Below are 59,145 nucleotides of genomic sequence, written 5' to 3' on the forward strand. Positions count from 1 at the left end.
GCATGAAGTCTTGGGTTTGCAATTTTGGGAGAGGGGAGACTGCCTGCTGGGGAGCGGGTGGGCTGGCGAGGCCCCCTACATTTAGAGGCCCTAGGCTTCACCCTACTTAGCCTATACATAAATCTGGCACTGCAGCCAATGAAGCTCACTGGGTGCCCACTGTCTCTTAGCCTAACCCAACTAAAGAGTTGTTGTGGGGATAAAATGGGAAGAGAGAGCTCCTTGAAGGAAAGGTGGGATATAACATAATAAATGTAGTAATATAGATTATGAAACCTTCAATGAATTCCAGGGGTGTGCTTGAATTACAGGAGAGCTGCTGCCTTAACTACTTTTAAAAGTGGTGGTGGGGCGGGTGGTTTATGGCTTTAACAGGAAATGATCAAGGGGCGGAGTCTGTGAATGTCATTAAAGGCTGCCCTTTCCCTCTATAATGCAAGCACTGACTCCAAGTCTAGGTGAGAACCCAGAAAGCTGCTTCCCTCCAGGTCAGGCTATTTGTCCATCTAGCTTAGCATCATCTCCCAGTTTAACCAGCTCTTCAGGCTTCCAGTAGAGACCTGTCTTCCCAGGGCTGGATTTATTATACGCAAGCTAAGTAACCTACAGCTTTGGGTTGTAGAGCATCAGACTCTTAAATCTGAGTCGTGGGTTTGAGCCCCACATTGGGCAAAAGATTCCTGCATTTTAGGGGGTTGGAATGGGTGTCCCAGACCGTCCTAGTTCCCCTAGTTTCCAGGGACGTCCTTGATTTAGAGAAGCCATCCCAGTTTCTGATTTGATCCTGGAATGTCCCCCCCTTAGGATGGATGTCCCTATTTTCATTGGAGAAATGTTGGAGGGTATGGAGTTACCCGACCCCTGAGCCGTCTGAAGACAATCCAGTACTGTATAGGAAATAGATTTTTTTAAAAAAAAGTTTACTCTTTTATGATGCTTTTATATATGTCGGAAGCTGTCCAGAGAAGCTGGAACAACCCAGTAATACCATATGTGTGGGGTATAAATAGCAATAGGGCGTCCCTATTTTCATCGGGGAAATGTTGGAGGGTACGGACCCTTTCCAACTCTGGAATGATTTTAAGCTTGGGCCGTCCCACAACCCCACCGGCTGGGAGACGAGCGCGGGGGGAGAAAGGAAAGGGGGACCGGAAAGACTACAACTCCCAGCATGCAGCGGGGCTCCAGGGCAGCTTCCCCACCACGTGGCTTCAACATGGCCGAGTTTGTGGACCTGAATATTTCCCACTTGGCGGAGAAGGCGTCGCTGCAGAAGCTGGTGGAGGCGGCAGCGCACCGTGAGTGGGCAGCAGGCAAAGGGCGAACAGGGGCGGGATCCAGGGCTCGGGCTGGCCTGGGGCGGCGGGCAGGGGGAAAGGATGCCCTCCCTCGCGGGTTTGGGACGCCTGCCTTGCCCCATGTGTCTGTGCCCCATTGCGCTTTTGGAAGAGATAACGCGCGGGGTTGTGCGCGCGCGCGCCGCTGCTCCACTCTTAAATTGGGACTTCTTTTTTAAAGCTACGTACAGAGCTTTTAATTGGAGTTCAAATCTTCATTCCCGTCCTCCCACCTCCACGAGCAGGGACCTAGGCGCGCCTCTGCTCCCTCTCAGCCCGCGCGCTCAGGCTCGGATCCCCGGGGGCGCGGGGATGATCATTTTGTTCCTCGAGACGAGATGGTTCGTAAGCATCGCTGCCGACACGTTGTTGGGCAAGACTTGCCTCGGTTTACCCAGGATTTCAGGGCCGTCCCTAAATGGTCGGATTGGGGAAGGCTCCGCACATGCCCTCAGAGGAGGAGGAGCACAGTCCCTAACGCCGATTTTCTTTTAAGAAGCCGGAGGAGGGCTTACTTTGATGGTACCTGAGAACTTCTGGCACACCGAAATAGACTTTGGTGTTAGCTTCTCAAAATCAGTACAAGAATGATTTTTTTTACCTACACAAGGATAGAAGGGTAGAAATAAAACCACTGCAGTCGGAGAGCTTTTGGTCTGTAGAATGTGTTTTAAGAAACTGCTCCCTTTTCCCTCCCAGACCTAAGCTGAAATATGGAACGGGTAGTTAGAAGATATAATGTTTTTCAGGTTTCTTTTACTGGGTTACTGGCAGATCCTGACATGCACCAAAGCTATGCTTGTTTTCGTTGTATCAAACATGAGGAATTCTGTTTATTCATTAGAAGTATTTATATCCTGGTTTCCAGCAAAAACACAAAAGTATCAGACTTTCTTATAAACAAATAAAACTAACTGCCTAACATATTCCCTGGTCTTGGACTTAGAATCTGAAAAAGACATGACACAAAAAGGAAAGGATGGAGAGGTGAGAGGAAAGCAAGCAAACAAACTCATACAATCCTGAATAGCAATTGCTGGGGGAAATGCGTGTAGAGAGTGTTATTGTTTTTACATCCTGCTTATGGGTTTCCCACAGGCACCTGACTGCCCATTGTGAGAACAGAAAGCTGGGCTAGATAGGCCTTTGATTTTATTCTTTTTCATAGACACTTTCTCTTCAGTTTTTGCCCCCTGGCAAAATTTGGTCCTCTGAGTTGTGCATCTCTGAGTTGTGCATCTCTGAACATGACAACTCAATTCTATCTATCCATCTATTATTTTAAAAAAACCACACCTGTGCTTTGCTTTTTAGTTGGCTATTCAACTGTTGCAATCAATTACGTCGTTGACTATGAAGAAAACAAGAAGGTAGGACTTTTTATTTTAAAACACTATAGGGGCTTGTGCAGGTGCGGCAAAGCAGACCGCTATAGAAACTTTGTTGAATTGAGAAATGGCTGCAATAGAAGCAGTGGGAGGGTTGTATGCTAGCAGCGATCATGCTAACTACATACTATACAGGTGTGCCTTTCTTCCCTCTGGTGTATATACATTGAACATGCAGAAGAGGAACAAGGGCACTGAACTCACTCCAGAGGCCCATGCTCACAGGGGTGTGTGTATGTGTGTTAGGGGTCTTTTTCACATGCTCATTTTGCAGTTCTACTCAAATGCAGGATGCAGGTGGTGCTGTGGTCTAAACCACTGAGCCTCTTGGGCTTGCTGATTGGAAGGTCAACGGTTCAAATCCCCGCGACGGGGTGAGCTCCCGTTGCTCGGTTCCTGCTCCCGCCAACCTAGCAGTTCGAAAGCACATCAAATGCAAGTAGATAAATAGGTACCACTGTGACGGGAAGGTAAACAGCGTTTCCGTTCGCTCTGGCACTCATCACAGTCCTCCGTGCACCAGAAGCGGTTTAGTCATGCAGGCCACATGACCTGGAAAACTGTCTGTGGACAAACTCTGGCTCCCTCGGCCTGAAAGCAAGATGAGCGTTGCAACCCCATAGTTGCCTTTGATTGGACTTAACCGTCCAGGGGTCCTTTACCTTTACCTTTTTACCTCTACCCAAATGGAGGAAGTCTTACCACCCCCTGTGTATTGTGGCTGTAGTAGGCCATTCAGATTAATGGTAATTCAACCAAAACATCGGGAAATAGGCTCAGCAGTTTGAGGAGTTTCAGTAAATTCTCCACCCTCCCACTTTTGTTCATGGAATCATTTTTCTGGTTGGTGGGCATGCTTACTTGGAGGTAAGTCCCACTGAACTCGTTTGGGGCCGCCACACAAAAAAAGGCTGTGGGGTAGCCATAATGGCTGCTATAAGCCACTAGTTACCGTGTTTCTCATATTATAAGACACGTCTTATATTTATTTTTTCCTCAAAAAAACACACTATGGCTTATTTTCAAGGGATGTCTTATTTTTTTCCTCCTCCTCCTGCCGCGGCCGGCATTGCTGCTGCGCCTATCACTATGTCTTATTTTCGGGGTATGGCTTATATTCCTTGAATGCTTAAAAATCCTGCTATGGCTTATTTTATGGGTATGTCTTAAAATATGAGAAACAGGGTATTAAGTGTCCATGACAGTGACATTCAAACATAAACACTCCCATATCGCGTGATTTCTAGCTGTGCTTCAGTTTGGGTGGGAGATAAAAGTGATCCGTGTATAAGGAGGCTAGTACTGAGTCTTTAAGAAAACTCTGAAATTCCATCTTGGCTGAAGTTGAACGTGCGCCAGAAAACATAAATGAGCAGGATCAGCACATCTGAGCCATTAGTGCATTTCACTCTCGTCATCTTTCACGTGAGCATGGATTTCTCACTCATTAACTTTGGGAGGATTATGCCCAACCAGTGGGATGTGTATAGTAGAATTTTTTAAAAAATAATTGTAGAGTTGGAAGGGACCATGAGGGTCATCTAGTGCTAGATATTTATTTATTTTTGCCCAGCATAGGGCTCAACTGACTGAGCAACCCCAGCAGTCATGTGAGTGCTTCAGTGGGTCTGATCATAAATGTGTCTGTATAAGCCCTGATTTTCTTACATGTTTATACGCTGTTAGAGCTTCCTAGTTAGAAGCGAAAAAGCTGACTTGGAGCTGTAACCCTATACACACTTACTGGGATCAAATGCTATTAAATCCATTTGGACTCAGAAGTGAGTAGACAATGTGTAGGAATGCACTTTAAATGTATGTCTTCACAACAAAGACTTGTGCAACATATGTTCATCAGGAGCTCTGAAATTGGGCCCTCCCAATACTTCTCTAGTCTAGCAAGCAGTGTATAAAAAAAAACCATTCAGCTTCCTTTGGTTGCTACTTTACATCATTGTGTTTTTTTTAAAAAAATAGCTTCCTAGCTTTTGCTTACATGCTTCATTTAAAACAACTAAGCATGTTTGTGTGTTGTTTGTTTCCAGGAAATTGTCAAGCCGGTGTCTCCCAAAGAATTGTTTACAGCCCTGCCTCTTGTACAGGTATGTCCAGATGTGTTTTACTAGCTATAATTTGTTCTCAAGCACATGTTTAGAGTATCTACCGAGGGCAGTGGTGTGGGTTTTCTGGATAATTTTTTTCTGTGGGGATTTTTTTCTGGAAAAGGAGAGTCATTTGCATCGGAACTTTTTCTGTGTTCCTTATTTCACTTACGTACTTCCTTTGAGATTTATTGTTGCTATTACTTAAAACATGGAAATAGTAGTAGTAGCAGCTGTACATTTTAGTACTGGCTGTGCAAAGGATCCTGGGAACTGTAGTTTCTTAAGGGTGCTGAGACGTGTTGGGAGACAGAGCTACAGTTCCCAGCCCCTTTAAACTAATTTGCCCAGGATTCTTTGGAGGAAACCATGACTGTTCAAGTGGTATAACTGTGTTTTAAATATACATTGTGGATGTGACCTTAAATGTACTTGTCGTCTTCACTGACCTATTCTTGTTGGTATCTCAGGCCTGGGTCACCAGACTGCTATTTTTACACATGAATGAGTTAGCCCTGGCAGTAAGTGCATTAAAATGTGACCAGGCATTCATAGAAAGCTAACTCAAGTAACTGGTGATTGCTTGTGACCTGCACAATTCAGGTCTGCACCAAAACAGGTGAGGATGAGCCACACCCCCACAAGGAGAGAACTCTATTGTCGTCTTTCTGACTGCAAGGAGATTAAACGTGTGCTTGTCAACTGGAGAGCAGGGCTAATATGGTAGGGTCTTCAACTCTTACTCCAGGTGTGGAGAAGCTTTGGCCCTCGAAATGTTGCTGGCCTTGTAACCTGCATCAGCCCCAACCAGTATGGCCAATGGTCAAGGGTGACGGAGCTGTAGCAACTTCCTTCAGGCCACAGGTTCCCACTGTGGACTCCCTCTGCATAATGCTGAAGGGTGTGAGAAACTTTCAGAGATAAAATGGAGGTTGAGTTTGGGAGGATGTGAAATCAAAGGCCTGCACATTTCAATAATAATAAGTATGCATGCATACGAAAGCTCATACCTATGACAAACTTAGTTGGTCTCTAAGGTGCTACTGGAAGGAATGTTTTGTTTTGTTTTGACTACGTCAGACTAACACGGCTACCTACCTGTAACTAATAATAATAATAATAAAAGTAATAATAATAATTTATTTGTACCTCTCCCATCTGGCTGGGTTTCCCCAGCCCCTCAGGGCGGCTTCCAACAGAGATTAAAAATCCATTAAAACATCAGTCATTAAATACTTCCCTAAACAGGGCTGCCTTCAGATGTCTTCTAAATGTCAGATAGTTGTTTATCTCTTTGACATCTGGTGGGAGGGTGTTCCGCAGGGTGGGCGCCACTACCGAGAAGGCCCTCTGCCTGGTTCCCTGTAACTTGGCTTCTCACAGTGAGGGAACTGGCAGAAGGCCCTCAGCACTGGACCTCAGTGTCCGGGTAGAACAATGGGGGTGGAGACGCTCCTTCAGGTATACTGGACCGAGGCCATTTAGGGCTTTAAAGGTCAACACCAACACTTTGAATTGTGCTTGGAAACATAATGGGAGCCAATGTAGGTCTTTCAAGACAGGTGTTATGTGTTCTCGGTGGCCGCTCCCAGTCACCAGTCTAGCTGCCGCATTCTGGATTTGTTGTCGTTTCTGGGTCACCTTCAAAGGTAGCCCCACATAGAGCACATTGCAACAAGGCAACCGGGGGGGGGGGTAAATAGCAGTAATGGTCAACTGTCTCGCTTTCCATTGATGGATTGCAAATTAAGGGTAATTCTGGGAGAAGTTGTTAGTAGAAGTGGGCTTGTAAGCAAGGAGCTGCTTAACTGCAGCAGTTATAAGCGTCTTTAGTGAAAACTGAGTCTTCTCCAGCAGGAGGAGAGTCCTTGAGGCCTTTGTGTAAGGGCTTATTACTTGACTACGAACAGCACAGTTATAGCCCTTTTGTCTGACTAAAAATAGACCTAGGTTACCAACACTCCTGACAAATTAAAGAAAGGGCAAAGATACAAGATTTGTGTGGGCACCAATTCTGAACACAGCATCATTCTTCATTTTTGTATTAATGATGAGTAGGAGGCTTGTTGCCAAGGTTTCTGTTTCACTCCTTTCCCTCACAGCTGCTTCTCTTCTTCTTTGCAGGGGAAATCCAAGCCAATTAAGATTTTATCGAGGCTAACGCTGGTTGTTTCTGATCCATCACACTGCAATATTCTAGTAAGCTTATGATGCAGTTCACATCCTTTTCTATTTCATAGAAAGAAGAAGAAGAGTAGCTTAGAATCTGTTGTGCTTTATAGTGATAGACTACAACTTTGCTGGCCTCTGGAACTCTCTTCCACCAGAAATTTGAATGGCCCCCCCAATGTCTAAATATGTAGTTTTTTAAAAGTCTAGTAAAATTTGCAGACAGTAAAGAAAATCCATAGTTCTTGAGTAATAAATGCTCCAGAATCATCGGAAACTTAAGAGAAGAAGCAGCTTCAGGTTTTTTTTGTAGCTGGAGTTAGTGAGGTCCCATGCCAGATGAAAAAAGGCCTGCATCTAGCCAATGTTGGATGGATTAGCCGACAATCTGGCTTCATGAGCACTGGAAAAACTGGACTCGCTTGCACACCATGGTGAACCCAATTTACCATGGTTTACTTGGTAAACCAAATTTAACAGGACTGTGCAAATGTGCCCACTCACAGAGGCATTTGCTTTGCTTGCCTCCAGTTCTGTTAGCACAGCACAGGAGCCAAGAGAAAGTGCCTTGGATTTAAAGTGCTGGAGGAGACATGTTGACTACAAGCAGCTTCTTCCGGTCCCTTCAGTTACAGTTCCCTGCTGTTTGTTGGGGCATTGGCTGAGCTGGGCTGTGTCCAGGCTTAAAGCACCAGCTTAAATGGAGGTGGGTGGCGCTGTGGTCTAAACCACAGAGCGTAGGGCTTGCCAGTCGGAAGGTTGGCGGTTCGAATCCCCGCAACGGGGTGAGCTCCCGTTGCTCTCTCCGAGCTCCTGCCCACCTAGCAGTTCGAAAGCACGTCAAAGTGCAAGTAGATAAATAGGTACCTGTAAGGGGGTGGGCTTACAGGGAGCAGCCACCCCCCATCAAATCCAGCTCCTCTAGCGGCTCAGACAGCAGCGAAAGGACAGGAAGGAGGAAGTGAGCGGACCGGACCGGGGCTCAGGCAGCATACAAGAGCCCTTCTTGCAGTCTGTGATATCAGAGAGGAAGGAGGGGCCAGCAGAAAGTTCCAGCGGGGAAACAGCAGAGGGGCGTCCTTTCAAATTCACCCCGGAACTGAGGCGATCAACGGCTCGCAAACGCAGGGGGAGGAGATTTGGGGTCCCCAAACTACTCTGCTGGGGGAGGAGCCGAAAAGCGCCATTGGGAGAATCTGATAGCACTGAGTAGACATGTTTTCATGAAGCTCTTGCATTGTAAATAGCTTTCACAATAAAAGCCTTAAAGATAAGATGGTTTGGAGCGTCGTTGCTCGAGGGTAGCCAGCAACCGCCCTGACAGCACCGCTCCGGCGGGAATGTAAACGGTGTTTCCGTGTGCTGCTCTGGTTCGCCAGAAGTGGCTTAGTCATGCTGGCCACATGACCTGGAAAAACTGTCTGCGGACAAACGTCAGCTCCCTTTGCCAGTAAAGCGAGATGAGCGCCGCAACCCCAGAGTCGTTCGCGACTGGACAACTGTCAGGGTACCTTTACCTTTAAATGGCTAGTCTGATAAATGGTTTTTTTTAAATGACACACTTCGTTTTCTTTTTTTCTGCCCTAGAGATCGACATCTACCAACATAAAATTTTACGACATCTTTGCTGTGTTTCCTAAGAGTGGAAAACTGTTTCATGTAAGTTTTAAAAATTGTCCCGTCCCCCGAGCATTTGAATTGTGAAAGAAGTTGCAAAAACTCAGAAGCAGCTAATGGCACTTATTTCTTCATGTGGTGTAGTTGCTGCTGTGGATCTCAGGTCTGCCAATGAGCAGCTCAGGGATTGATGCCCGAGAGTGACTCTCCCCAAGGCACTTGTAGATTATTGACTCGCTCTGTGTTTTTGCTAAGACCGGCCCTCCGAATGCTGCTTGCCTGTCAGTCATCTGACATCACAGTGGTGTCAGATGACCCAACGGGACATTTTTCCTTGGTGGCCACAGCTCAAGCTGCATCTGATGAGGAAGATCCCTTTCCTTGAAGAGTTGAATTCAAGCCAGCAGTTCAAAGATGGAATCAGGAGTGTGCTTCAAGTGTGCTCCTGGATTCCTTCATTCTAATCACGGCTTGAAGGTGGGAAAGTTGGCTGTGATTTGCCTGGTAAGCCAACTCCAGGTGTCAGGCAGGCCAAATTAGGCCCCAAAGGCTAGTCAATATGAATTGCACACTGGCAAATGTTGTAGGGCGTTGGAAGCTAGGAATCATAGAATCATAGAGTTGGAAGAGACCACAAGGGCCATCCAGTCCAACCCCCTGCCAAGCAGGAAACACCACCAAAGCATTCTTTACATATGCCTGTCAAGCCTTCACTTAAAGACCTCCAAAGAAGGAGACTCCACCACACTCCTTGGCAGCAAATTCCACGGTCGAACAGCTCTTACTGTCAGGAAATTCTTCCTAATGTTTAGGTGGAATCTTCTTTCTTGTAGTTTGAATCCATTGCTCCGTGTCCGCTTCTCTGGAGCATGTATTCAGGTCTCTTATTGGTCATGAACGCTTTGGACGTAACTCTTGTTTTCTCAACCTTGGTCCTCTGCTTGTAATATCATCCTTTGCAGGGTGATTTGTAAGATCACCGAGAACCTTTGAGTGTGTCCAATTTTATCTCTGTTTAATAAGCCAAGATATTTGCAAGCGTTGTGCCCCTGCACACCCCAGCTTTGTTCATCCCTTCACATGAGCGAAGGAACAAACAGAAAAGTAATTATGGAGTGCAATGCAAGGCAATGCTAGCCCACTTAGGCCCATAGTTTTTGACGGATGTCCTCCAAGTAGGACTTGGTGGGTATTACCCATTGTTTCACATTACGTGTGAGCCAGGAAACTATGGTCAAAAGCTTCAAAACGAGCCAGGTTTCAAAGCTATTGGATGACGTTGCCTTCATATCCTGGCTCGTCCTGAAACTATTAACCACAGTTTCCTGGACTGGACTTAACAGAAAACTGTAGCCGGTCACGTGCTTCCTTCATATTGGCTTAGTAAGCCAAGATACTGTTGTCCAAACACATTTGTGAAGGGCTTTGAAGTGTTCAAAGTGCTATATGGGGCTGGGAAGCTTGGTGCCTGTAGGCCACTTTTGGCACTTCAGACCTCGTATCCAGCTGCTGAGACTCTCCCCAGGCCACCGGCCTTCTCTCTAGGCTACCCCCTTCACTTCTCTGCCTCCTCAAGGGCCTTGAACTGTGAGAGTGACTCCTATTTGCTCTCCTGCGTGAGAATCTCTGACTCCTTTCGCCTGACTGAAATGCAGCCTGTTGTACAGAGGTCGGAGTCACGTCCATTGTCCCAACCTTTTGCCTTTGTCACTGCAAGAAGGTTTATACCCACAATGCATCCTGCAGTGTTACATGCATGCTATTACTACTGCTGCTGCTTCTAGTGATTGACAAGCAGCGATGTAACGCAGATTTCTGTTCCTTCCGATTTGAGGAGAGATTTCACTGAACATTGCTTCTCGGGCGAATGCCAAGGCAAGAGAAAAAATACTGCTATTATTTATCTAGCAACAATATGGGGTTTTTAAACTGTAAACGCACAACATTTGCACACTGGGACAGGAACTACCCGTGTTTCTCCGAAAATAAGACACCGTATTATATTTATTTTTCCTTTTAAAAAACACACACTATGGCTTATTTTCAGGGGATGTCTTATTTTTTTCCTCCTCCTGCCGTGGCCGGCATTGCTGCTGTGCCTTATTTTCGGGGTATATTCCTTGAATGCTTAAAAAGTCCTGCTATGGCTTATTTTATGACTACGTCTTAAAATAGGGGAAACAGGGTAGTTGGGTTTTCAAGCGGTATATTTGGTATGGAGAGCACTCCTCTATCCATCCAGCAGATGGCAGTGTTGCCTCTTGTTAAAGGAAGGAAATAGTTTTGCAAGAATAATAGGCCACATTTAAGAATTCTCCCCACCTTGCCCTTACCCCTACCCCAGGGTTTTCTTTTCTCTGTGCATACTTCGTATTTTTCCTACGAGTTAAGTTAAGCCAGAGATTAAGTTTTCTAGCATCATTGTTCCGGACGGATGTGGGCCGGCTTTTTTGTTGTTGCTGCTGCTGCTGCAGTTTGAAGAACTCCCTTTCTTGTGAGTTTTGTGTCCCTGGCTGATGCAGATTCAATCAGCTGAGTTTTCTTTCTGGTGGCAAGGAAGTTGCTGGCGGTCGAGCTTTAACGCTGCCCTAGACACTCCCTGAGTGTCCTTGGCCCAAACTACATCCTCTATCCTAGCCTCTCTTCTGCAGTGCTGTCCTGCCTTACAGGGTTATTGTAAGGATCACTGTATGTGACGCTCAAGAGGGGAAAGCCCATGGATATACTATATTTTATGAAGGGAGTGTATGTGCTTTTCAAATTCTCTGGAACACAACCTTTTTTAGTTGGATTCCTCCTTTGCGTTCCTTCCTCTCAGTTAGACTACCTCCCCAAAGTTTTGGGACTCGTGAAGAACGTGTGGTGGGCGTTGCCGCTCAGCGAGTTGTTCAAAGAGAACCTCCCTCATCTTTTGGCCCAGAAATATTCCTTCCTTCCTTCCTCCCAGCAGTTAGAGGTACAGTTTGCTCCAGGGTTTTACATAACCATCCTCAAGCATATGAGATCTCTGCTCTTTGAATGCTGTTCTGATTAACCCCCTTCCGCTTTGACCTCCAACATGCAATGCTGGAAGAAAACACTAGGTCTATTGCAGGGATGAAAAACTTGTGGTCTCCCAGGTGCTCTTGGGCTTCGTTTAGTTTATATACCTGCTTCGCATATCAACTGAAATCTCTAAGCAGCTTGGTATATCTCAGCAAAATAGTACCGATATAAGAAATGCAATTCGGATTCTGCATTCTGTACCTCACACCGGCTCCACATTTTAAGTAACGTAATTAAACAGCAATAAATGTTTTTAGACAATGTACATTTGTAAAGACAAGAGCCACAAAAGCAGATCCTGTGGAAAACATCCAAATGCAGCATAATTACAGTATAATATCTTGGAAATCTCATACATCTTATAAAAAGAGACACATAATCATACCGTCACCAAAATCACATACACAAAACTATAATGTAAACACAACAGCCCCCTAATACACTTGATTCAACTACCAAGCTCTCTGTACACCCACCCAATCCACTCAGTTCTCGCTTCAACGAAACCCTTAAATTTTCAACTAAGAGTAATCAACGTACAGAATAGAAGTCATCCAGTAATACTGCTTATTTCCATCCTATGAAGATAGGAGCTGACAATGTTGGTGAGGACTGATGGGAGCTACTATTCAGCCACGCCTAGAAGGCCACAGCTTACCCTATCTCTGGTCTGGAGCATAGCTGCCAAGTTTTCCCTTTTCTCGCGAGGAAGCCTATTCAGCATAAGGGAATTTCCCTTTAAAAAAGGGAGAACTTGACAGCTATGGTCTGGAGTAGAGTCCTTGGATGCTAACTCTTTCCTTGACACTTGGGCAACAATTGCTTTCCTGTCAGCTCTCCTGCTGCAGGGCATAATACTAGAACTTGTAGGGAAACTATGCAAGGATGTCAGTGTCCGCCAAGTAACCCTCTGCTTTCAAATTTGCAATACAGGTGGCCTGCACAACCTTAGACGTAGATATTGTGTGCATCAACGTAACAGAAAAGCTGCCCTTCTACATCAAGAGACCCTCTGTGAATGTGGTAAGGTGGCCTGCAAATGTCGTGCGCAGTTCTGACATTCCTCTTCTTTCTCCTTTTGTTTTTCTGCTTGTCCATTAGCAGTTTTGTCCTCTGTGGAGAAGAGGATCAGGTATCGTGTTAGAAACACAGATATATAAGCCCAGGCACACAATGGACTCTTGAAACCAGGGTTACAGTTGCCAAAACGGAATGCCTAGTTGCCCATTTGGGGGCCAGGCAGCTCGAAATTCGTATTTTTCAATATGACTTTTTGGTTCCTGAAATTCATTCTGATTGGGCAGATAAAATAATAATGGATGGAATTCTACAGTAATTAAGCAGTATATAAATAGCATTAATTAATTAACAAGGTGAGCATGAGGTTTTGTGGCACTGCTTGGACTTTCATACACCCTGCCAAAATCCAAATTCTCCTGTTGAAACTTTTTTTAAGAAGAAGAAGCAATACCAGATTTGCAGAGGTGTGGAATTGCCAAACACTTTACAGTTTGGAAATCCCAAGTGCGTGAGCATGGAATACAGTGTCCTTTTTATGTTATGTGTATCAGAGGAGGAGGAGAGACCTTTGTTTTTCTAGAGAGCCGTTAACTTTGTCCCACTGAGTGACTCTGCTTTTTGGCGGAGAACAGCGAGGAAAACACATCAATAATATGCAATAGCTGTGAGACGTTGACTGTGTTCACACTCCCTTCAGCTTCTGTTTGCTTTCCTTTCATGTGAAGGCAATAGATCGAGGCATCTACTTTGAACTTACTTATGTGCCTGCCATCAAAGACTCCACAATGAGAAGATACACGGTTTCAAATGCACTCAGCCTGATGCAGATCTGCCGAGGGAAGGTGAGGCTAAAAACACGCAGGTTTGCCCCATTTCTTTTTCATCGGAACTTTTCCCCCCTTCCAGTTAATGTTGTTTTGAATTAAGAATAGGCAGGTTGAACTGTTCCCCTTTTTCCTTCTGTTGGTTTTCGATCATCGCAGCAAATGATTGCTGTCTGAGAGCTCGGTGTGACTGATATGTTTCTGGCTTTGCAAACTTTCTCGGAAAAGCTGCGGAACTCCTGAAGGAGGGCAAACGATTAACATCAGATTGCCTGTTGAAGGAAGGAGAGAGGGGGGATGTCTGGGTCACTCCTTTCACCGCCCCTTAACAAGAGTGTCTTCTCAGCAGAATTTGGGCCATCCTAAAACAGGAGCCTTGAAATGCTGTTTGGGGCTCCGGTGGGGAAGGTTTCAGGAAGAGGAAGCTTTTCATTAGCCTCTGTGAAACCTTCCCTCTCTGTCAGAACAGAACCTCAGCATTTTTAAGGCTATTTTTTGGCATGGGGGAGGTTGTGGAGAGTAAGAGTAAGAAAAGACGTCCTCCATTGCTTTCTTTCCTACCTATTTAAAACAGGAAAGTGTTTGGGGTTATTGTTTTAACCGCATGGTGCATACATAGCCTGCTGCCCTCCTAAGAGTAATCCACAACTTTGGGATATTATAAGATTTGAGTAGGGGGACCTTAGACCCTTAAGATGCTGAGCTATAACTCCCATCAGCCCCTGCAAACATGCCCGGTGACCAATGATGATGGGGATTGTAGTTCAGCAACATCTGGGGGACCCAGTGTTCCCCACCCCTTCTCAGGTAGACCAACCCCCTCCCCCTTTCTCCTGCTTCAGCTAAGATGCTAAATATTGCATAGGTCCTGAAAGCCACAGAGAATGGGTTCTGTGCTGTTGGAAAGAACTCATCTCCCCCCCCCAACGTGTTCTTCATTAGTTTGTGGAGAAGGTGCATATGGCATGTTTGCTTCCCAGTGAGATCTGCACAGTGAATTGTACACTGCAGTGCACAAGGCTGCTCAGAGGGTGTGTGTGTGTGTGTGTGTGTGTGTGTGTGTGTATAATGTGCCATTTTGTGTCCACATGCTGGTTCTGCATTGGGGGAAGCCTTTCGAAGAAGAAAGAGAATGCGTTCAGAAACTTCCACTAATTGGTTTTTTGTGTTGCCTTATTTCCTAGAATATAATTTTATCCAGTGCAGCAGAAAAGGTAAGAGAGAGAGGGGTGGGGATCCTGCAATGACTAATGGGTGCTTCACATTCGTGTTTCATTGGAGGACTTGGGTTGCATGCGGAAAATCCCAGGTTCGATCCATGGCATCTCCCATTAGAACTGGGGTTGCTTTCTTTCTAAACTCCTGGAGAGCTGCTTCCAAGTCATTGAAAACAACACTCAGCTAAATGTACCTAGGATCTGACTCTGGTAGCTTCCTGGGTTCCTTTTGAATGGTCATCCCTTTGTATTTATCTTTTGCTAACCAAGCAGCATTTGCACATACATGTCTTCCCACACACTCCATTTCGTTTGGGGAAACTCAACTAAGCCTTTACCCAAAATTCGGTATTTGTTTGTGTTTTTTCTAGCAACTCCTAGGCACGGCTAATCCCTGGCCGTTGACCAGGCAGACTCAGACCAATGGGGGTTGGGAGTCCAGCTTCGTTTGGGGACCCAAGGGCAAAGAACACTGCCCTGGTGTATACAATTGTGTATTTGTCACCTAGCATCCGCATGCGTAATGGCTTTCTCTTCCGTTGCAGCCTCTACAACTACGAGGTCCGTATGATGTGGCTAACCTGTATCCTTTTCAAGTGTGTTTGTTAGGACCTTCAGAACTTCGCTGCCTGAGATAGAGCCGTCAGACTCTCCTTTAAAGGGTAAAACTGTCTGCAGCAGAATGCTCGTAAACGATCCTGCTCTTTGCGAGAGGAGTGAAAGGTCAGTTTGTTTGGAGAGGAAATAACGCAAGAGAGCCCAGAGACGAGGAAGGGCTGTGTAGTGATGTCAGGAGACAAGGTGTGAGGCTGAGGCAGTGCTAGGAGGGTGAGAAAGTAGCTGAAGGAAATGGAGGAGGAAGACAGAGCAGTGATTTGAAAAGGAGGGTGTCTGCAAAGGGTGGTGTAGAGGGAGCACGGAACTGAAAAAGAGAAGGACTAGGGAGGGAAGGGGGGAAATCATCTCATGGGGTTTTCTTGCACAGTGAAGCAAATGGGTCCTGGCTGACAGTGGACCTTCAGGATTCAGCAAGGACAGATTGATAGTTTGGGGTTGGGAGCGACATTCAAGATTTTCTCTTTTAAAAGCCTTTTTTTAAAAACAATACAATACACACACGGGTACAGTGGTACCTCCGGTTAAGTACTTAATTGGTTCTGAAAGTCCGTACTTAACCTGAAGCGAACTTTCCCACTGAAAGTAATGGAAAGTGGTTTAATCCGTTCCAGACGGGTCTGCGGAGTACTTAAATTGAAAGTACTCAACCTGAAGCGTACTTAACCCAAGGTATGACTGTATAACAAAGTGGAAAACAGAGGACCCAACCCATAATATTACTAAAATAATGGGCAAGGGTTGCCAGTTAAGATAAGGCATTCTAAGAAAGTTTAGAACACCCCCCTCCGGTGCCCCGAGATTCCTTTTTGTTGTTGGGCAGCCAATAAATAGAACAGTCTCCCAATGCTTTGTGTGCAGTATCCTGTGAATGCTGCAAGTGTAATATATATACTTCTGGCACTCGGTGCTATTGTATACTAGCTTACTGTAGTCATGCAGAACCTTAAGAGACTGGAACCACAGGTGTCTAGTGCTGATGTTTCGGTTCTGATGTTTGGTTGTTGCATCAAAAATACTTAATGAACAGAAAGATCCCAACCTGGCTAGCTAACCTTGAAAATGAATCTGTATTTAAACACCTGTGACCAGAGAAGCAGCTAAATGGTTCAGGTCATTGTTTGGAATATAGTGCCACAGCCACCCCAAGTTAAAATATTGGTGTGGCCAACCTGTGGCCCTAGATGATGCTGGCTGGGAGATGGAGCCAAATAGCAATGAATGGGGGAAGTTGTGGTCTTACCAACATCAGGAGGGCTGCAGATTCCCCACCCCTTTAATTTGACGAGCACTTTTGTCAGACGGGTTATTCTGATTTCCGTCCTCGCAGTATCTGGGGAGCTGAGACTGAAAGATTGATTTGAACATGCTGAACTTTGACAACTTCAATACTCTGTCCTGTGTACCACAGTAGCTTTTGTAGGTTGGTAGAGGAGCTGTGCTTAGCTATGCCTCAAGCATATTTTGCCCTCCTTAACGAAAGTGGAAAGAGGGTGGCTGTTTGGCCTGTCTGAAAGCAATGCCAAGGCAGCAGTTTCTACAAACAGCCGAGGAGTCCTGCTTCATGGGGGTAAGCTGGAACAGTAACTGGGATAACGAACGTATTTGCAAGAATGTCCAAAGTTAGCAAATCTAAGCAATGTTTTCATAATGTCTATTTAAAAAGCGCAATGTGGGCTTATTGTAACATATTAAAATCACAATGAAAAAATAGTATACCTGCGCTAATGTAAAACTCTAGCTTTATTATACCTGTCTTCAATGAATGTGTTCAGCCCCAAAGCAGGGAACAGAAGTCATAGGAAAAGTCACAGGGAGGGAAACAAGATACATAAATTACAGAATCATATAAACAGGTCCAAGAAACAACTTAACAATCTACAATAAGGTAAACAAGCAAAACCACAGCATCAAAATAAATTATTTCCAATTTAACCAAACACCAAGGTAAAAGTAAACAAAACATTCAAGCAGATTGAAACAGAATAAACAACCGGTGGTTTGAGCAGCAGTTCCCACCCGGTTTTTCCACTTAATGCAGCCCACCTGTTCCTTCTCTGTCCATCACACAAAGTGGGCCGCACTCTGTGCCAACAGATTCTCACTCTGTGGCTTTTGAGTAGCTTAACATCTTTCCCCCACGCCCTCCAGCCACCCAAGCCCTCACTCTGAGCGGTATAAACGGTGACAGAGCACCTTGCCTGGTTTTGTTACAGTTCGGCATTTAAAACGCCGTGTTCCCTAGACTAGGATTGCTTGGCACGATGCACTCAGAAGTTGTTGGAGCACAGCTCCCCTCATCTGTGACGTTTGGCCATGCTGGCTGGTGCTGAGGGGAGTTTTAGAGTCCCAATGACAGCTGGAGGGCCACAGGTTCCTGGCCTAGACTCCTGTCCTGAGTGAGCAGGGGATGTGTTAGCCCTGCCTTCACTTAAATGGTTCCAAATAAGTGCTTTGACTTTATAGGTCTGCGGAGCTCGGAAGTGCGCAGAATGGTTTGTGCTGACCTAGTTTCTAGGGCATCTTGCAAGAGCCGGTTGACTTGCCCTGTTCACCTGCCCAATTAGTGGTAGTGTTAATAATGATGCAAAGGCTGCCTATCTTGCTTGGTTATAGCTGACATACCTGTATGGGTCTGTTCATGTGCCGCATTTCATCTGCTCAGCATCCATCTGGTCCCTTTTTTGATAGCAAAACGCTGCCATGATGGTGAGGGTGGCAGTTGCCACTGCAATAGATCCGCTCCCTTAGTTGTACAGGTGTGGCCTCCTTGGTTGAAGTCGCTATAGCACAGTGGTGTGGAGCCCTTGCCTTGTGCTCTTAGCCGTGCCTCGTTCCGTTTGCCGTTTTGCAATAATTCAGGGATCCTTTCTAAATGTCCCCCTCCGTTTTGATTTCAGAAGCCCGGAAGACTGCCTCTGGCGTAGTGTACACCAAGAAAAAAACTCGAGCCACGGAGGAAGATGAGACTACTCCAGTCAGTAAAAAAGCCAAGACAGCTTTGTGACAAGAAGGCTCTTTTCAGGGGAGCCCAACAACCCCCAAACCTCTAAAATACCCCAGTTGTGTGGCTTGATGAGAATAGGGTGCTTTACGATTTGACGCCAGGACAGAAGATAATGTTGCACCTTGAAGATGACATTCCTCCTTGGCTTCCCAGTGGAATAGGAATGGGAGATTATGGACACTCTCTCTTATGATGAAGCCTTTTGTGCTGAAGACTTGTTTTATTTTTACCAACCCTGTTGTTCGGTAAGTTTCTAGGACTCAAATCTCCATAGATGCGTAATCGCCCTGATCACTATCAAATCAGTTCGTGCGCGCGCACACACACAAATGATTGCATAGTTTCCCTGGCACCTGGGCACTGAATTAAAGTCACAAGTTGCAACTGTGAATTCCAAACAGCAGAGCTGTGAGCGTATTCTGTTGTTTGTGCCCAGGGGAAAAAAAGTTGCGTGCTCTGCAGTGGGAGCAGAGATCGTACGTTTGCTAGCCGTTCCTTATCTGTGTTTATAGTAGGGAGAGCTGACCATCTGGAACACTTTGGGCAACGTGCATTAGGTGTGGTGCAACTAGAGTGGTTTCCACTGCTGTTGCTTCTACTTTTTTAGCTGTTTGTGGAACGGCAACAAACCTGCTGCACCACTGGTAAATTTCAATGTTTTTCTTTAGCATGGTCTGCCATTTTCCTATCCACACCTGTGGATGAGTATAGTACCCATTGCCTGATGTATTTCTTCCCCCCTCAAAACTATTTGAACATGCACAGTGGTTGTTTCACATCCTGAGCAAGGGGCCTAATAATAATAATAATAATAATAATAATAATTTATTTACACCCCACCCATCTGACTGGGGTCCCCAGCCACTCTGAGCAGCTCCCAACAGAATATTAAAAAACACTATACATTAAAACCTTCCCTAAACAGGGCTGCTTTCAGGTGTCTTCTAAAAGTCAAATAGTTGTTTATTTCCTTAACATCTGATAGGAGGGCAGGCGCCACCACCGAGAAGGCCCTCTGCCATTGACTAACAAGATTGTTGCCTACACGAATAAGACACTGCTTACTGGCTGCCCAGCTGAAACTGCAACAGCCATCTTCACCTTGACAGGAACAAGGGAATTAAGACTTGGCTGGTTCTTTCTGTCTCATTATCTTGGAATGTCTATTCTTCCACGTGAGGCCCTTTTATCTTCAGTTTCCTAAGGCACGGCAGCAATTGGCTTTCTCCCCCAAAGGTGGGTGGGTGAGGGGGAAGAGAAGTTCTACGAGCTTTTCTTTTTATTGCGTTAAATTAAGGGTTTGAATTAAAAGGATCTGCTCGTTATGACAGTAGCAGAACTGTGCTCTGGAACACAGGTTGCCGTCCAAAGGAGACAGAGTGGGGGAGGATGGGCAGAGGCAATTTCATGCAGAGAAGGGATGGTTAGCAGAATGGTGCCGCTTTTCTTCCGACTAGGATCCAAGGCCAGAAGCAAGCCTTCCCAGGAGGAAATCAAGTGAGGGCAGGTGGTTTTGGAAGGGAGTGCTCAGCCCTGGTCCTTCTGCTTCTCCACTTTAAATTCCCCCTAATTCTCCTCTCAGCACCAATGTATGCTCTCTCTGAGCTTTGTACATTCTAGCACTTGGGCTGGGCTTCCCTTGCATCTAATTAGACCCCCCCCCCAATAGCAGCCTAGCAAAGAGTTTGAAAGGATTTGAATTGCAACTACGTTGTGTCCCAAAGGCCTGCTCACTGGTGCCACCAATTATTATTATTATTATTATTATTATTATTATTATTATTATTATTATATACCGCCCTTCATTGGAAGATCTCAGAGCGGTTCAAAAGATAAAGGAATGGCTGTTCGTGGGCTGTGGCCCTGAATCTCAACAGGAATGCCTGCAAATGCCATCAGGATTGCTTATTACCAAGTAGCTTCAGGTGTTGCTGTTACAGCTTCAAAAGTATTTCATATTTATTTTGCAACTGACGTGCATCGCCGCCTGAAACTCTTGCCTTGGCAGAACTGATTGGGCTTGGCTTTGATCTCTGAGTAAACTAAGAATCAATCAGAAATGTTTACTTTGCAAAGTGTGTGTGTGTCCTCTTGCCACTGACTTTTCCTCCTCTAATTCCACTAAGATGCTACGTGAGCTTTATCGGTTATCAAATGGTCTGGTGGTAAGTTTCTATAGAATCCGGACCTCAGGAAAGTAGTTTTTGATGAGGACATTTTGGCTTTATTTTTGTTGAATAAATCATGGTGTAATATGCCATGCATTGTTGTTCATCCGAGGTTGTATTTACCTAATTTTAAGAGCTGCCAAGGAAAGATTGTTGTTATTATGTGCTGATATGTAAAACCACAGAATTCAAAGAGGGTGTACTTTCTTTTCCCCAAGACACTTATCTCCAATATCTTCTATCCCTCGTAACATCTTCAGATGAAGAAATAATACATTCAGGTAGATTAAAGCGAGCGGTTCTGTTGCTTCTTTTAAAACGTTTAAATAGGGTTTAATACAAAATGTACATAAAAGCCATACAAATATACACTACCATTTGTTACAATATTGAGCTTCGACAGTAACAGCAACTTTTCCTCTTCATCTTTGGATTCTGTCCTCTTCATCTGCCCAACTTCCTGTCTTGAACACTGCAGTTTAGAGGTAGCCAATATGGCGGCCTCTAGAGGTTCCTAGACTCCCAATTCCCACCAGCCCCAGCCAGCATGGCCAGTCGATGGAGTTGGTAGGGAGGTTTAATCCCACAACACCAGGACACTGCCATGTTGGCTGCCTCTTGTGTAGTTCAGGTAGCCTGAATTAAAAACTTCCACAGAAGAGCAGAGCCCTTCCTTTTCTTTATTCCACTTTGCTTTCCCCTTTCTCACTACTATTCTCCAACCCTCTGATTTTTGCTTTTTTAACAGCTGGCTCTGACAATAGCAATTCAGCAGAAACCAGGTGACAATAACAAATATTGCCTATTGAAAGAGGGTTTAATGGGAAGCACTGCTAATAGGCTCTGAAAGCCTGTTGGCTTGTGTGTGTGTGTTTTTAAAGGGGCTTAATACTCATGACTGGTTCAGATTACCACATTAGTAAGATGGTCTTTTTCTATAGAACAGCAGTACCAACATGACTTATTGAAAATATCGGCAAAGAAACACTCTGGGAGAAGTGATGGAATAGAAATAAATAAACCAGCTTGAAATCAGTGGCATCTCAACACTCGAAACTGCCCTTGAAGTATTTCAGGACCCTCTTTTGGTTCCTTGTGGAAAGGCAGCAAGACAAAATGCTTGTATTCTGCGAAGGTGGGCGGCATTTATAATGCTGCTGCTCTTCACATTGGTGATATCTTGCTTTTTGCAAGGAAACTGTCCAGTCCATTGACGTTTTGAGTCTTCAGAATGTGTCTATAGGGGAGCTCTTGTAAGAGTTCTCCTTCAGGCTGTTGAATATTTCTTTGGTGCCATTTTGCCACTGCAGAACAAGATCCATTGGAGTTTTCCCTTCCTATGGAGGAAAGTTAGGGAAACGGCATTAATTTTTACCCCCTTGAAAAGTCATCATTGCTCTCCTCTGTTTCTGTGACTTAGCTTTCTGCAGTTGTGGTAGTGAGAAGCTCTCTTAATAATGACTGCTTATGCCTCTTTGAAGTGACAAATGCATTAAAAAATGTCTTTCCGGGTACTTGTCAACTTTGAGGGTGGTGCATGGGCAATGAATGTGCATCCCCCACACACTAATTCCATTCAACAAGTTACAAGTGCATCGTTCTTTGCCCAATTTCACCTATTCCTCACAACCAGTCAATTTGCTACCACAAATGTTCAAGACTAGAAAGTGAATGTGGACAGCAAAATCTACAAACGTGGAAACCAGCAAAAGTTAGATGCAATCCAATCCTACTGCAGTCGTCTTGGTGTTTTTATTTTAGTAACTTGTGCCCTGATTCTCTTTATAGACTCAACATGGCTTACTTAGGAAAACTGCAAAGGGTTAGGGAATACTTACAGCATTCTTCATGTTTAGGTTGGCACCATACATGATCAGGAGTCGAATCATTTTATAACGATTCAGTCTCACTGCGTCGTGCATAGGACTATCTCCTTCCTAGAACAGAGGAGACAAAAATGAATATAATGAGCTTTGGGGCTCTACAGGCGTAATAGTGAAAGCACTCAATAAATTACACCACCATCTTACACCCAATAGTGATAATGATTATTATTATTTACCAGTAAGTGTGCTGTTGTGAAGCTGAGTGGAAATGGGTGGTTCAAAGGAATGTTAAATACCATTGCTATTCTCTCCCTGAAGTTGCCTTGAGAGATCACAATCACCTGCTATTTTACCACCCTAAAGACACTAACTGAGCAATGGGGAGCCTGTAAACTGCAAAAGTCATTGCACCTCCATCATCCCTCACTATTGCTTATGCTCGCTGGGGTTGGTGGATTTCGGAAACAGTAGGGCTATAGGCACCTCATTCCTGCAATAATGCACATTCCTTGAAAACAGACCAGCATGCTGTAGAAGTGATTTGTGCTGTATTATAATTTAATTATACCCCGCCCATCTAGCTGGGTTTCCCCAGCCACTCTGGGCGGCTTCCAACAGAAAAATGAAATAAAATAATCTATTAAACATTAAAAGCCTCCCTAAACAGGGCTGCCTTCAGATGTCTTCTAAAAATCTGGTAGCTGTTTTTCTCTTTGACATCTGATGGGAGGGCGTTCCACAGGGCGGGCGCCACCACCAAGAAGGCCCTCTGCCTGGTTCCCTGCAACTTGGTTTCTCGCAACGAGGGAACCGCCAGAAGGCCCTTGGTACTGGACCTCAGTGTCCAGGCAGAACGATTGGGAAAACGTCCCAATACAGGGCTGCCTTCAGATGTCTTTGGAAAGTCATGTAGTTCTCTATCTGTTTGACATCTGGTGGGAGGGCGTTCCACAGGGCGGGCACCACTACCGAGAAGGCCCTCTTCCTGGTTCCTTGTAACTTCGCTTCTCACAGTGAGGGAACCGGTAGAAGGGCTCAGAGCTGGACCCATGTACAGTAGTACCCATTGGCATCTTCTCTGAGCAGCATTGTGACTCTTGCTGCTTATCTATCCTGTGCATGTAGCCTTGTGGAGGGAAAGGCTTGTACATCCACTTTCCCTCCTCCTGCATGGGAATGTTGTTTGATATGGCTTGCCCTAATAAGAATGTCATATGGAAAAAGAATGCCCCATGGAAATGGACCTTCAGCTGAAAGGATAACCTTTGACCACCACCGCCCAGGTGTTGCCGGGGCTGCCAGATCCCTTTAGCCCCAGCTTGCATAACTAATAGTCAGGGGTGGTGGGATTTGCAGCCTAGCTCACACATCTGGAATGCACTTACTCTGTCTTTGGCATTGAGATCTGCTTCACAGGCGATGAGGTGCTCCCCGCATTCGTACTGACCTGTCCTTACAGCCACGTGTAGAGGACTGCTGAGCAACTGGTAGAAAAGGAAGGGCAGGGAGAGGCATAATCAACACAAGCAGGATGAGAAACAACAAGCTCGGATCTGAAAGGGCCTCTTGTACAAACAGCTCGCAAAGCCACTTTTAACTATTCCCACCTCAATTTTTCAAACGGAAATAATAATTGCTTACCTTATCTCTAGCATTCCTGTTTATTCCTTTGTTCAGCAAGTACTTCAGGATTTCCACATTGCCCCCACGGCAGGTCCAATGAATAGCTGTGGATTCAAGCTGCGCCAGAGGAAAATAATTATAAATATTTGTCAACTGGTTCACATATGATGTGAGTTTTCAGCGCCTAATTACTCATGTCCTGATGAGACTTGTGCCCGGTTATTGTTGATAAAAGTTTTATTACTTTGAAAAAAAAAACCTTTATTGAAAAGAAAAGCCTTGTGTTTGAGATAGCAGGAGGCAATAGTGGTTCCATCTGCAACAGGCTAGGCATGGCTTATTGATGGTTACAGTGGATGAGTAGCAAACGTGTGTCTGTGTGAACCACCCCAAGGAGCTCTGCATGTGTCCAATGAGCACTTACCATATCCTGGAATTCAAGGTGGGCTCCTGCTTCGACTAACTTCTCCACAACTGCCAGGTGCCCTTCTGAGCATGCTCTATGCAAGGCTGTGCGCTTGTACTGTCAAATGGAACAGTCATAGTGTGGTCAATTTTAACCTGCAAGGCTTTGAAATAAATCATACAACCCTTCGCATGTTGAATATTCAAAACGCTTTACGCATAAATTAACCCTGCCCGTCCCACCCTTACCAAAACAAGACATGCACATGTGAAGTTTTTCGTTTCCTTCTTGTGCCTCGCTAAACTCCCCCCCCCCATTTAAATTATGCTCCTGAAGAAGGCAGGGCTTTCTCTTTCACTTGTGTTACCATGTATGGTGTCATGTACAGATATATATACAATGCCAGGTAAATCATAATTTCAGTCTTTTGTTAACAACAGCCCCGTATAGCATTTATGTACTTCACTTGTTTAGTTTTGTCAATTTATAAGCCACCCTTCAGTTACAGTAGGCTCTTTTAGCAGCACAATTTAAACAGCATAAATTCATGAAGACAAAACACGACAAGAACAAGGAAATACAGTAGATTTTTTGCTATTGCTTGAATGCCCATTTAAAGAAACAATGCTCTCCTGTCTTGGGAGTTCAGAATACTTTAACCGTGAAAAGTGTATCTACTTCAAAAGGTAACACTAACAGAGTGGTGGTGGTTTTTAAATTTAACCTTAAAATATAATTTTTGAGGACATAAAAACCTCTATAAACTGGTTTGAGAGCCATTCCCCCTACGGAGATCTGGAAACAGCAGTGGTTGGGGAGAGATCAGTCTCTTTAAAGAGAGAGAACCTTCTCTACCCTCATCAAACTACAACTCCCAGGATCCTTTGGGAAAGCCATGCCTGTTAAAGCTAAGATCAAAGATGTGCACCTTATAGTAGATTTGGGACAGGAATTGAACAAATCATACCTCATCACAAACGTTTGGATCTCCTTTGTCTGCCAGGTATTTTTCAATTATTGGCATCTTGTTCTCCAAGGCAGCCTTTAAAAATGTTGGAACATCCACAGGTTCAGTCTGGTGGAGAACAGAAATAAGCGTTAGTTCAGTTCAGTATGGGGGAACCTCATAAAGACAGGAAAGAAGACTATTTTGCCCCTGAACTTACTCTAATTTCTTCCTCGGGCTGCTTTACAATGGGCACTTTAACCTTCTTGATTTTTTTCCTTTTCTTCAGCTGAATGATTTTTTCAAGATCTTCCAAGCTCTCAAGTTTTGGTCTTGCCTCTAATTTCTTTTTCTTGATCTGAACAACAACAACAACAAAAGCAAATAAGAACATTAGAAGATCCCTCCTGGACCAGACCGCTTTTTTTGTCCACTCCAGCATCCTGTTCTCACAGTGGCTAACCAGATGCCTATGGAAAGCCTGCAAGCAGGAACTGAGTGTAAATGTCCTGCTCCCATTTGTGAATCTTTGCAACTGGTATTCAGAGTCATACAGCCTCCTATGGTGGAAATAGCCAGGGCTCTTTTTTCCAGCCAGAACTCAATGGAACTCAGTTCTGGCACCTCTCAGGTGGGCACTATTGAAATTCTAAGAGAACAAGGGAACTGTTCATGGGGAGTTCCGGCATGTCTTCCTAGGAAAAAAGGCACTTGAACTAGCCATTGTGAGTGACTGCCAATAAGAGCAATATGAGGAACAATATTAGCTTCAACATACAATCTCCAGGATCCCTTGGAATCCCCTTCAACAGTTAAAATAATCAGAAAAGGCGCTACTTCAGCTTCTAATGCCACACGAGGTTATGTCAAAATTCTGCTGGGGAAAAATGCTATTAGTTATTTAAATGCAAGACGGATAAGTGATCATAGCTGCCAAGTTTTCCCTTTTCTCGCGAGGAAGCCTATTCAGCATAAGGGGAAATCCCTTTAAAAAAGGGATAACTTGGCAGCTATGTAAGTGATTAAGGAACCATCCAGACATAACACAGGGTCACATGTTGCTTAGAAGTTATTCTAGTTAGTGACAAAAGTTGCTGGAAATGTAAAGAGAAAGATGGTGAATTTTATCATATGTGGTGGACATGCGAAAAAGTTAAAAGATTTTGGGAAAGTTTATATAACGAATTGAAAAAGATGTTTAGATATACTTTTCCAAAAAAACCAGAAGCATTTTTGTTAGGAATAATGGGAGGAGAGATTAGAAAAGAAGATCAAACACTGTTTATGTATGCAACAACCGCGGCTAGGACTTTGTTAGCCCAAAAATGGAAATTACAGGAATTACCTACAATTGTGGAGTGGCAGACAAAAATGATGGACTATGCTGAACTTGCTAGATTGACATGCAAGATTCGTGACCAGGGGGAGACAAGGTTTCAAAAGGACTGGAGTAAATATGTGGACTATATGGAGAAAAACTGTAGATCGTTAAAAACTCTCGCAGGATTAAAATAAACCTTACGAATTGATCAATATGTCAAAAAAGGAACTGCAAAAAAGGGAATTAACAAGAAACCCGCATGAAGGGGGGGGGGAAGTCATAGCTCGGCGGAGCAAGGTAAAAGATGTGAATATAAGATTTTGTATAAAAGATTGGTTTTGTTAATTTGTTGAATTTGGAAAATTGGAATAAAATGTATTTAAAAAAAATAGAAGTTATTCTAGTTATAAATATGTGTCAGCCTATATTTAAAGCGCAGGCTTCATCTTTAACGTAGAGTAACAACCCAACTTGCTTTTCACAGAACAAAGTGCTAATGAGTGACATAATTTATCCCCCAAATGTTGAATGATTGTTGCTCTGGCAGAGTCACCATATCTCCTTTTTGGAGTGATTCTTGATCAAGTTTCAAGTTGAACCTTCATTGCAAAAAGGGGCGGTTGATTCAAAACCCTTAGAAACCCATGTAGAAATTGGATCCCCTTAAACTTAACGCTACTCTGTAATTCTTCATTTGAATAATCCATCGCCAGGGAAGCTGTAGAATGCTAAATCACCAGCTCACAATAATCTGTTACTTCAAAGGAAAAGTCTGCGGATTTAAATTCCAGTGATGTCTTTCCTATTTTCATATATCTTTGAGGGAGGGCTGGTGGAATCTTATTTTTATTGCCCACCTTAAAATTTTGTCATCATCGAGGAAGATTTTAATAATGTTGCCATGCTTGAAATGATGGGCATAATTCTGTGGGCACTGAACCAAACAATTACAGATGACTATCTCTATGTATAAAAATGTAAACTAGGCATGTGGCTTATTAACCACTTTTCTCCGAAACCGCTTGATCGATTGCGTTCAAATTTAGATACAACATCCCAAGCGAATGTCCGAAGGCTCTTATAAAATTTGCTAAGACAGATGTCACACCTGTGCCAGGTAAAACTCCAATGTTTCAAAACACACCACTCAGATGAAAATGCATGCTGGGAAAAGAACCAGGTTGCAAACCAGCGCCCTCTAGCGGCAGCTACAGTGGTACTGCACCTATAAAACCTTCCCTCTCAACAGCACCTCTGCTCCCGTTTACATACTAGGCCGAAGCCATTTTCAGACTAGGCCGAATGGAGGTACTGACTCGCCTGGGTGGGGGTTAGGGGGAGGAGGGGACGGGATAGGTCAGGACACCGTGGGACCAGTCGCAGGGAAGAGCCGGGGGTGGGGGAGGGGTTGTGATTTGTCATGGGTTGGGACATGGAGGGGGGAATCACACGGATGAGCCACAGCAACAGGGCCAGCTAGTATCTTATAAACGGAAGGCAAAAATGTTTTTAAGGAGGAAAACCCAGATGTCCCAATATGTCTTTGGCATGTGAGGGGTGGGGTAACACATTCTTTGCATGCAGAAAGTCTCTGTGAATTGTCTCAGCAGAGATGGGTGAGAAATTTGATTCACATTTTAATGCAAACTGGCTTATGTGCAAACCAAAACACAAGCTATCTTTACAAAATTGTACTTCTCTGAATTTTCAATGCAGTTCACTTGTAAATTCATATATTAAGACAAAGTTTGCATAGAAAGTCACATTTTGCTGAAAATAACATATAAAATGCATTCTGTTTTGGGGGGAATATGTATAGCAGGCAAAACTGCATGGAAGTATATGTATAGTAGACATTTACATTAAAGTGATCATTTGTTATGAGAACACTTTTAAAAAATATATAAATCACAAAATGATACAGAAAAAATGTGGGGAAATGAGAAAATGAAATTAACAGATTTGTCCATCCCTAATCCCCAGCATCTCCCGTGAAGAGGAGATACATCTGCCTGGAAATTTGGGATTACTTTTTGCCTCAGATACCAAAATGTCTTGGTTTGTCTCTGGCTAAAGGTTCATCTAATCCATGGCTTTCAGCCATATCTGGTAGCCATTTACCAGATTTTCAGAGACACCTTTTCCCCAATCCTGTAGTTTGTGACACTCTTAGCTGAATATACTTTTGTATGTAGAGCATGGATTTTTTTATGTAAAACAGGTGTGTTCCCTAGGGAGTTGTGGCCTATTCTAATCTCCTCTCATTCCTGGTTTTGGGATATGTTGAGTCCCGGTTAATAACATTTTGGCAATGTAACAAGACCCTGGGGGTTGGGGGTGGGAATATTTCTACTGGTTTCCAATGTACATCTATAAGGACCTTTCTATTTTTCTAAACTACCTTCTTAGTTAGAGGGCAGACCACAGGAATTCGAAACTTCAGTGTTCCAGAAGTGCAAAAAGATACACAAGAAACGCAATTTTACCTCAGCTTCTAGCGCTTTCTCTTCTTTGTAGGTCAGATTGTGTCGTGCCAGTGAGAGGTCTGTGAGGGTCTTCAGGTCCTCTTGTTTCTCTAACCTTACGGCAGCTTCATACTCTCCATTTTTGAAGTCCTCTGGGAGGAAATCTCCCGTGTCTCTACCGTCTGCCTTTTTGCCTGTCACCTGTCAAAGGAACAATGGTTCAAGAGTGTCAACGTCTTGCTTTCTGACAGATTGAGAAGCAGAGCTAACACATGAGGGCAGGGCAGGCAGCCCTCGAGAAATACCGAGGAAACGGAGGTGAAAGTGATGGCTCAAAGACAGGGTGCCTTTTCGGAAAACAGTGGGCGAGTTGAAATCATGGCACTGAATGTTGTTCATCTGATTCCCAATGCTCAGGGAACAGGTAGAAATGTGTGCATAGCCCAGCATCTGGAAAGAAAAGCTGTCAATTTAGCATCCCTCGCATAGCCCAGAGACAGTATGTTGGTGGCGGGAAAGATGTATTCAGGTAGGGGAGATAAGAAGCATGAAGGTCAGAGGCAAGGAGGAGGTTGAAGAAAGGGTGCAAAGTAGGAAGTGGAGCTGAAAGAAAAAGAGGTGAGGCTTGGGGAAAGGGCCTGAGGGAAAGGGAACCGGGCACCCCCAACCTGGTGCCCTCCAGACCTTGCTGGACTCCAACTCTAATTGTCCTCAGCCAGCATGGCCAAAGGTCAAGGATGGTGACAGCTGGAGTCCAACAACCAGGCTGGAGAAGGATGAAATAAGGGAGCTGAAGCAGGCAGCTTGGGTTATCTTTAGCTTATGGCACTTACAATACCATTTGGGGCAGGGATGAGAGGGAGGACGTCAAGAGACGAGACAGTGGTCTGAAAAATAAAGACTTGAGGATGGGATGGGCATTGGAGAGTTGCAGGTGGGAGAATGGAGAAATCCGGGGGGAAGTAAAACTGGGGTAATGCCACACATTTGGGCTTAGGGATAGGAGGGTCTGTGAACTCCACGGAGGAAGGAAATGGGCAGGCAAAAGGAGATTTGGAGGCGTGGGGGCTGTGGGCCAAGGGTGTGTTGGGTTGCTAAGTCTAAAGTAGGGCTAGCCAACCTGGTACCCTTCCGATGTTTTGGACCTAAACATTATCACTTACTATGCAGTCAACTCAGAGAGAATAATCATTGTACAGTGTACAGTTATCCCTGGTTGTACTGGTTGGGGCTGATGGAAATCTAAGCCCAGTCAGGAGAATTGTCTTAGCTGTGCCATCTCCTGACACTGAAGCATTGTTGACCTGGCAACTCTAAAAGGACGTCAAAGGCCCAGAAGCAGTGAATGATGGACTGACTTTCACATATTGGTCAGAACTAACCAGACACTTATTGGGCCGCAGGCATGGATCCAGGTACAAAATTTCTCCTGTCTGTTAGGAATAAATAAGTAAATCTGTGGCCTCCGGCATTCTGGACATCACATTTAAAATCAAGTGTTTTTCTTTCCCTGTTGGAAGTGTGCTGGGTGTGCAGTAATCAGGCAGTGTGATGCATGCATTGGAGCAAGCTAAAGATAGTAGCGACTACATCTCACTGAAATCAAGGAAGGAAGTTAGATGCATATGACTAATGTATGTTATTCCTGACTAACTTTAGCTGCATTGGGGATGGTAACTGGGATTCTGAGAGCCAATAGGAATAAGCCCAAGAGCTTACTTAAACTCAATGGTTTTTTAAATTATTTTTCCCCCACCACAATTAACTGGCAGACCTCTATGCCATCTGATTCTGAAATTCCTCGTATAGCGTGGGCACCTGCTGTCAAAAATCACAAGTCCAAAGGTCCCTTACATGCACAAAATAAATTGAGCGGTTGTTTAGATCCAGACGCATTTCGTTTCCAAACTTCTTTCTCAGATGTATTTATTTGTTAGGAATCTGCTTTTATATGAGAATCTGATCCAACCCTTTGAGGGATCAAAGTCTTAACAGTTCAATCCTAGGGATGTCTACTCAGAAGTAAGCCACTCATCTGACTTGCTGTGAGATATTTATGTCTGGGATAGCAGCCTTGATCAATTTTCATTGACTTAAGTCACTAGAGTGTTCAACAAGCATTATCGCGGCTTGACGAACATCTCCTCTAGCAAAGTAGTGAACTCAGTAAATGTCTCTTTTACTTGACAGACTGGGCAACTCCTGGGTGAAGCGGATACAATCATGATAGGAAATGCCCTCATTGGACCCTTTCAAGCAAGCCGCAAGTCCAGAGGAATCCTGCCTTGTGCTTGCTTCTTTCATTACTAATTCCTGTCATCAATAGCAGTTATAAACATCAGAGGTGAGAAGAGGCCTTTTAAGCCACTCGGCTCCTTTTGGCTCTTTATTATCCTGCCCGGAATTGTTCCCAATTACTTCTGAGTCCAGCTTGCGTGCTTGGCACAGCACAAACATAGCTGGAAACATGCTCACGAGTTTCTTTGCCTAGATGCTAATTTGGATGCAGCTGGCAAGAGCTGAATCACATGTAATTTATCAGATTAGGAGCTGCAATCCTAATCTGTTATATTTTGTTTTGAACCACCTTGAAGGTCCCATTGGATCAAAAGATGACAAAAAATTAAGCAGATCTTCCTTCCTTCCTTCCTTACATTTTTTTTCTTTAAGAGTCCCTTGTATCTCCTATGGTAGGGTCAGCTTTTTTCTTACATGCATAATGATTTACAGCACATAATCCAATTTATACACTCTGGGACTACACTAAAGTTAGACCATTTTCTTCAGCAAAGATGCTTAGTATTTCATTAATACTTTCCCTATGTTGTTAAGGCATGTCACACGTCATTTCAGTAATCGCTACAACTTAGTAAGGTAGGCCAACATTATTTACCTCGTGATATAATGCTATTAAAGCTTGAGGCTATGAGATGCCAGCCTGCTTGAAGCCACCAGGCAAGCCCACAGCTTTTGTTGAGATTTGAATTGGGTGGATTTTCAGCTCTTAGCTCATGCTCTTAACCACCACACAAACTCACCTGGACAAATTACATCCCAGCACAATCTGCTCAAGTCATCGTGCACGGCATGGGTTAAAACGACCACCAAAAGAACAGCCAAGCTTTTTGCAGTGATATAAATCGCCGCATTAATAAGAGACAATTTGCAGAAGAATGTAATACCCTGCACACAATTAAACTGGACGGTTGACAAACCTTAACTTAGCAGTTATTACGAAAGGTGAATTTTGTACCTACCAGCTCTTCCACTCTCAGCATCATCATAGTTGCTGCTGCTTATCAAAGAACGATAGTGCTCTGTGTGTGTGTGTGTGTGTGTGTGGTACTCCTTTAAGGATGGATGCCTCCTCCACCCAAGGCAGCTTTACTGAGATAACGCCAATCTAGTTTAGCTTATATATTGCTGGAAGAACTTCTTTGGAGTGAGATAATCTTCCAACCTGGGAATCCAAGTACGCCCTCAGCCCCGCCAGCTCCGAGATAGGTGCTTTCTCATTCCAGGCATGTTAACTAGCCAGATCTAGTGTCAAGGGGAGGGAGGGAGGGAGGGGGGAAAGGGATGAGTCTTGCAGTGTAACCGTGCTGCATATGTGAATCAGTGTGAGACGCAAGAGCTTCATTCCATTCGCAAATGACTACATAGCTCAGCAATGCTAGCCATTCTGTCTGTCCAGGGCCCAGTAGGACAGCTGTCTGCAGATACCACACTGTATCCCGTAAGTGACTTTCACATGAGCAAGAGACACCGGGGGACGACGACGATTGACCCAGACCCTGAGCTCGCAGCATCACTTTCTGATAAGCAAACACGTGATCCTTTTTGGGAAGCAATTCTTTTCATTGTTTGGGAATTGGGAAGCAATTCTTTTCATTGTTTTCTGTTCTTGCATGGTAAATAGTTTCAGAGGAAAGGGTTTTTCTTTCCCTCTCCCTCCACTCACCATGACGGCACTTGTCTATATTTGTTGGAAGGAGGAATTCTCTGAAGGGATTATGAATCCAGAATGATGTCTCTGGTGCTAAAAAGGCTCAATGACACGATAAGTTGCCATCAGCGCAAGAGCTCAGAACCCGCCAGCTTTGCATTTTTTTTCTCCCCCTGAAATCTGTCACTCCTTATAAACAGAATAATGAGTGACGATCTGTGGTTCAAAAAGGAGATGGGGAAAATAAACCTTGAGTGGTGATGACTTCCATTGGAAACTGGAAAGATAGGAGGACCACAAGATCCTCACAAAGTTGCCCCAAGGTGGTGCTTTGGGGGTGTACAGTTGTTGGCTTTTAACTATAAGGAAATTGCGCAAGATGTACCAACCGGTGAAAATCAGCCATACCTGACTGTCCCGTGAGCCCCAAGGAATATATGAATATATGAACTTTGAAGTTAATCTGTTCCCCTTCAGGTATATTCATTCATTTATTTGCTTTTCTACATCACAATCTGCCCCAAAGTACTCGAGTCAATGTACAAACCTAAACAACAAAATACTATGTGCTATGTGCAAAATACTATGTGCTATGATACACCAGGTTGCTTTGTGACATGTGCTTGGGTTCTAACAGGATTCCCCCTTACTCAATGGCAAAAGCTTTTGCACACAAAGGTTTCCCTTGCTGATGGAAGTTAATTAAATTCAGGTTGATCAGTGCAAATAATATTTATTTATTTATTTATTTATACATACATACATACATACATACATACATACATACATACATACCCCACTTATCTGGCTGGGTTTCCCCAGCCACCCTTGGCAGCTCCCAGCAGAATATTAAAAACACGATAAAATTTCAAACATTACAAACTTCCTTAAATAGGGCTGCCTTCAGATGTCTTCTAAAAGTCAGATAGTTGTTTATTTCCTTGACATCTGATGGGAGGCCGTTCCACAGGGTGGGTGCCACTATCAAGAAGGCCCTCTGCCTGGTTCCCTGTAACCTCACTTCTTGCAGTGAGGGAACTGCCAGAAGGCCCTCGGCGCTGGACCTCAGTGTCGGGGCTGGACGATGGGGGTGAAGACGCTCCTTCAGGTATACTGGCTCCTTCAGGTATACTGGCTCCTTCAGGTATACTGGACCGAGGCTGTTTAGGGCTTTAAAGGTCAGCACCAACCCTTTGAACTGTGCTCGGAATAATACTGGGAGCCAATGTAGTATGGTTGTATCTTTGAGGATGAGGGTCTTGCAGCCCCATCTATTTCTGTGGTTCAAAATAAGGTGAGCCTTAATAGCTAGACTACCTAACATTACAAAGCCAGTGTGATGTAATTACTACAGCAACTGGGGCACTCCAGATGTTTGGGACTACAGTTCCTGCCAGCCGAAGCTAGCATGATCAGTAGTCGTGGATGATGGGAGTTATAATCCAGAATATCAGGAAGGCCACCAGGTTGGGCAAGGTTAGGTTAGAGTGTTCACCTAGGATCAGATCACTACATGCTTACCTCCCAAGTGCCCTAGAAAAAAACGAGACGTCCTGTTTTTTCACACGAGATCACGACAGCCATTTTCGGTGCCGCGTTCTCGTGTGCTCTGGCCCTGAAAAAAACCACGCTCTCTTTTGGTGCCGCATGAGATCTCCCCGAAAAAGTGCTTTTCCAGGTCGAGAGTGCGGCACAGGTCCTGTGACTCACCCGGGAGTGCATCTTGGAAGACACATGTCCCAGTTTTGGACGGCATGCCGATCTTCCCCTCCCTCCCTCTCAATCGCTCCTACCTCAAAAAGTTGTTGTAAGAATAAAATGGGTGGATGAAGCCATGCCACCTTGGGCTCTTTGGATGAAGGGCAAAAGGGAAAGGGGAAAACAGCAACAGTGGTGTCAGTTCCAGCCTGTTGGGTCACCTTGTTGAATATGGCGTGACTTCCAGGAAACAAACTGACACTCAGAATACCTGATTGGAATGGAATGGAATGGAATGGAATGGTCTTGAGTAGTCAAGTCAAAACAAGTTATAGAACTTTGGCACTCCCTCTGCGTATAGCAGTAGCTTCCGAAGGCCTTTGCCCTCCATTGAACTCACTAGTTGTAATGTGACACTTCCCAGGCACGCTTCCCCTTCCTCGCTCAACCTATGCAACCAAAACAAAGCCTGATTATTGGAGGCAGTGACAGGTAAGCCTCAGAAACGAAAGCTATACAGAGTGATAGAGGTCTCCAGGCGGTTTCAATGCTACCCATTGCATGGCATTTGTGTTTAATTGCTTAATCGGTTAAGTCAACCTGCTTCCAACCCGCCCCGTTTGTGTCTGCCCCGTTCTCCTGTTTGTTAACAAAGAGATTTCAAAGCCTGGCTATAAAGTTTTAGTTTAGCTCCCGCAAAGGCAGCTGCTTCCACGGTGGTGAGGCAAGAACATCCTGCATGTCTGAAAAACAAAATGTGGACAATGCCCAGCAAATAGGGATGGACCGAGCTGTCAATTTTCGTTCTCTCAATTTCTCTCCCCCCCAGTCTAAAATTCAATTTGCCACGTCACTGCAGCAGTTTGCCATTGATAGATTGATTGGAAATCATATTGGAAATTAATCAGTGTCCTGTTGCAAACTTTTCCTAATCAACACATTTCTGTATGCAGTTTTAACAAATATACACATTTTTGCAAGCCGTTTTCACTAATACATGCATGTTATTTTCACTAACATTCCTTTAATATATGCATTTTTGCACCTGGCTGGAGAACTGCACTGCAGAATTTATAGAAATGCATATTTCTAAGAATAGTGTTGCTTGATTGTTCTGGAAATTGTGAATTTGCTAAGTACAAACTTTAAGTACAAACGACATCAAATTTCATTTCCGTCGACAGATGCACAGCCCCAACACTGGCATGATCTCAGTAATAAATTGCATTTAATGAAATAACATTGAATTGGATTGATTGTTTGGTTCACTGCAGAAAGGACTATTGTTTTGCATTTCTTCGTTCTGCCATTTTCTCTCAAAACGCGAGCTCTTTCTAGCCCAGAGCCAAAAGGCCATCCATTTGACTTTTCACTTTCGATTTAAAAAGCAACCACCATTGTGTGTGTGTGTGTGGCAGAAGCACTTGCGGACTTGCCTCTTGGTGGAACGGGCCCTAGATTCCCAGCTGCTGCAAATAGGCGTAGCTCTGCCCGATACAATCTGCTATTCCGCTTCTTGGAAGCCTCCTGGCTAGACGTTGATAGTCATTCCATCAGCACAGTAAGGAACCTCAAAGATGTAGACAGCGGAGTCTTGAAAACGATGATTCAACTCAATGCTATTGGTGTATTAAACCACCCTCCAAACCTGGACCTGTAGTTGTGCCCACAAACATCACAAGCACGACAAGGTCCAAAAGGACAGGGCAGGTGGGGGCACAGAGGAGCCTTCACTTTACTGTAAGCATTTTGTTTCATGTTACTGACTGAATAATTTCCAGGCTTTACAGGCAGGAGGATGACTTTCCTGATGCCTATCACATTCACTGGTCTTGCCCTTGGAATTTGGGCTACATGGAATTTGAGGTGCCTTTCCATTTTCTTATTAATTTTTTAGCGTTGCTAGAGCTGGTTAGTGTTGGGCCACAAGTTCTGAGATATGAATTAAAAAATACTGTACATTTTGTGGGTCTGAATTTCCATACATGACGGACGAAATGATATTTGTGTACTTTCATTTATTTCTTACATTTACATACCACTTTTATCTGCCAAGGATCTCAAGGTGGGGCACACAGTTTGCATCCTCCCCATTTCATCCTCACAACAACCCTTGGGCTACAAGACTGGCCCAAGTTCACCCAGTGAGCAGCTGAGCAGGGATTCGAACCCTGATCTCCCAGGTCCTAGTCCAACACTCTAACCATTATACCACACTGCATCGACCCGCACCATCCCTTCCCTTTAACCCCACTTACCTGCCTGACTGTGGATGACAAGAAGCCACAGGGTGAGGAGAAGGAAGAGGTTTCCAAATCCAAGACCCCAGTGCCCCTTGGGAAAAGGTGGTTTTCTCAAGAGTCACCGCAAGGTCATTTCCTTGGGGCTACCAGGAGTAGGAACCGCTACAGCGGGAAGGTAAACGGCGTTTCCATGTGCTGCTCTGGTTTGCCAGAAGCGGCTTTGTCATGCTGGCCACATGACCTGGAAGCTATACGCCGGCTCCTTCGGCCAATAATGCGAGGTGAGCGCGCAACCCCAGAGTTGGTCACAACTGGACCTAATGGTCAGGGGTCCCTTTACCTTTACCTTTACCAGGAGTGAAGGATTGGTAAGAAGGAAAGGAGGACTTGAGGGTGGGGGATTCAAATTCAACTAGGCTGAACTTGGACCAGTTTAACTATCTGTTGAGCTATTTCTAGATTTTGTGGGAAACGGCTGCGCTTATTTCCAAGTCAATTTGGTGTGAGACATGGGTGGTCCACCCGCTACTAATTCTGCCTATTGTTTGTGCGCGGTTCCCGTGTGAGTGTGAAACAAAAAATAAAAATAAATAACCAATTTCTGTCTAAATGAATAAATTTCTTTTAAATCTGCCAGCGTGGCTCAGCAAATTAGCGGCGATGATGCACAGCCAGGCTATTGAGACAAAAGGGCTGATAATAAAAGAAAGAGTGGAAAAATCTCAGAATCTGGCACATGCCTGCTCGGAACAGCAGAGCCTTCTTGTGTCAGGTCCTTAAAATAGAACTGAATCATGCTGGTTGCATCATTTACTACAGGGTTTTAAAAAACCGTTCCTCAGCGATGACGGCATCCTTTTTACCATAACTGCAAGTAGCATTCAATTTTATCTCTGAATGTCACAGTGGTGAATGTTGGGGTGTTGTTGGGGTGTGTGGATGTTATTGTGGCACTCGCCTTTAACGGAAGCAGCAGAAGCAGCTGCCTCACACAGAAATTCAAGGAGGTGAAGCTTTCCTGGTCTCTTACCTACATGCCAGGAAGGGCTTTGCTTAATAAATCTCCATATGTCTACGGCACTGTTGAAAAGTACAGGAAGCGGTGTCATTAGAGGGGTGGAAAGAAAGAAAATGGTGGGAACCCACCTTAGGCGAACCCATACCCTCCGACATTTCTCCAGTGAAAATAGGGATGTCCTATTCCATACTGCTGCAAATAATAATAATAATAATAATTTTACTTTATACCCCACCCATCTGACTAGGTTGCCCCAGCCACTCTGGGTGACTTCCAATATGTATTGAACTGGTGTAATGTACTGATTTCAGAGCTCAGCTAGAACTGGGGGACCCATTTCGAATCTCCACTAATTGGGTGGCCTCAGAGTTGATTTGTGGGCTTCTGATAGGTATCTGGTCCACACTGTGAGGACAGGATGCTTGACGATGATGGGTCTTTGGCCTGATCCAGCACATCTCTTCTTATGTTCTTTATGCCAATCACTATTCCTCACCCTCGGAGCCGGCTCAGTCATTAGACAATCTGAAGGTGGCAGAAGTCCCCAAGGCAGAAGCCTCATGGCTGCCCCAGCGGTGGTGCAGACGCAGTGCCAATATTGGCCGAAATGTGTGAATCTTTCCCCCAAATTGGCACTGGTGCTGGTGCTGCTCCACTGCCAGCTGCGGAGGTGGCAGGGCAAGCAGAGAAGCAGAAATCGTGGCAGCAGGTGCAAGGTGGCATTTCCTGCTTCGTCTGAAGCGGTGAAATGGAATGTGCCACCTTTGCTCGTCCTGATCTACCTTGCAGGGTTGTTGCAGCAATAAGATGTGAAGGCAGGGAGGGAAAAACCCTGAGCACACTGGAGGAAGGAGTAGGATAAAACTTTAAGAATAAAAAAAAAATAGTGGCAACTGGGAAATTACATTGAACACACCTCCAAGGGCATGTTGCATGCTCTGAGTAATGAAAGGATGGAGAGTTGCAACAGCTGTTCTGCAGGATCGAAAGGACTTTTGTGTGGGTGTGTTTTGTATACTTGGAGACCCAAGTATGGGAAACCCTGCTTTAAAGTAAGAATTGTTCTTTTAGTTTTAGGTGTAGATCAGGGGTAGCCAGTGTGGTACCCTCCCAAAGTCATGTGATGTAATTCCCATGCTGACTGGGTCCGATAGGAGGGGCCCACATTCACTACCCTCACTGTAGAATATTGACTTTCCCATTATGTGCAGAGGAAACTTCTCACTGCGAAGACTACACCAATAATTGGTTGAACTCTGAGCTTTTCATGCTGGATCAGAGCTGTCACTAGACAACAATAAAACCTGTGGCTTGCAGCTTGCGTACTGGGTTTTCCTTTCCACTTGCCTCCAGCAACACTGTTAAAATAATAGTTTCTAAAAGAATCCTGCTGTTCAAATTATGCTAGAATTGTCAGTTCTTTTCAAAGACTGTTAATCTCCCACAGCATGTGACCTGCTCAAAATGTTCACACATGGAAGAATTGCACTGGGGAAATGTGAAGAACATCCTTGCCATTTTTATTTGTTTATTTTTGCGCCAGCACACTGGAAAGACTGTCTGTGTTGATGTAAGCGATATAGGTATGAAGAAACAATGCAGAATATCTGCCATCTCCCTGTAGCCAATTCCATATGTACAATACAAGATTATGTGTTAAAAGATTCAAGCGTTCTGTTTTTAAACCTCCCTTATTTTCAGCATGGCAGAAAAGTGTTATAGTTAAGGTGCATGATCTGTAGCACAAAGGTTATGGGAGTTAGGTGGAATTAGGTGGAATACTGTATGCAAGGACAGAGGAGACATTTGATGCCATTTGCATTTAAAGGCAAACCTACCTGATTCGAGCTTTCAGAAACAATAAGCGAACTGAAACACAACCATCCTTTGAATTTTGCATTTCTCTGAATTTTTCAATACAGTTCTCCAGCCAAGTACAAAAATGCATATGCTAATGTAAAGTGTACATAAAGATACACATATGGGTGAGAATAGGGCTCCAAAAATGCATTTTGTTAGGGGAAATTGCTTTGTCAAAATGTGTACGTTAAGGAAAACTGTGTTGCTAAAATGTGTAAGTTAGGAGAGATTTGCACTAAAACACTGGTGGATTTTCATGATGACTATTAGAAAAAACTGATATGGAAATGTGGGGGCGGGGGCTCAATTTAAGACTGCGAAAATTAGAAACTGAGAGAAGCTGACATTTACAGATCCACCTGTCCTTTTGTAACCCACAAATCCATGGTTAACCGTTTTTCTTGCTCCTTTCCAGAGATGCTTTTCAGGAACTTCTGCTCCTTTCCCTTTTATCTCTACATCATCTTCATCCAGTGTCAATGGCTTTTAACAGCAGCGAGTAGAAGAAATGGCAGCAAGAGAGCTCATACTGAAGTAAGAAGGGTGGCAGAGATTCCCAGATGGCTGGGACAGAAACCATCACTCTTGGCACAAGAGTGAGGGAAATGTGGATGTTCCGGTCTCACAAGCTACTGATGTGAGGGATTTGCATCAACAATATGAATGGTTCCCTGCAGAGGCATCTGAGTCTTCTCTGATGCTATCTGCATCGCCCCTGGTATTGTTCCTCACTCATTTTCCCTTTAAAGTTCAGGTTTCACTAAAGAGTTGTTGGTGGCTGACTTTCAGAAGGAAGGGCAGGCTATTCTCTATCAGCTATAAATTGTTTACAACTAGAAGAGAACAAATATATTCTCATGCAAGAGGAATGCTTGCTAATGTAATCGCGACTCTCGGAGTATTAAAGTATTGCTCACTTGGGAACACATATACTTAGGTAACTGATCTCCAGGCTCCGGCCAAGTAGCCTGGATGAGTAAAAATAAAAATGTTTATGATTATCACTTGGTATTTGATTTTCATATTAAGCCTTATTGAATGTTGCTTGCAGCAAATCACTTTATGTATTTGAGTTGTGTTGCAGACATGAAAGGAATACAAAGGTTGCAATAACAATCTGATGCAAGTTTGGAAGCAGTGCTTGTGCCTGGAAGAAGACAGGATTGTGCTGTTGCTTTTCATTTGTCCCAAACAAGTCTTCTTAAGTGGCATGCTAGAAACCCCAGCATTTTTTAAATGACTGCATAAACCAGGGGGGGGGGGAATTCAAGAAATCAACCAAAGATATGTACAGTATGTGTCTCACATGTATACACATGTACAGAGTGTGTACAATTATGGGTACACAATCAGGAATATTTTATATTTTATTCCAAATTTCCAGGGATACTGGGAGCAGCTCTTCATGAATGTTTGAATGGGTAGCATATATAATAAAAGTTCTGCCATGTCTGGTGCAAAATACCAATTATGGATGGTTTTTTTCTTCCTAAAATGTTCAAACTATGCAGTGTTTTTCATCTTTGTGCAATAGTCTGCCTCGCAGCAACCAGGAAAAATGTTACATGATCCTTGGATTTTACTGTTTTCTTTTTCAAATATAAGCAATGTAAAAGCTGTGGGAAATTGTGTTAGGTTTGCAAAAAATGTGCATACAAAAATATGTTTGTTTAGAGAAATTCACACTTAAATGTTGATGGATTTTCATGAGGGCTAAAAAAATAATCCCAAACTGATATGGTAATGTAGAGAACTGAACTTAAACCTGGAAAAAGCTGAGAGCAACTGGAATTGAGAGTTTTGCCCATCTCTAAGGAGAGGCCCGTCAGTATCTGTCCCACGGGCCCCACAAAAACATTTGCTATGGTTTAGTAGAGAGAACAATTGTCACAGGGATCCGAAGCACGCTTTGCTCCGATAAAAAAAGATGAAAAAGCGTATTTTTAAAGTATTTGCTGTTTTATCAAAAATGGTTTGCCATTTGGAATTTCCATCCCTGAGAATAAATCTTCTTTGCAATACTAAAACGTGACTAATTTAAGAAGCAGTACCCCATGAAAGACACTCACGATGGTTAACCCACCAGCCGCCACCACTTGCCATATTCCATCAATCTCGAACACTTAAAATACCTCCACACCCCACTAATCCTCACCAAGAGCCACCACCTGTTTTTCCACACTCCCCACTCTAGTTTGCCCTTCACGCCAGAGCTCAGATTTCCAGCAAAGGCTTTGAAGTGCTCAAAGCTCTTCTGTATCCATTCCCTCGGTAATCTTTGTTAAGAGTCCGGCAAGGTGGGACCATGTCAGTACCACCATCTTGCAGATGGAGGCTTGAGGTTGAGAGAATCTTTCCAAACACAAATATTTCAGTTGCGGCTGAGGTACAATCTAATGATGCTACTGATGTCCTGGCTCATAGCTCACAGCCTCAGCCATGGCAGAATAACTACCTTCACAGGCAGGACCTTTTCCATCACGGCCCCCTTGATTTCATGTCAGTGTCGAGTGCAGGGATTGGCTGCCATTGGGATTTGGCTCCAAATTTTAAAGGTGCCCAAGGCAAGCACTGCAAGTAGGTGAATCATTGAGGCAGATGTAGGGGAGCACAACCCTGCCCCGGGCACTAGGCCTAGAGGGGGCTGCAGGGGATGCTGCAACAATGAAGAACAACAGAAGGTAAGAGGCGGTGAGGTGCTGAATTTTGGCATTGCACTGAAATTTTAAAGCCCCAAGTCTGCCGCTCCTGGGAGTTTTGTTTTTTGCATTCACGTTCACATTTTATTTGCTTTTTTGTACACATTACTTTTTAAAATTTATTTTATTTTATTTTGACAAAGTAATAATCACAAATAAGTAAGTTCAAAGTAAGAGATCTAGGAAATGTGAAAACCTGTCTTGGAGTAGAAGTGCACAGAACCAATGATAGAAGTTTTCTGCTCAGCCAGAATGATAAAACTGTCCAGTTACTAGAGAGGTTTAATAAGAAGAACTGCAAGGGACTCCAGTGGAGACTGATTTCCTCAAAGGGTTACAATCTGAGGAAAACTCAGACTTTGAGCATCCAGATCTCTATCATTCAGCAATAGGCAGTTTGTTGAATCTATCTCAGTGGAGGAGACCTGACATCTGCTATGCAGTAGGATGGTAGTTAACCCAATCAAAATGGGATAGCAAGCTGTTAAGCGTGTTCTTAGATATCTTAAATACACGCTTAAAGCATCTTCTTCAGGTGAGGAAATGCTGGATGTTTTGCAGACAGTGACTGGGCTAATTTGCCTGATGTTGTTGTTGTTTAGTCGTTTAGTCGTGTCCGACTCTTCGTGACCCCATGGACCATAGCACGCCAGGCACTCCCGTCTTCCACTACCTCCTGCAGTTTGGTCAAACTCATGTTCGTAGCTTCGAGAACACTGTCCAACCATCTCGTCCTCTGTCGTCCCCTTCTCCTAGTGCCCTCAATCTTTCCCAACATCAGGGTCTTTTCCAAGGATTCTTCTCTTCTCATGAGGTGGCCAAAGTATTGGAGCCTCAGCTTCACGATATGTCCTTCCAGTGAGCACTCAGGGCTCGACTTTCTATCAGGCAAAAAAAATTGCCTGATAGAAAGTCAATAACTGGACTAGTAATACAGTTTGGAGGTTCCCTGATAGGATGGAAATCTCGAAAGCAGGGTCTTGCAAGTGTATCCTTCACTGAAGCTGAGTACTCTGAGTGAATTGTGCTGTGATCTGGTCTATTTTAAACAGTTATTGATTGACGTGGGAGTGAAATGCAAATCTCCAATAGAGATGCTCTATAGATAATCAGGCATGAATATCTCTTGCTAAATCTGATCATTTGAAGGGCGATCAAAACATATTGAAATTAAATGCAGTGGTACCCTGGTTCTCGAACGTAAACTGTTCTAGAAGTCCATTCGACTCCCGAAACGTTGGAAAACCAAGGCATGGCTTCCAATTGGCACAGGCATCCCAGAAACAATTGCCGACAGCCGCATCGGACGTTCGGCTTCCGAAAAACATTCGAAAACCAGATCACTCACTTCTGGGTTTTCGGCATGCAGGAGCTGATTTGTTCATCAACTAAGCAGTTCAAGAACCAAGGTTCCACTGTACCAGAATGTAAAATGTAATGCGGCACAGAATGTAATTATGCCGGTGTACTGTGAAAGTAACCAGAATATTGCTGATGCAAGGACAAAACCTCTGACATTCCTGGAGTGTTAAAGGATGGCTGAATGTTTGGGTTCGGTTAACCGTACTAAGCAAGCACTCTGTTTATGCTCTGTAAATAGTTGTTCTGAAAAGACTGAGAGAGTGTGTTGGGGGTACAGTATTGGTCATTCGTTTTCAAGAACTGTCTTCATGAGTTTCTGCATGTAAGATGAAACTCTGTCTATGAAGCTGGATTGTTTACACAGGTGCAAAGATAAGACAGTGGAGTCATGGACATGCACAGTGCATTATTGTGAGAGTAACTAAAAGAGAGTTTCGGTTTTGGACTGTGCTGAGAGGATGCAAGCAGAACTGTCACTGTGAGGCTTCACAGCAGTCTCTGTAAATAGTAACCGTTAAGCTTAATGACAGGCAAGAAAGTAATCTGCTAGAACAATTGTGTGTTGCTTATCAATCAAGTCTCAGGACCGATTTCCTCACACTTCGCTGCAGACTATATTTCAACTCCGCTAAATGCCTGGTCAGAAGTGTGCCACGCGAATCTGTTTATAGCAGTTTTCAGACCATAAACAGCCACAAATATTTGGTTTTGTAAATAAACAGCTAGGGCAAAGTCAATTTGGAATGAGGGTAATCTTTCCTGAATAGATGCATGCTTTCAATGCCATCACTGAAAAATAGCTTCAGCACCCGTTTTAATTGATGCCAAACACATTGACGAAAGAGTGGGTAATTTTGACTTGGCCATTTAAGAAAACGTTGGTAGGTTGGTAGGTTTACTTGCTGGCTGCATCCAAGTCAATACCTTAGCCATCCTCTAAGCAATCCTTGTGCTAGTTGACATTTACAGATCAGCCATCTGCCAACCTAAAACAGTATTTAAAGTTCCAAATATGGAACTTTTTACGGGTTAAATGCTGCACATTTTTCTACAATTGTAACAATGGCCAGGGTAATTCACCAGATTTCTGTTTGAGATATATGAAGAGAGCAGTTGCTACAAATATCTTTCATCCCTTCTGTTAAAATTGCAGGCGCATTTTACAGAAGTGGTTCTGTGCACAGAGAAATCCCTTCTGTTGAATTTCATCTCTACTCTCTTGAAATAGGTTTGTGTCTCCCATCAGTACTGAAATGAATTGAATATGGTGTCTCTGCAGGCTTCCGATTTGCCTGCGGAGGGAAATGGCGGCGCAGAGCGGATCGTCGACCTAAAGGACGCCCATTACCAGGCTACTTGAGCGACCGGGGTGTGTGCCAGGGTTAAAGGCCCCCCTTTAAAAGCCCCATGGACAAGTGGGATCTCGAGGGGACCAGCTGAGCAAAAGGCAAACTCGCCGCGCTCACGGAGCCTCGCCACTGCATCGGCAGTGAGTGGGGGTGCGAGAGAAGTGGCTTGAGTTCGCTCATGGCTCTATCGCAGCTCAAAAAAGCCGAAACCACTAATCGCCACCTGAAGCAGCAGACTTTTTAAAATAAGGTATCTATTGCCAAATATTTTGACTTTAAAATCAATGAATTTGGGCTTAAATTAAATTTGGCAAAGACAGAATTTAAAAAGGAAGTCAACTTCCATCTTCTGAAGGATAGATTCTGCAGCACAGACTTGTGAATGGGATCAAAGGAACAATTGGAAACATATCAGTCTTTTGTTACTTGTTAAGCTACACTTAGCTAACTATTAGCAAACCATTTCTTTGTTGGATACAAAGAACTGAACTGTTGCCTTTTTGAACTTTTAAGTGGAGCCTTTATGAATGGAGCAGAGTACTCTCAGTCTTTGTGAATGGCAAAGCTATTTGCATGAATGAAAGTGGTCTAAAGATTGGGGGGGTTAAAATAAATCCAAAATGACCCTGGACCTTTGCAACCTACCAAAGCTTGGCAGGAGAACACTTTGCTGTAACTGGGAAGAATCTCAGAGAGGCAAAGTGCCTGGGAGAGTAGGAGTAGGAACAGAAAAAGAAACCTTGAAGGAACAGGGCCATGTATTGGAATTATAATTGAAGAAAATGTCATAAATTGAATTACAAATAATTTATGGATTACAAATACAACATGGAGTTTGGTCAAGTTGCAGGATTTCAATTAAATAAAAGTAAAACTAAATTGTTATTAAAAATCTCAAAGAATCTGAAAGGAAAGAAATAATATAAATGAGAGGGATAGAAGTACATAAAAAAGTAAAGTATTTGGGTGTATGAATAACAGTAAAAAAATAAATATCTTCAAAGACAATTATGAAAAAATTTGGCATGAAATCAAAAGAAATGTGGAAATGTGGAATAGGATTAATCTCTGTTTATTGGGAAGAATTGCAACTATAAAAATGAATGTACTTCCAAGGATGTTATTTCTCTTCCAAACTATTCCAGTAATAACAGGGAACGCATGCTTCAAAGAATGGCAATGAGAGATCTCAAGATTTGTCTGGAATGGGAAAAAGCCAAGGATAAAAAATAATATATTAACAGATGTGAAAGAAAGAGGCAGATTCTCACTTCCAGACTTAAAACTGTACTATGAAGCTGCATCTCCAGTATGGATCCGTGATTGGATGAAGTTAGACAGGGAGGAAATAACAGAAATAACAGAACTGGAAGGTCATGACAACAGGTTTGGATGGCATGCTTATCTATGGTATGGAAAGGCAAAAATACACAAAGGGTTTCACAATCATATAATAATGAGATCATTGTTTAAAGTGTGGGCAAATTTAAAGACTTATTAGAACCTAAGACACCTTGGTGGTTATCTCCTATTGAGGCATTGTCACTTAAAACATTGGGCGGGGGGAGAGAATGGCCAACATATAGAGACTTATTGGTAGAACAGGAGGGAAAATTAAAATTGAAAGAATATGAAGAAATAAAGGAACATCTTCAAAGTTGGTTGCCCCATAGAAAGCTAAAGGATATTTTCAAAGAAGATAATAAGAAAGGTTAATTGGCTGTTTTTATTGGAAAATTAATAAAAATGATTTTAAAAAAAGGAAAGGGGAAAGGTTTCCCATTGCACTCATAGTTGTGTTTAGATAGGCATGTTCATTCAGTCAACATAAAAACATTTACTGAAAAAAACACATGTACACATCCAAACTGGGGGTGCACTTTTTGTATGTGTACATTCATAAAAACCACAAAGTCAAGGCCAGTTATGTGATGTCACAAAAACAGAAGGGGCTTGGCTGAACGAACAAATAATAAACCAAATTGTAGCAGCTGTCTCTCTCCCTCCCTCCCTCCCTCCCTCCCCCCCCCTCTCTCTCTCTCTCTCTCTCACACACACACACACACATACACGCACACAAAACCTGCCTATACATAGAGAATGCAAACACTCCATGCCTGAAACTATTCCCAGCTGCAGCTGCTGGGTATTCATAATAGATATCTAATTGCTAAAAATGGTGCGCTGTTTACAGGGTCGGTTTTCATGTCACATGGGGACGATGGTGCATTCTTCAGATTGGCCGCGGTGCGCTGAACTGTCCGTGCTACAGTATGGGATGCTAGCATCCTTATTCTGAGCTGTTCGGACTGAAGTCTCTTAAGGTTGTCCTTAAAGGTATTTGAGGAATGCTGTTTGGGTGCATGCCAATTCTTCAACGGTTTAACGGTGACATTTCATATCTGAAGTACAAATTTGGATTGTGAGCAGAGAATTTTATTTCCCCTATCCACATTTGAGTGCTTTAGACTTTTTGATTTTGTTTTGGTTGTGGCAGACATCAAATAGAAAATCTCACAAGCTGCCAGCTTTTAAGTACTAAATGCCATTGCTTGCCATCTATCAATTACTGCCATATGCTAAATGGTGTCCCATTGTGTGCCAGCTGTCAAATATACTTGAATACTAAGTACCATTGCATATCAGCTATCAAATGGAGCCATGGGCACAATATTTCTTTATGTGCATAGCACATAATTTGCTTTATAATATGGCTTAAAATATTCACAGGAATCCAAAGAGCTAAATGGAAACTCTGCTACACTGGCAGGATGCCAATTTCGTGTCTGCCATGGCAAGTTATAGAGTCATAGAATTGGAAGAGATCCACGAGGGTCATTTAGTCCAGCCCCCAATATGCTGGTAGCATGATTCTTATATGCCAGTAGAACACAATGGCAGCAGAACCATTCCTCTGGTAACGATACACCAATGGAACAGGTGGAACAGGGCAGAGTTATGGGTGGGTTATGGGCAGCACAAAACAATATGTGAACTAAAGCACAGCTCTAGACAATCCTAGACAGCATCTTAAAAAGCAGAGACATCACCTTGCCGACAAAGGTCCGTATAGTTAAAGCTATGGTTTTCCCAGCAGTGATGTATGGAAGTGAGAGCTGGACCATAAAGAAGGCTGATCGTCAAAGAATTGATGCTTTTGAATTATGGTGCCGGAGGAGACTCTTGAGAGTCCCATGGACTGCAAGAAGATCAAACCTATCCATTTTGAAGGAAATAAACCCTGAGTGCTCACTGGAAGGACAGATCGTGAAGCTGAGGCTCCAATACTTTGGCCACCTCATGAGAAGAGAAGAATCCTTGGAAAAGACCTTGATGCTGGGAAAGATGGAGGGCACTAGGAGAAGGGGACGACAGGGGACGAGATGGTTGGACAGTGTTCTCGAAGCTACGAACACGAGTCTGACCAAACTGCGGGAGGCAGTGCAAGACAGGAGTGCCTGGCGTGCTATGGTCCATGGGGTCACGAAGAGTCGGACACGACTAAACGACTAAACAACAACGAAGCACAGCTCACCCTGGAAATTTGCACTTATCCCAATTTTGCAATACAGAAAATTGAAGCTCCTAGATTTCTTGGGAGGAAGCCATTGGTTTTAAATGGATGGTGTGCATGCAGCCTTTTTCATCTGCTTTTAGTTTGCACAAAACTCAACATTTCAAATTTGGAAGAAGAAATGCTACTGCTCTGTTAGTGTGAGACACATTTGCAAATAAATAGCATATTCAATGTGTGACCTAGTTACTTTATCAGTATCATTGCTAAGTGTAGGAAACCATCAAAATGTGTGATGTATGAAGAGAAACATGAATAGGAATTTAAATACTGAACAGTAAAAAAATTCTCTGCTGATTAATTCCAACTTACTTTTCCCACACACACACACACACATGGAATGCACAATCAGCAGAATTATTGTTCTGCACAGACAGAGCTATTACTTCAACAACAACAAAATCCCACATCCCAGAATGGGAACAATGAAGTTAATTTTTCCTCAGAGTATCCTGTCAAAATAATGCGGATGTGCAGAAATCCTGGCTGAAAAATCACATGGGTGCCACTCTCCGCATAAAATACCCAACAGTTGGTGAGGGATAGCATGTGTGAATGGTCCTCCTTATCAAAACCTCCCTTCATGCACAAAATAAGTCGCAACATGGATGCTTGCCTTTCCTGCAGGTGGACAGAAATATAGGAGGGGCATCATTGTCTCATGTGTGTGCAACCATCCCTCTATTGGTTAGAAGTGCATTAGCAGGGATCATTCAGTTTATAAACTAAGGGCTAATTCTGTTACTACCAAGTTGACCCAGAGGGTTGTGGTGGAGGGGGTATTGCTTAGCAACCAGTAACAGCGGCATGATTTTCATTGAGATGGCACATGTCCTGGTTGGTTGTGTAGTTTCAAGGGAGTTTCTCCTTTGTATGTTTGGTTGAATGTCTCCCTGCTATGTAAAAGACCTGGAGTAAGAAACACAAAACATCTCTTTTTCTTTCTCCACAAACACAATTTTTGTTCCGTTTCATGTTATCAGGATTTCTTTTCTCTCTGGACGTTGTGTGACTTTCTTGACCCTGTCACCTCTGCCGAACAAGTTTAGCGGTGTAGGTGGGTGGGTGATTATTGTTTCTAAAGCCTGCATATCATGTTTGACTAATAATGACAGCTGGGGAGAAGGGTGTGTGTGTGTGTGTGTGTGTGTGTGTGTGTGTGTGTGTGTGGCAATGGCAACAGTGCCTCTATCATAGCACTTTCATCTCTTATCATCTGTCTCCAACTCTATCATCCATGGGGTGGGTATCTTACACTTGTATGCATTTCTCCCTCTTCAGATATTACAAAAAGAGAGAGAGAGAGATGGATGACTGATAGGGAGAGGCAAGCAACGCTTTTTCTATCATAATGTGTGAAACAACCCTAAGATCGCCCGAGTAGCACAAGGAATGAAGAAAATAGCAAAATATTCAGTCTGGGTAAAAATAGTGGAGGAACTGCAATGAAGTCCCCACAGCGGTACACTAACCAAAGCTGACTCAATATATTTTGCTGCCAGAAGCAAAGGACCAAATGACGTCTCATTCTGTCCATCGGATTGGCAGCTGAATTTCATTTCAAATAGTAGTAATGGGATCCCATCCTCCACTGCACCTGAGAGCGGCAGGCTAGCTTAAGGGGTGCAGGGCAGGGTGAGTGGCACACACAATAGGATCTTCCTGCCCCATGTTCCTCAGCATCTGACACCTGAGGCAGCCACCTCCATCTACCTAATGGTAGGGCCAGCCCTGCTTCCGATATCTGGTTGTCCCTTCACTCCTGGCTCTTCTCCCTCCCTTCCCACTAGTACAAAGGCTTCCATTCTCCATTTGTTTACTCTGTGTAGATGCCTCTTAACTATTTCTAATAACCAATCAACTGCACATGACACAGAAAATGTGCTTGGCAGAAGATCTTGCCTGGAGTCGCTTTGACTTGCAAATCTCATCCTGATGACAGGCACTCCCTTCAGAGATGTTAATAATAATCCTTTTCTTCCCCTGATGGCACTAAGGTCATGAGGGAATAATGCACAACAAATAATTTGACTCATGCACACCTTTTGCTCCGAGAGACAGGCTCGAATTTGCACATAGATTTAAAAAGGACTGATTTCCATAGCAACGGCAGGGATCTGTGAAACATTATGAATGTTGCCTCTGCGTCTGTGTACAGAGCTCTTTCGCAGCACAAGAAGCCCATCAGAATACAGGCTCCACTCTCAAACAGGAGGGTTTGCAGAATTGTAGAAGGAGTCGCGGAATATCAAATTGCACTTATTTTAAACTGAAATAATAACGAGCTGCTGGTAAAACCCCTTTGCTGAATTACTAAATTTCTCCCGTTTATACCCCACTTTGGATGGGGGGGGCACAGCCCTTTCATTTGGTTTTAATTAATATTAACAAGCCGCCCTTAAACAGATTTCTGAAGTGTAACAGCAACAGCACAGAAAGAATAGTGCATAGATCTAGCACACTTCTAGAGCAGAGCAAAACCACATAAGAGGCTAGAGATAGCGTAAAAGAAATATGTCAGGAGCGTTCAAACAATTGCATGTTCAGCTATTTTTATTTTTTTAAAAAGTGGGTTGGTTATACAGTAGCTCAGGGCTGCTAATATTAGCAACAAAATTCTACTTAAGTAAGGAAAGGGGGTGGGGGGAAGGAAATGAGTTGGAGCAGCCAGAAACAAAATGACAGCACCATATTTGTAGCAGACCAGGGAAGCCTTTCAAAAGCATGATCTGCAGAGACTGCTGTGAACTCTAGTGACTTCACATGCCATCCTTAATGGCTGAGAGAGACAACGGGATGGGAGAGGAACAATAGATTGAGGCAGGGGTGCTATTTAGGAATTTCAACCCTGTCCTAGGTCCAGTTCTAGACCACATGCATTCATAACAAATTAATGAGCCCTGGGTGGGGTGGTGTAGTGGTTAGAGTGTCAGACTAGGACCTCCAAGACCAAGGTTCAAATCTCCAGAGGGTGACCTTGGCGTAGTCACTGTCTCTCAGCCTACCTTGCAGCATCGTTGTGAGAAGAAAAAGGAGAGTGGTGAAGCTCTGAGCTCCTTGGGGGAATATAAGTGCAGCTATAAAGAATACATAAATAAAAATAATATTTAACCTGTGCTTGCTGCCCCAGGACTCTTGAGCCAAGGTACAAGTTTTTGCATGTCTTTATCCCTCCCTTCAGGGACCCAGGTGGCGCTGTGGTTAAACCACTGAGCCTAGGGCTTGCTGATCAGAAGGTCGGCGGTTCGAATCCCTGTGACGGGGTGAGCTCCTGTTGCTTGGTCCCAGCTCCTGCCAACCTAGCAGTTCAAAAGCACGTCAAAATGCAAGTAGATAAATAGGAACCGCTACAGCGGGAAGGTAAACGGCGTTTCCATGTGCTGCTCTGGTTTGCCAGAAGCGGCTTTGTCATGCTGGCCACATGACCTGGAAGCTATACGCCGGCTCCCTCGGCCAATAATGCGAGATGAGCGCGCAACCCCAGAGTCGGTCACGACTGGACCTAATGGTCAGGGGTCCCTTTACCTTTATCCCTCCCTTCAGTAGCATCTGTTGTAAAGGCTCTCCCCTATCTTTTGATCTTCACAAGAGCCCTGTAAGGTAGGACAGGCAAGTGGCCAGAGGTCACCCACTCAATTCTATGGCTGAGCGGGGAGACTGATCTCTCCCCAGATCTGTTTTGAAATTCTACCCACTATGCCATGTATCGTCCTACAAGTCAGTTTCACGTGACTTGCATTTGTAAGTGGGTCAACATCGAGAATATTCCTATCTCATCAGATTGGATGCTATGTCTGTTCACATATTTAGCTACCTGTTATCAACTGCAGAGAAATCAAAGCTGCTTTCTTAATACTGACTTACAGGGTTGCTGTAAGGATTTCAGGTAAATAATGCATGTGAAACACTTTGCACACTTGAAAGAGATTATCATCATCATCATCATGCAATTTCCTCGAGTAAGAACTATTGATCTTGAGTATGTGTGCATGCAAAATGTTACAATAACTGTTCATTGTTTTATTGTCCCATTTTCTGTGGGTTATTTTTTATGTACCCTGCTTAGAAATGTGAATAATTAAGTGGTATATAAATGTCTTAAATAAATAAATAAATAAGACTGCAGAAGTGAGGCGTGTGAATTTGTGAACCAGACATGAGTGACCGTGGATGTAAACAATGAAATTGGCTTGTGTATTGGGTATGTGCACCAATGGCACAGATATTTGAGTCACATCGAGTGCAATGGCACTTAGTCTCAAGTAATTACATGTAGGATTGCTAGAATTAAACATAGCTAGAATACATGGAGAAATAAATTCCTAAATCTCATTGCATGGGTTCCTTCTGTTCATCTTCTATGCCCAGAAATGTAGATTTGTGCCCTGTTGCAAAAGTAGCACCAAATATTTCACATCCCTTACATATGCTAATGATGATAATGATGGTGATTTTATTATTTATTCCCTGCCAATGTGGTTGGATAGGCATGATGAGAACATGAAACTGAAACAACCACATGTTGCCTCCCCATTTAATCTTGGCAATACTTCTTTCCTCTTCCTCTGCTTCTTTCCCCGTGTTGACTTACAGACTGTAAACTACTTGGGGCAGGGACCTCTCCCCTGAACTTTATATAGTGACATGCACAATGATGGCACCATGTCAGCAGGAACTTATCATGTCAAAATGTAACAACAGGTAACATCCACACCATCTCTCTGAAGCACATTTTAAAGTACATGGATTGTCCCAAAGAATCCTGGGAGCTGCAGTGTATTCCCTACAATTTTCAGCATCCTTGACAAACTATAGTTCCCGGGATTCTTTTGGGAGAGTATTGTACTTTAAATGTGTATTAAATGGGATTGCCCCAGTTTTTTCAAAGGATGCTCGGACAGAGCCGTATTTTGTAAGTGTATAATGACTGTGTTGTGAGTTTTAAAGTTCCTGTCTTCAGCCTTCTATTCACACTCCTAAGGAAATAATAACTTATGTTTGCCTGGTGCCTTTTTCTGCCTTTAACCTGTTAAATTTTTCCAGAAACTAATGCCAATGAAAATCGAGTCTTGAGGAGAAGCCTTAGTATCTATCCCTTTTCCCCTCCCTCCCTCTCTCTCACACACCCCTAAATCCTCTATGAGCCCATTTTTGGAAATGTGTCAAATCCCTAAAATGAGAGGTGCTGAAATGAATGAATTATTGCTGAATCGGTAATATGTCAGGTGGCATTGCCAATGGATGCACTGAAGAAAGACAAATGAAAAGTGAGTGGCCGCTTATAATAAAAATCCTTTTACTGGTGCAGTAAAGAGTCACGTGATTTTCCACCTACTTTTTAAGAGAGTAATAAAATCGGCTCCATTTGGCAATCCTGAGCAAGAGAAAAAGTCACTGACAGACTGAAGGATCTGCTCTGCTGGAAAAATGCAGGAGTAGAAGGATCCAAGTGGAAGACTGATAGCAGAAAGTTATTCACACAATCAAGGCTAATCAACCTGCCTTAAGGGGGGGGGGCATGGCTTCTGAAGTTTCTGATTACGGAGAAACTTTGGAACACCTGGAAGGCAAAGACAGAAATAAGAGAAAGAAATATGCAGTGTTGCACTCCAGGACAGATATCTTTGGGGGGGGGGCTCAGCAGAATGAACAGGGAGGTCCCCACATGCAGCAGGGTGGGCTTATCATGTTTCAAAGTGAAGTAATATGCACATTAACCACCTGCGGATGGACAGATCGGTCAGGTTTTGTTTCTTCCAAGCAATCAAAGACTATGTCTGCGTATTGCCATTCTCTCTGCCCTTTTCATGCCTCTTCTGGCTCTGGGAGACAAGGAGGGAGGGGAGCTTATCACAGCAGGAGGAGGAGACACCCATGACTTCACCTGACTCGTCTCTGCCTCTTGGCCTCCCGCATCCTCCTCTGCTGCTTCAGTTTCTCCCTTTGATTCTCTGGACGCCTCTCTGCCACAGACTCTCCCAGCTCACTAAGCCCTGTTACCTCCTTGGCTTCTGACACCTCTTCCCAGTCTTCTTCCTGTGGCTACTCTCTGTTGTCCTACCACCACTTCCTAGGCTCTGAGCCTTCTTCCCTTGGGGGTTCCCCAGCTGCTTCCTCCCAGCATTCCTTTGCATCCAACCAGTCCAGCCTTGGCCCAGTATACCTGGAGTGTCTCTCATCGTTAAGCCCAGACACTGATGTCCAGGTCCGAGGGCCTCCTGGTGATTCCCTCACTGCGAGAAGCGAAGTTACAGGGAACCAGGGCCTTCTCAGTAGTGGCCTGTGGAATGCCCTCCCATCAGGTGTCAAGGAAATAAACAATATCTGACTTTTAGAAGACATCTGAAGGCAGCCATGTTTAGGGAAGTTTTTTTTAAAAAAATGTTTTATCGCTTTGTTGTTGTTGCATCAGTTGGGTTCTTCTGCAAAAAGGGAAGAGTCCGCACAGAAGATTATGTGGGCTTTAATTTTGCCTTTCCACCTGTACATGTGGCAAGACAATGAGATCTAGGCCAGCTCACCGCCATTTGTACATGCTTGCTACTTACGGTAGTTTAAAACTTGTTTATCACATCTGCATGCTTCCCAGACATGCCTTAGAAACTTCAGCCAAGATCCAAAGTACTGTTATGCTTGGACGTGCCATAGGCTGAAAAGAAAAACAAGCAAGCACACACACACACACACACACAGTAGGACCAAACTGGTTGAATAACTCACTTCTTACAATCAAAGCAATGTGTTCATTTTCTCAGTTCCAAGAGAAACCAGTATTTTGTTTTATTTTTGAAGGTGAACATTTTGTCCCAGATGCTGTGTTTACCAAGGGGAAACTGGATTTTTCGTGGGAGTGCCTACACTGGCTACAAATTAGCCTTCTTCTGTGCTAATTAATATTCACATGTAAGGCATTCATTAACATTCTGGTGCCTTTACATGAGAAACAGCTTGACCCATCTCAACTGGGATGCTGACTACTGACTCATGAAAAGTGTTCTGTTTAAGACATTGGCAGAACAATCTTGTGCCTTAATTGCATTAGAAACTGGGAGTTAGCAGTTTTCCTGCCAGATTGGAATTGGCCTCCTCGGGTCATTATGATATACAGTCTTCAAGAGCCCGGTTCTCGGCTTGGGGGAAGGAGGGGAAACAGAAGGGCATGGTGACTCTGGCCTTTATGGACATTAGCAAAGCTGAAAGCAATGAGAAATTATGTTTAATGTGTGGTGTGTCTACATGCGCTCAGTAAGTCCCGGTTATACCTCAGGAAATTGCTGTTTCTGAAAGAAGCACTGGGGAGATATTGAATGAAAACATCTGAAAGCAGAGCTGTGAATGACCCTGGATACACATGACTATGGTAGCTATGTTCACATGGTCATGGCATGAATCACAGACTCATTCCTCAGTGGGATGGGACCGCACAACAGCAAAGTGGCTGCAAAGTGGCTGTGGGTGTCAGTTCGCCTTGGGTTCTACTTTATAAAGGACAGTCCTCTATTGTTTGAGGGTGTCCTCTACTTGGTGGGCTATCTCCTTCAAGTCCAGGTTAAAGATAAAGACCCATAGACCCACAGGAAGAGAATCTGCATCACAGGGGTGGACCAACAATGCATGCACGATGAATGTGTTTTTGATCACAACATGCACGTCCAAATGCTGGTCAGTGATCCCAGTGTCTCAGCCGCCACACACAGATGGAGACAGGCATACACAGGCCCCACATTATCTGTGTGGTGTGGAAACTGGCTCTCCTTTTCTGCAAATTTATCCCTGTCTTATAAGAGAGGAAGCAGAGAACATACAGGCAGCACTGGTAATGCAGGTCCCCGTTGCCAGCTTTGCAAGTTAAGACAAACTGTGTGTACTATGTGTCCTAGCAGAGGAGCACATCGCTGCAGCCCAAGCCCGGCCCTTTGAACTGCTGCCTGAGGCACTTGCCCCAAAATTCACAACGTTGATGGGGAAGAATGGTAGCAGAGCCTGTGTGCATGTGTCTTGTTCGGTGTTTGTATCAGGAGGAGTCCCGTGACAGAAAAAAACCATAGGAGTTCTGAGCAGACAAGCATCAGAAATGCACCCTTCTTGCTGACAAGACGTCCATGGTTCCCGTACCAATGTTCTCTCTTGTGTGCATAACACAAGGCCAGAGAAATATAGGGGCTATGTTGAGAGTCCCATGGACTGCAAGAAGATCAAACTTATTCATTCTGAAGGAAATCAGCCCTGAGTGCTCACTGGAAGGACAGATCCTGAAGCTGAGGCTCCAATACTTTGGCCACCTCATGAGAAGAGGAGAGGAGAAGAGAAGACTCCCTAGAAAAGACCCTGATGTTGGGAAAGATGGAGGGCACTAGGAGAAGGGGACGACAGAGGACAAGATGGCTGGACAGTGTTCTCAAAGCCACCAACATGAGTCTGACCAAACTGCGGGAGGCAGTGGAAGACAGGAGTGCCTGGCGTGCTCTGGTCCATGGGGTCACGAAGAGTCGGACACGACTAAACGACTAAATAACAACGTACCCTTACACCTCAGTTATAGTCTTTCCATCTGGTGCTTATATACTGATTTTGGTGGGTTGTAAATGGACACAGAGTTGGTCTGAATCCTATGGTCAGTTGTGGTGGTGGAGTTTCGGGGGCAGGGGGGGCAGTATTTTTTTTTCTTCCATTGAGTTTGATGCACGGATTTCCTCACTAGTGTAATGCTGCTGGCAATGTGACTGTGGCGTAAAGGCATACAGGGTTTGGCATATTATCTACTTATTGCATTTATACCCATTTATACCTAGTAGTCCAACACTCTACCCACTACACTACACTACACTGCCTGTCTATGTCTGCTTCTCCCTTATCATGTCAACATTATGCTTATGTCTCTGGCCCCTCGTACCTCTGGGCCCAGTGCAGATGGGCCAGTGCTTTAGACAAACCAACTTGGAGTCGCACTGCCATATTCACGATATCTCATTTCATGAGAGCCACGTCTGGGTTTATTCTGGCAAAGCTGGACTTCCGCCATATTCTAAATTCCCCAGCCAGCATATCTGCAATATCAAATTTCATCCTTACGCTAACTAATCAGGAGCCTCACTTTCGTTGAACACCCCAAATTAAATTTAGGCAGACAGAAGTGTCTGGGGAAAGGGCACAGGCTGCTAATTTTGATCGGGGCCTAGCTAATCTTTTTTATCAGGATGACAAGCTTGCTATTTGCTAAATGCAGGCCAAAAGGCAAGGGGCATTTCAGGGTGTTGACATACTGAAAAGATGATGAGAAAGAATTGTAAAAATGCTTGGTCTGTGATCAATAGTTCCTTAGAGAGCTAAAAGTAGACCCTCCAAGTGTCCCTATTTTCAAGGGACAGTCCCAGATTTACAGAAGCCATCCCAGTTTCTGATTTGATCTCAAAATGTCCAGCTTTTCCTTAGGAGATCCCCATTTCAAGGGAGGCAAAGGAGTTATGTGACCCCCGAGCCAAAGAGATAAGTAACTATACAACCATTAGGAGCATAGCTGTCAACCCTCCCGTTTTTGATGGGAAACCCCTAGATTTAAATCCGTTTCCCGCCGTGATCACAGATTGTTAAATACCCCGTAAATTTACGGGATTTCCAAGGAAGCAGCTCCTCTCCCTCCCTGCTGGCTGGGGAGGCTCCACTCGGTGCGCCCCCCTGCGAGCAAGCAGCCAGCCACCACCCGGTAAAACACCTCACTTGGCGGCTGGCTGCTCACTCACTTGCCGAGTGCTGCCGAAAATTGCCTCTGCGCCTGGGCATGTGCAGAACTGATTTCTGGTGCTGCACAGCTCTGCCCATGTCTGGACACCGAAAGAAAATCACTTCTGCACATCGGTGCCCAGACATGGGCAGAGCCGGCACCGGAAGTCGCTTCTGCGCATGTCCAGACATGCGCAGAAACGACTTCCAGTGCCGCGCCGCTGGGTGAGTCTGCTGATCCCTTATTTTTCAATGCAAAAGTTGACAGCTATGGTTAGGAGACATCTGAAGGCAGCCCTGTACAGGGAAGTTTTTTTAATGTTTAATGTTTTATTAGGTTTTTATATACGTTGGAAGACACCTTGAGTCTCTGGGGCAACCCAGTCAGATGGGCAGGGTATAAATAATATTACTACTACCATTATTAAATAGGACACCCCTATTTTCATTGGAGAAATGTTGAAGGGTATGTTAAAGCAGATGAAGAATTTTGTACACCAAGAAAAGCTTGCTTGTGCTTGCTATAATCATAATAATAATAATAATAATAATAATAATAATAATAATAATTTATAATTTG

The 59,145-nt window shown here is 44.0% G+C and overlaps 2 protein-coding genes across 3 annotated transcripts; one reads left to right on the forward strand and one right to left on the reverse strand.

Annotated features, from left to right (window-relative positions):
- The first annotated feature begins 457 nt into the window (after window positions 1-457).
- Window positions 458-26,190, forward strand: RPP30 (ribonuclease P/MRP subunit p30). 2 transcript variants are annotated; one of them, XR_004693889.3, is made up of 12 exons: window positions 1,169-1,298; window positions 2,652-2,707; window positions 4,771-4,827; window positions 6,952-7,026; window positions 8,584-8,655; window positions 12,592-12,681; window positions 13,404-13,520; window positions 14,687-14,716; window positions 15,265-15,302; window positions 16,825-16,904; window positions 18,235-18,586; window positions 25,600-26,190. XR_004693889.3 is itself a non-coding variant. In XM_035137853.3 (11 exons), the coding sequence occupies exons 1-11, from the start codon at window positions 1,172-1,174 to the stop codon at window positions 18,339-18,341; spliced, it is 849 nt and encodes a 282-aa protein (XP_034993744.2). In that variant the 5' UTR covers window positions 458-1,171; the 3' UTR covers window positions 18,342-20,615. The 2 variants fall into 2 exon arrangements, 1 of the variants encoding a protein (XP_034993744.2); XM_035137853.3 differs by lacking the exon at window positions 25,600-26,190 and having other exon boundaries at window positions 458-1,298; window positions 18,235-20,615.
- Window positions 20,818-32,718, reverse strand: ANKRD1 (ankyrin repeat domain 1). Its single transcript, XM_035137851.3, has 9 exons — window positions 32,354-32,718; window positions 29,118-29,297; window positions 25,531-25,668; window positions 25,332-25,439; window positions 24,383-24,481; window positions 23,977-24,075; window positions 23,721-23,819; window positions 22,348-22,446; window positions 20,818-21,846 (listed from the first exon to the last, which is right to left on the reverse strand). The coding sequence occupies exons 1-9, from the start codon at window positions 32,378-32,380 to the stop codon at window positions 21,736-21,738; spliced, it is 960 nt and encodes a 319-aa protein (XP_034993742.2). The 5' UTR covers window positions 32,381-32,718; the 3' UTR covers window positions 20,818-21,735.
- Between the last annotated feature and the right edge of the window lie 26,427 nt (window positions 32,719-59,145).

This window comes from Zootoca vivipara, chromosome 5, assembly GCF_965207765.1.
Source record: "Zootoca vivipara chromosome 5, rZooViv2.hap1.1, whole genome shotgun sequence".
Taxonomy (NCBI): domain Eukaryota; kingdom Metazoa; phylum Chordata; class Lepidosauria; order Squamata; family Lacertidae; genus Zootoca; species Zootoca vivipara.

Excerpts from the sequence above, each read along its gene's own strand:
- RPP30 (XM_035137853.3), top strand. The coding sequence starts at position 1,172 with ATGCAGCGGGGCTCCAGGGCAGCTTCCCCACCACGTGGCTTCAACATG. Across the intron at positions 7,027-8,583 it reads CATCACACTGCAATATTCTA|AGATCGACATCTACCAACAT; the intron begins GTAAGCTTATGA and ends TTTCTGCCCTAG. Across the intron at positions 13,521-14,686 it reads TGCAGATCTGCCGAGGGAAG|AATATAATTTTATCCAGTGC; the intron begins GTGAGGCTAAAA and ends CTTATTTCCTAG.
- ANKRD1 (XM_035137851.3), bottom strand. The coding sequence starts at position 32,380 with ATGATGATGCTGAGAGTGGAAGAGCTG. Across the intron at positions 29,298-32,353 it reads TGCTGAGAGTGGAAGAGCTG|GTGACAGGCAAAAAGGCAGA; the intron begins GTAGGTACAAAA and ends TTCCTTTGACAG. Across the intron at positions 22,447-23,720 it reads ATCTCAATGCCAAAGACAGA|GAAGGAGATAGTCCTATGCA; the intron begins GTAAGTGCATTC and ends CCTCTGTTCTAG.